Raw genomic sequence first — 52,262 nt, 5'->3', positions numbered from 1 at the left:
GGGCAGGCCAGGGAGATGGTAAGCCTTGTGGTGAGTGGGGAACTTGATACAATTTGACCTTCCTGGAGTGAAAAATCGGAAGAAAGTGGGAGGAGGGGTTAGGCTAGAGGCACTTACATATCACAACGTGGAGCTTGGACTGTATCCTCTGGGGAAGATGATGTCATTGAAACTCCTGACATGATCAGATATTTTTTTAACAAATCACCTGAATGTACGTAACTGTTTTTTAGAAGCAAAACAGAATTTTTAAAAAGATTTTATTTATTTATTTATTTATTTAAAGGCAGAGTTACAGAGGCAGAGAGAGACAGATAGAGAGAGAAAGGTCTTCCATTCGCTGGTTCCCTCTACAATTGGCCGGAGCTGTGCCAATCCAAAGCCAGGAGCCAGGAGCTTCCTTTGGCCTCCCACATGGGTGCAGGGGCCCAAGAACTTGGGCCATCTTCCACTGATTTCCCAGGCCACAGCAGAGAGCTAGATTGGAAGTAAAGCAGCCAGGACTCCAACCGGCACCCATATGGGATGCTGGTACTGCAGGCAGTGGCTTTACCTGATATGCCACAGCACAGGCCCAAGAATTTTTTTTAAAAAATGCTTGTTTTACAGGCAGAGTTACAGTGTGTGTATTGGAGGGTGAAAGTGATAGAGAGAGATAGAGAGAGATCTTCCATCTACTAGTTCACTCCCCAAATGGCTGCAATGCCTGGGCTAAGCATGGCTGAAGCCAGGAGCCTAGAACTCCATCTAGGTCTCTCATGTGGGTGGCAGCGGCCCAAGCACTTGGGCCATTCTCCACTGCTTTAACCTAGCATGTTGGCAGGGATCTAGATTAGAAGTTGGGCAGCTGGCCAGCGCCGCGGCTCACAAGGCTAATCCTCCACCTTGTGGCGCCGGCACACCGCGTTCTAGTCCCGGTCGGGGCGCCGGATTCTGTCCCGGTTGCCCCTCTTCCAGGCCAGTTCTCTGCTGTGGCCAGGGAATGCAGTGGAGGATGGCCCAAGTGCTTGGGCCCTGCACCCCATGGGAGACCAGGAGGAAGCACCTGGCTCCTGGCTTCGGATCAGCGCGGTGCGCTGGCCGCAGTGCGCCGGCCGCGGCGGCCATTGGAGGGTGAACCAACAGCAAAGGAAGACCTTTCTCTCTGTCTCTCTCTCTCTCACTGTCCACTCTGCCTGTAAAAAAAAAAAAAAAAAAGAAGAAGAAGAAGAAGAAGAAGAAGTTGAGCAGCTGGGACTTGAACCAGGTGCTCATACAAGATGTCAACATCGAAGGTGGCAGCCCAACCCTCTACACCACAACGCCAGCCCCTTGTTACCTACTTTAAAGTGCATAAAGTGGCAGGATGAATTGGTGGATAATGGGATGGATAAATGGAAACATTTGATAAAGCGAGGATAGTAAAATGCTAATGACAGACTCTAGGTGGTAGGTATGTGGGTGGCCATTGTAAACTTTCAGCTCTTCGGTCTGTTGGGCAATTTTCACAATGAAGTTGTGGAAAAGAATTGTTGTGGCCTGGGTCATGGAGAAGGCCATGGAGGAGGGGTCGGGAGGCAGCTGTTATGGTAGTCCAGATGAGGGCTGATGGCTGATCTAGGCAGTGGCAGCAGGGATGGAGGAAAGTGGAATGAAGCCTGATGCAGGGGCAGCATCAGCGGAGTTGGGGCCGGGAGGACTGTGAGGTGAAGAAGAAGGAGGGGTTGAGGCTGACTGATAGCCAGGTGTTAGGCTGACAGGTGGTGAGGGGGTGGCAGCAAGCAGGGAGAGTCCAGGGCAGCAGGACCAGATCTGAGAAGGGGACAAGATGACTTGGTGAGCTCAAGGCATCAGCTCTCGCTTTGGGAGCTGGCAGAGCCCCAGCTCCTCTGGGGGCCACTCTGGTGGGGGAGGGGGACTCAGCACCTTGGGTCTCCTCTTTTTTTTAAGATTTAAGGTCAGAGTTATACACACACACAGAGAGAGAGAGAGAGAGAGAGAGAGAGAGAGGTCTTCCATCTGCTGGTTCACTCCCCAATTGGCCGCAACATCTGGAGCTGCACTGATCCGAAGCCAATTGCCAGGAGCTTCTTCCTGGTCAGGCGCCCAAGGACTTGGGCCATCCTCCACTACTTTCCCAGGCTATAGTAGAGAGTTGGATCATAACAAGAGCAGCCGGGACTTGAACCAGCACTGCTGGCAGTGGCCTTACCGGCTACACCACAGCACTGGCCCCGGGTCTCCTCTTAACACTTCAGTTTTTGCTGGATGTCTCCAGGTGTGCAATGGCTCTTGTTTACTTTCCCTCAGTAGGGAGCAGCTCTTCTGCCTTCCTGGTGCCTTCTCAGCCTTGCTATGTACTTTCCTCCTCTATCTGCTTCCTTCCTCTGGTTCCCAGCCCAGACACCCAAACTCTACCTGGACAGTAAGTTCATCTTCCTCTGCCTCAGCTCAGCTCCCCTCAAGTCTTTCCTTGGCTCTCTCTTCCAAGGCCATGCTTTCTCGCTTTTAGACCTTCAATTTCCAGTTGCTAAGAAATAACACTTCTAGACTGACTTGTGTCTGCCCAAAAGATACAGTATGTTGAAGTGCCAACCCCAAGTACCTATCGATGTGACTTTACTTGGGAATAAGGACTTGTAAGCTGTAATCAAGTTAAAATGAGGTCACATTGGATTAGACTGTGTCTAGATCCACTGTGACTTCTTATATCAATCCAATATGCTTCTTATGAGAAGAAGGTCATGGGGCTGGAGCTGTGGTGTAGAAGGTTAAGCCTCTGCCTGCAGTGCTGGCATCCCATATGGGTGCCGGTTCAAGTCCTGGCTGTTTCACTTCCAATTCAGCTCCCTGCTAATGGCCTGAGAAAGCACTGGAAAATGGCCTCAGTGCTTGGGCCCCTGTACCCACAAAGGAGATCTGGAAGAATCTCCTGATTCCTGGCTTCAGCCAGGCCCAACCCCAGCTGTTGCATCCATTTAGGGGAGTGAACCAGCAAATGGAGGTTCTCTCTCTCTCCCCCCCCACCCTCCTTCACCTCTTCTCCCCTCTCCCCTCTCCTCTCTCTGTATTCTGCCTTTCAAATAAATAAAGAAAGAAGAGGGCCACAGAGGAGAATGCCTTGTGAAAATGCAGGTGGAGACTCCAGTGTCACCTCTACAAGCTGAGGAGTACTGACGACTGCCAGCAAACACCAGCAGCTAGAAGACAGAAGGAACTTCCTCAGATCTGCCAGAGGGAACACGGCTCTGCTGACACAGTGACTTCAGATTCTTGGCTTTCAGAGCTGCAAGAGAACTTGATTCTGTTGTTTGCCACCACCCAGCCTATGGTGGTTCTCTGCAGCTCCAGGAAACCAACACAGGCGTTAAGGTTGGAGGGGGGCCATGGAAAGGTTTTTATTCAGTGTAGCCATTCGACCATATGCTTGTATTTTAAGGACTTTACTATTTCAAGATGATTTTTGTATATACTTTTGGTCAAAAGACTTGAACTGGAGCAACTGCATCATATTCAGAATGTGGATGCAAGGATACCTAATTCTAGAGATTATGAGGAGTAAACAGAATAGTGTCTCTGAAATCATTTAATAAATTGCTGAGCTTTTCTTAATTTTTGAAAAGATTTATTTGCTTATTTGAAAGGCAGAATTACAGAGAGGCAGAGGCAGAGACAGAGGGAGGTCTTCCATGTGCTTGTTCACTCCCCAGATGGCCACAACGGCCAGAGCTGTGCTGATCTGAAGTCAGGAGCCAGGAGCTTCTTCCAGGTCTCCCATGTTGGTGCAGGGGCCCAAGGACTTGGACCATCTTCTATTGCTTTCCCAGGCCATAGCAGATAGCTGGATTGGAAGTGGAGCAGCGGGGACTTGAACCAGTGCCCATATAGGAGGCCGGCACTGCAGGAGGTGGCTTTACCTGCTATGCCACAGTGCTGGCCCTGAGCTTTTCTTAATTTTTAAAGATTTATTTACTTATTTGAAAGGTAGAGTTATAGAGAGAGAAGGAGAAGGAGAGACAGGGAGGGAGGGAGGGAAGAAGGGGGGGAGGGAAGGAGAGAGAGAGAGAGAGAGAGAGAGAGAGAGAGAGAGAGATCTTCCATTCACTGGTTCACTCCCCAATTGGCTGCCAACAGCCTGGGCTGGGCTAAGTGGAAATCAGGAACCTGGAACTCCATCCAGGTCTCTCACATAAAGTAACAAGGGCCCAAGCACTTGGATCATCTTCTGTTATTTTCCCAGGAGAATTAGCAAGGAGCTGGATCAGAAGTGGAACAGCTGGGACCCTAACTAGTGTTCATATGGGATGCCAGCACTGCTTAACCCACTGCACCACAATGCCAGCCCCACTTTTCATTATTATTATTATTATTATTATTTGAAAGTCAGAGTTATGGGGGGGGGGTGGAGAGGGAGAGGGAGAGGGAGAACCTTCCTTCTGCTGGTTCATCCACAAATGGTCCCAACAACTGAAGCCAGGAGCTTCCTCTGGGTCTCCCATGTGGAGTGCAGGGGCTCAAGAACTAGGGCCATGTTCTGCTGCCTTCCTAGGTGCATTAGCAGGGAGGTGGATTGCAAGCAGAGCAGCCAACCAGTGCCCATATAAGATGCCAGCATTGAAGACGACAGCTTAACCCACTGCACCACAACACCAACCCCACTGGCAAGCTCTTAAATGATTTGCTATTAGTACTGTTAGACTGTGTGGAGGAGAGAAAATGTCCTGGACTAGGGAATGGAAGCCTACGTCTTGGAAAGGGCTCAGCATCCACTTGGTTTCCCAGCTGAAACACTGAATAAAGGCAAGCCCTCAGATCAGTCAGCTTCTGAAAGATGAGGCCTGCCTTTCCCCAGGCTCCAAGAAGTGGTGGTTACTGTTCAAGGTTAAGGTCCAGGGGGCCAGCGCTGTAATGTAGTGGGTAAAGCCACTGCCTGCAGTGCCAGCATCCCATATGAGTGCTGGTTTGAGTCCCAGCTGCTCCACTTCCCATCCAGCTCTCTGCTATGGGAAAGCAGTGTAAGACGGCCCAAGTCCTTGGGCCCTTGCACCCGCATGGGAGACCTGGAGGAAGCTCTTGGCTCCTGGCTTTGGGTCCACACAGCTCTGGCCATTGCGGCCAACTGGGGAGTGAACCAGCGGATGGAAGAACTCCCTCTCCCTCTCTCTGCCTCTCCTTCTCTCTGTGCATAACTCTGACTTTCAAATAAATGAATAATAAACTTTAAAAACAAACAAGCAAACAAGCAGGTTAAGGTCCAGGCCAGCAGGCCACTTCAGATTTAACCCTTGCCACAAAGTACCCATTCATTCACTACAACCCGGGGCCTCCTGAGCAAGGAAGGCAAGAGAGTGAAGAGGCGTTAGAGGCTGCTCTGTCCTCCAGGAGGTACGGTCCACCGGGATCGCTGCGGTGACAGAGCCGCCGGGATGACTTCGGAAATGTGCACACCTCGCACTGGAGGAGCTGGAAACCCTGCCTGCGGAGGACGTCCCGGAAGAGGTCGAGATGGAGCCGGCCCACGGGAACTGCAAGCGACTTTGAGGGCGGCGAGCAGGGCGCTTAGGCCGCCCGGCGTGGTTCTGATGGTACTGCGTGCGGATGCCGCCCTGCGGATCTCCGGCCCGGGGTCGGCCCCGCGGCAGGTGAGGCGAGGCCGGGCGGCTTATGTAATCGGCCGCGCCTCGCGGGCGACCGGGGGAACTGGCTGGGGGAGCCGGGCCAGGGCTGACGGCGCGCTGCTGGAATCCGCGCTCGGGCGTTGGCTCGCTCCCGCCCGGCCCGCGCCGAGGACGGCGGCGGGGGAAGGGGCCCGCCGGGTCCGTGACGTCCTCTGCCTTTCGCGCCCTTTATTGCTTTGTTGGTGGTGTTGGTATCATGCACGAAACAGGGGCAGTGCTCTGAGTCCCGCGTGGGGCCGTCTCGTGGTCACACTGGGAGAGATGAAGATGCGGCAGCGGACGGGACACCGCGGCCGCGGGAGGTTACCCGGGAGGATGGGTTTGTCTAACATGGAATCCCCACGTCCACTCCCGCTCTAGGTGGGTGACGGTCAGCATCGCTGCCGCACTTCCGGAGGGATGCCTGCGTTCTGAATCACACTCATTCCCAAACAGTGACGGTGGGAGACTGCGCTTAAACAATGTCTTTTTTTTTTTTTTTTTTTTTTTTTTTTTTTTTTTTTTGACAGGCACACCACGCTGATCCGATGGCAGGAGCCAGGTGCTTCCTCCTGGTCTCCCATGGGGTGCAGGGCCCAAGCACTTGGGCCATCCTCCACTGCCCTCCCAGGCCACAGCAGAGAGCTGGCCTGGAAGAGGGGCAACCGGGACAGAATCCGGCGCCCCGACCGGGACTAGAACCCGGTGTGCCGGCGCCACAAGGTGGAGGATTAGCCTAGTGAGCCTCGGGCGACGGCCCAACAATGTCTTTTTTTAAAGGAATTCTCAAGTGTACCCAGTAGGAGCCTGGCGCGTTCCGGCGCCCTTCCCCTCTTCAACAATGAGCAGTTCTCCACCGCTCTGTCCGAGGATGACCTCCCACTCACCTTTCTGCCACTTCCAGCTTTCATGCCACTGCTGAAAATCTCAGCATGCAAATAACTCCTTTTACAGTTATCACCCCTGTGGAATGCAGCTCTTTTATATAAATTAATGTTCACATTTCCGTCCCAGACTCTTAAAATTTAAACTTTTCCAGACCAAGACCCAAGCAAGACCGGCATTACATTGGGTAGGTATGTCCTCTAGTCTCTTTAAGCTTACATGTTTCCCCACAGAAATTTCTTTGATAAGGAAAACTGGTCCTTTGTCTTGTGAGTCCCAAACTGGGATTTTTCTGACTGCGTTTTCATGGTGTTGGTAGAGTGATTCTGGCAGACCTAGATCTGGTGGTTTTCAGATTAGTCAGGTTTAGGGTCTTTGTGGACAAAACTAAGAAATAAGTTTTATCATTTTTCAGAGAAAGTATGTCATGATTTATATTGATTTCCAATTCATACTTAGCATTACTGTGTGTTTATTTCCATTCTTTTATGTCATCTTCATAAAAGAAACCCTTATGTTATAGGCTGAAATCCTGATTCTCAGTAGCTTGAGCATAATTATTACTTTATACTACCATATGTGTGTGTACACATACATATTAGGTTCAGAGTAGTAATACTAATATTACCAACATAACTGACAAGTTTAAGGTTTATTTGTGATTCTTTTTCTAAGATTTATTTTATTTATTTGAAAGGCAGAAGTTCCAGAGAGAGAGAGAGAGAGAGAGAGAGATCTTCCATCCACTGGTTCATTCCCCAAATGGCTGAAATGCAAAGCCAGGAGCCAGGAGCTTCTTCCAGGTCTCCTACATGGGTGCAGGGGCATAAACACTTGGGCCATCTTCCACTGCTTTCCCAGGTGCATTAGCAGGGAGCTGGAGAGGGAGGGAGGGGAGGAGGGAGAGAGAGATCTTCCATCCACTGATTCACTTTCCAAATGCCTGCAACAGCTGGGGAAAAACCAGGAGCCCAGAACACAAGCCAGGTCTGTCATGTGGGTGGGTGGCAGGGACCCAAGTACTTGAGCCATTATCAGCTGTTACCTCCCAGGGTGCACCATTAGAAGAGAGCTGGACTCAGTAGTGGAATCAGGACTCAAACCCAGGCACTCTGACACAGCATGCAGGCACCTGAGCTGTTGACACAACTGCTGCACCAGGCACTTGCCACAAATGACGGTCCGCTCTGCTGTGTAAGCTACCAACACCATACACAGCTAGGTCAGTTTGTCTCATTTTAATCTTATTTTGCTTTATAATGATGGAAAATATTTACATGGTATCAAAGTCAAATGCACAGAACAAGTCAAATGCTCAGAAGAGACTAACTTCCATGCCTCCCATCTGGCTTTCCCTCCCCCTGTAGGCAACACTTTATTTAGTTTTGGTTTGTTCCCCTACCTAAAAAATAACCATAAGCAGACAAATGCATGTATCTATATTCCCCCTTAGGTAGCATGTAGTATGCTATGTGTACTGACCCCACCTTGCTTCTCTCACGTAATAGATCTTAGTGGTCATTCTACAGTAATATACAGGTAGTCCTCATTTGCCAACTGGATGGAAGACACAAGGACAGTCTAGCTGAGTAGCTCAGAGACAGAAGTCCAGTATCCTAGTTTTCAGGTATCAGGAAAGGATGATGTCCAGCTGGGCCAACGCCAAGTTCAGGCCCATGAGAGCTTCAGGAGCTTGGTGGTAGAGGAGGAAAGGGCTGTTTGTCCGTGGTCAGTTGTCCAGTCTCCTGCACCTGTGTCAACCAGAATGCAACTGGCGGGTTTCTCATCACAGTTTTTCCAACCATCACCTGTTGATGGACATTTTAATCATTTCCAGTCTTGTCCTATTACAAACAATGCTGTAAAAAAAAAAAAAAAGCTGCATGCATGGTTTATCTCCAGGCACACTGGGGATATGTGTAGCTGAACATGTCCCAGACTTGGCTGGAGGAATTGTTCTAGAGCCCCCAACACTGGGTCTGCTCACCCAACAAGCAGCAAGCCAGTTGCTAACACCAGGGTGGTGGAAGGCAGTAGTTGATTTTACCAGGTGCAGACCAAGGAACTGGGCAGCTGTTGCTCAGTTCCCAGAGAACTGAGGAGCTCCTGTGCCAGCCTGGGGTTGGCTCCCGGTGCTTCCTTGGATTGGTCGGCAGCAGGAGGCCAGCATGCTCTGGAAATGTGATAGCAAGGAGGGCTCCAGCCGGTCTGGGGTCTACAGGCTTCAGTGAAGATCCTGGAAAGCTCAGCGGCTAGCAATCAGGACTCAGCTACAGAGGCGAGCACTGGATCCTCTTGAGTCTTGCAATCCTGAGCTCTATAGGCCGGCCCGAGCCCCGTTTCGCTCCCTTCGCTTAGGACTTGGAATCGGCTCGGTGAAGAGAGGACTGCAGGCTGAGGGAGCGTGTACTGGGGACGAGAGACTAGGTTTCGGAGCCCGGGGCCGGGAGCACATCTAAAGTCGGATCAGAGACGTCAGGGCTGGAATTTCTGAACGCCTGGCTTCAACCCTACTGCACACCCCGGACTGAGGCGGTGGCGCGGAGAAGCCGGAGGCGAAGGAAGGCAAAGCAACGACTCTAGGGATTCAGGATGACCTGGGTGCCGGGAAACAGAAGCCTGAAGAAGGGGAAGATCTTCCCCGGGAAGGAGGCGTGGAACGTGTAGAGGTGGGTGTTGGTGGCGGCGTCGTAGAAGGCGACCGTCCCGAGCTCGACGTCCACGCGGACACGCACTTTCCTGGGACGCAGCGGGAGATCCTTCCGGGTGTCTTGCCCGGTGAGCGCCTGGCACTCGGAGTCGGTGATGCGCAGCGCCCAGAAGCCGCTCTCGGGCTCCACCGTCAGGAAGCCCCGCCGCGCCACCTGCTCCCAAGCCACGCCCACGACGCAGGCCCCGCCCCGAGGCCCCCTTAGCTCCGCCTCCCAGGCGTGGCGGCCGCAGGAGAAGCCGGGCGAGCCGAGCACGCACCGGAACGGGTAGAAACTCTCCGGCCCCGCGGCGTCCTCTGAACTGTCTGCAGGAGCGAGGTCCAGTGTCACCGTTTTGAGATCCTGGGAGAGGACGAGGTCGGGATGGGCCGAGGCAGCGTCGAAGGTCACGGGGGCTGTGGGAGCTGGAGGAGAAAGAGGCTCAGCCCCGGGTCAAGTCGTCCAGTCTCCCGCCTCCGCGCTCCCCCGGGATACAGTTGGAGGGAAACTTTGTGTTGCCAATCACCTCTCAAGTCCCCAGGGAAGTCCTAGGCTTCGCTCTCACCTCCTTGGAGTAAATCCCTGTAGTTCTGTGGGTGCCGTGGTGGTAATGGCGGGATCGCTGCAACACCCAGAAATAAAATCGCCTCTTTGTGGTTTCCCGTGGTCCCTGGTTCGGGGCTAGTATGCTAGACATCGAGGGTCAGATCGCCTGAGCACAGGTAACTTCCCCCCTTAAACACAGGTCAGGTGGGGACTGGCCCCTGGAAGCAGGAGCGTTCAGACACAGCTCCCCCCAACACACGCATAGACACTTTTACTAGAATGTGGATGTTGAGTCACGGTTTACACGGTCGGAAGGGTCCCCAGCCATGCTCCACAAAGGCCTGAGCAGTGGTGGTCCCAATCTCTGCTAAGGAGTTAGCGGCGGGGGCTCATTCCCTCTCCCGAGCTGTTTTCCTAATCTCACACCCTTTCCTGTAATGTTGATTGACCCGATGTGCGTGGCTGGGAGCGAAGGAGGGTGTGGGAATGCGGGCAAGAGTGACAGCTGTCGGGTAGGCGGGGACGGGTCGGAGGTGAGCCAGGCAGGACCTCCTGCCGGGCTGCGGTTTTTGAAAAAGCTGGGGCAGAGGCGAGGGGAGCCGCGGCCCCAGAGCTGTAGCGACTACGAGTGTCCACTAGAGGACACCACAGGCAAGGCGACCAGCAGACGGCCCGCGTGGAACAGTTCGCGGTTGGCTCCACAACGCGGCGGCCACCGCCACCACCCCGCTCTCCGTGCTCCTTCGCTGCCCCCCTCCACCCGACTCCGCTCAACCTGGGACCCCTTCGCCTTCCGCCACTCACTCAGCGCCTCCCGGAGCTCTGCAGTGCGCGTGGCGGCGCGGGAGCTCTCCACATTCGCGGCGCTGGTGCGGTTTCCAGGAGCCCTGGCGAGGGAGGCTCTGCTGCGGGGCAGTAGCAGTTCTATCCCGGAGACTGTGCCAATGAAGGAGGCCCGAAAGCGGGAGTGGAGTAGCGGTGGGGGCTGGGGACTTGCTGGGTTTCCGTTGCCTTGGAGGGAGAAGCAAAGGAGAAAAGCCAGATAGATCCCCGGCAGCAAGGTGAAACTTGGGCAGCTCACTCCCGGGTGGTGCAATTTGGGCAGCGGCGGAGGGAGCCTGCTCCCACCCCCGCACCCCATATCCGCCCAGGCCATCTCCCGCACCTGAAGTCTTCGAGGCCCGCAGATGCCACAGCCTCCCCTTCCTCACCAACCGTCTCCCTCCGACTGCCCGAGCCCAGATTTCTGTGCCTTCCCTAGTCGCATCCACGTTCAGTCAGCCGTGGCGAGGGTGGACGACACGCGCTGGGCAGCTCCTCGGCAGACTGGGGTCCACCCTGGCCCGCGGTGCCGCCCCGCCAGCCACCGCAGGGAGTTTCTGTTGCCTACCTGGGGAGGATGGCTCAGGCGTGGAGGTGTTGTCTGGGTTAGGATTGTGTTTCTCAAACAGGCACCCTAGAAGTTGTGGAGAGAAAGCTGACTCGATACTCAGAGGCTGCACCACCACCACCACCACCACCATCAGTAAGGGCAGCCACCAGTGGGCTTCCCCAAGCAGAAGTGTGGAAACCTTTGGGTTGGTCTCAGGGTCAGCAGTTGCGGGGTTCGCTGCTGGCCTGTGCCACTGGGGCCTGGCGGTGGTAAACCCTGAGCTGGCACAGGCCATGGAGCTCGCAGTCATGGTCTCCATGCCAGTAGAGAGGGGCACAGGGGAACAGTACAATCCCTAGACCCTGCTGGCTGGTTTTCAGTGGTTGTGTCCCTGGAGTTGGAGAAGAGGGCTCTAATCCTATCTCTTTCTGTTCCTGGCCACCTGACCCAGAAAGCCCCTCTCAGTTCCCAGGAGCTGCAGGGTGCTCACTGTACACTCAGGCAGGGATGCCCACCTTGGGGCACAGGTGTGGGGTTCTTGGCACACGGTGGGGCTGCACAAGACAGGCCTTCAGTGTTGTGGGCAGGCAGCAGAGCCATCTCTGTCCAGTGTAGCTCCATCCCCCAGTTGTCCTGATGCCCCCTTGGGACTTTGTCCAGGAACATGGTGCAGGCCCAGCTGGGGCAGCTAGTACTGCAGAGATGGAACTACCTCCACCTCCTCTTTGTCCATTGGATATCCTCCCTGGCTCTGAGTAGGGAAGAAATCAGTCTCTAATCTCTGATTACTTTTGAATATTTTGGTTGTAGGATTTGTTACTGTTCTGTGAATGACCCGGGTTTAAAAGAAGACATTCACATAGTTCTCATCTTCCGGGTGGGTGGCAGAAGGAGTCCCCGCGTAACCACAGAAGGAATTCTTTGCCCTGTGAATGTCTCACTTTCCCCCAAATGGCAGGAAGTCAGTCTCCTCTGCTACTCACAGCTCTTGGTGTGGCTTTCATTCATGCCTTTGAGGAATTTGCTTTTATCTTTCTTCCTGTCAGCCTGGAGGGTGTCTGAGGGTAGAGAACAGGAGGAATGAGGGACCGGAGACCAGAGCAAGGAACCCCCAGGCCGCACGGCAAGGCCCTGACTGGAATCACCTGGCGGAGCAAGCTGCATTTTTTTTGTAGTGTATGTGAAGCACTGAGCGAAGCCGCTCTGCTTCCCCAGGGTCCTGTGCACATCTAATGTGACCTGCGGATTCAAGCTGCTCTTTCGGGAGGACTTTGAAAAGATGGAATTAAAAGGTAAATTTGCAGTGCTTTAGATGCTGCTGGGACACCTGATGCCCATGGCTCTGCTTCCAATTCCGGCCTCCTGCTCATGGGCATCCTGGGAGGCAGTGGTGATGGCTACCTGCTTGGGTCCCTGACACCCACACGAGTGACCTGGATGAAGCTCCTGCTCCTGGATTAGGCCTGGCTCAGCCCTGGACATTGCAGCCATCTGGGGAGTGAACCAGCAGATGGAAGATCTCTTTCTCACTCTCTGTCTCTCCCTCTCTCTGTAACTCTAACTTTCAAGTACATAAATAAATCTTTAAGAAATTTTTTTTTCCAGTGGTTACAATAAAAAACCAAGAAGAGAGGTTGACACTCTGGTGCAGCAAGTTAACTGGCCCTTTGCAATGCTGGCATCCCGTATGGGCACCAGTTTGTGTCCTGGCTGTTCCACTTCCAATCCAGCTCCCTGTTAATGAGCCTGAGAAGGTAGCAGTAGATAACCCAAGTGTCTGGGCCCCTGCCATCCATGTGGGAGGCCCAAAAGAGTTCCTGGCTTGTGGCTTCAGCCTGGCCCAGCCAGAACAGTCACATGGGGAGTGAACCAGCATATGGGATATCTCTCCCCCCCCTTTCTCTCTCTCTCTCTTTCTCTCTCCCCCTCATCCTCTCTGATGCTCTGCCTTCCAAATAAACCTTTTAAAAAAAAAAAAAAGGAAGAAACTTTTTTTGATTATATATGAATTTGATTTGATTATATATGAATTTTAATTATATATTTACTTAACTCTGTTTTCTAAAGACTGTCATTTTAGCATGCAGAGTGAGCAATTATTGCTGTACTACATTCTGTTTTCATGCTCAGCCTTGCGGGGTGAGTATTGCTCACTGGCAGGGCCTTTGTGTTGGGAGGAGTCACATTTCCAGTGACCCAGGCACACGTGGAGCCACTGAACTGGGCAGCGGGGATTGAGCCCCTTCCTTATGACCTGACAGCATGGAAAAAGCGCCTTGAGGCCTTACCCTTTAGCTTCAGGAGGAGGCCTGCCATGGGACTACCATACAGGAAGAGGGTATAATATGAGGGCTGCCACAACCCTAAGGTCTGGATGGGAATCCCATCTTCCTGCCCCTGAGAGGAGAAGGGAGACAGAGACCCTGGAGTTGGAAGCTTACAGCCCCTTCCCTCCCTGTGCAGATACAGGGGGCCTTGTGGCTGTGCACCCCTTCCAAAAATAGGGCCGGGGACAAGGGACTCCTCCATGCAGTCAGGACACACTGGCCCCTTCCTGGCGTGGATTTGGGGTTGGGTACTGGACTTCAGAGCTTCAGGGCCTTCCTCCAGGCCACTGTACACCCCTCATGCAGGGCCCTGCAGCTCCAGAACAGAGAAAAGACCTGGGGTTGCAGGGAGAAGGTGGGAAGCTCCCCTGAGAGCCACAGCTCAGCTGTGGGCAGCACCCCACGGAGACTCCTGGCACTCTTGTCAAGGGGTCTGCAAACCCAGAGCCAGAGACAAGGAAGCCTTGTCAGGGAGTACTGGGCCCACAAACCCTGCAGGCAGTATGGTTCCCACCACCTCACCTCCATCCCTGGGTGCTGGGCTACCAGACCCTGCCACTCCCCCTGCAAGAGACCATGACCCTCAGAACAGGGATCTAAGTAGCCTGGGCCAATGGGACAAGTAGATACCCCACCATCCCTCCATTCCCTGGGCCTTGATGGGGCCAGTGGGGGCTGGGGGATGTGTGTGTGTGTGTGTGTGTGTGTATTGTGTGAGAGAGAAGCAAGAACAGACCATGCCTATCTCTTCCTCTCTCAAATGTTGCCTGTGATGAAAAGGAAGGGGACCCCTTGGTTGAAGCTTTAAACAGGAACCAAGGTGTTTTAGATGTGAGATGACTATAAACTTGCTGGGTCAGTTGCCATTGTACCCAGTGGGGTGGGAATGCTAACACACAGAAAGCAAAGCTCAGACAAATGTAAGAACAAAACCAAGACACGGTTCCCTATCTGGTCTGCCCAGTGGAGACTCCTGGTTGAATGTGGAGGGGGGTGGGTTCTGAATTTGCTCTCGTCTCCTTTCCATTCGGTGCCTGAGAGGTCCTGGCAGGGGAGGCTCTTGTGCTGTTTCTAGGAAGAAGACTCCATTCAGCCATCTTTACTCTCAGCTTAGGCAAGCACTGCCTTTGAGGGGAAGGGCATCCTTACAGACACCAACCCTTCTTCCTAGATGCAAACCCAGAGTTTTTCCTACATACGTGACTGAATATCCAAACCCCAAGTCACACACTTCTCTTCTGGCTGATTTCTGTTTTCCTGAAAGGATACAAGAGGATTTCACCCAAGCAGCGTTAACTGTGAACCCACTTTCTCCACCGCAGTCAGAGACAGCTGTATGCACCAGAGAAATAAAAGCCACTTGCCAGAGATCATGTAGTCGCTGCCTGGGGCCCTGGGAAGGCAGGATTCTGCCTCCTCTCTGGTCCACGGACCCTATACTTGGCCCGGGGGCCACATGGGGCCCAAGGCCAGGGCCCCTTTTGTGGCAAGCACAAGAGTCGGGGTAGGGTATAGACAAGGACCCTGATGACCAACACATGTGAGAAATGCCTGAAGGCAGTGCAGCAATGCTGGGAGGCCCTGGTGTTGGAACAGTGCCATGGTGGTCACTGGCAGGGAGAGAATCCCCCAGGTAGGAGAACAGAGGCCTCGCTCAGCCCATGCCTTACCTTTGAATCTCCTCAGGTTCTCAGTGATGAAGTCATGTCTTGACTTTGCTTCACTGAGTTTTTTCTCCAGGTCCAGAGGAATTGGGGGTAGGCTGAGAAACTGAAACTCTTCACTCCTAGGAGGACACGGTGGAGCTGTGTGCTGAGACCAGGGGAGGGGAGAAGGGGAAGGGGAGACCCTGACCCAGCCACGTGGGGAGGGACTCTTGGGGGTGGCGGTGGATGAGCAGGCCAGCACTAGAGATATGGGGCTGGAGCGAGAAGGTGCACAAGGGGACGTGGGAATGCAGATGAGAGAAGGAGAAAGAGAGAAGTAGAAAAGGAGAGGAGGCAGGGAGATGGGATGCGGGACCCCGGGGCATCCCACTGAGCAAAGGGCCAGCAGGAACCACCAGGAGGCTGTGCCAAAGCACCAGGACGCTGGAGAGAAGAGCTCCTCTCTTTAACAGCCAATTCATACACTCATGTGCTCAGCTCCCAACTCCCGCCCCTGCAGCCTAAATACCTGACTGCAGAGTTAGGTGTGTGGGTGTTTGTGAGCGAGGAATGTTGAGTATCTCTATATATGCTGAGTGCACATAGGGATGAATCTGGAGGCAAAATGCACTTACCTGTGCAAGATACTTTTGATGCCCTAGAAGAGAAATAGAAACAGCATGGCATCAGCACTTGGCTGGTTCACAGGTGTCAGGGAGGGTGCTGGGTGTGGGCAGAGCAGGTGGAGTGAGAGCGTCTCTAAGACTCACTCTCTCTCTGCTTTTCTCTTCCCACCCACAAGGAGGACTCCTCCAAGAAGCACCAATGTGGCACCAGGTGGAGAAGTGGTTGGCTGTCCAGAGAATGAAACTTTGCAAATGAATGTCTCAGATCCTGAACTGAGGGGAGCCCTGTTCCCTGGGGCAGGAGAAAGGTTGGAGTGGCTTTGCATGAACTTTTCTTGAAAGAAAGAAAAGGACACTTGAGCCAGCACCATAGGAGATGGGTTCAAGAGGGATCATCTCGACTTTTTTTTGTGCATCAGCTGGACCTGCGCTGACTGGCTACCGAATGCTTGAAACTAGTGCGCTAGGAATCAGACTTTTAATTAAACTGACTTTTCACTGATTCAAATTTAAAGGCCAAAGCAGCGTAAAACATTGTTTCCATTAAAAATAACTCTCTCAACTTAGTAGGACCACATTTTCCTTCAACAGCGGACAATTAAGCATCTGAGCTGAGAGGTGCTGACATGCAAACTCTACACTAGAGTTCAAACACTCAGTACAAAAGACACCCCTCCAGAATGTGAAATATCTCTTTATTACTTTAAAAATATTGATGATTTTGATTGATATATTAAGTTAAATATTTTATTGGAATTAATTTCACCTGTTTCTTTTTAATGGGGCTACTAGGAAAACGTTAAATTACAGAGTATGCTGTGTGTTGTGGCCCAGCAGATTAAGCGACCACCTGGGGTGCCTACATCTCAAATCAGACTGCCAGGTCAAGCCCCCACTACTGTGCTTCCAATCCAGCTTTCTGCCACTAGACCTGGAAGACAGCAGGTGATGGCGCAAGTACTTGAACCCCGGCCACCCACGTGGACCACCAGGACGGAGTCCCTGACTCGTGGCTTTGTCCTGGCCCAGCCCTGGCTATTCTGGGCATTTGGGAAGGGAACTGACAGATGCAAGACCTCTCTCCTCTCTCTCCCTCTCCCACCCTCTCTGTCACTTTGCCTTTCAAATAAATAAATCTTTTTTTTAAAGCTCCATGGAAAATAAAATTAAAATATAGTTTTATTTTATGGCAAAAAAATTTGAAGTCAGTTAATAGTGTTTTCATTATATGCTTTTTTTTTTTTTTTGACAGGCAGAGTGGACAGTGAGAGAGAGACAGAGAGAAAGGTCTTCCTTTTCCATTGGTTCACCCTCCAATGGCCGCTGCAGCCGGCGCGCTGTGGCCGGCGCACCACGCTGATCCGATGGCAGGAGCCAGGTGCTTCTCCTGGTCTCCCATGGGGTGCAGGGCCCAAGGACTTGGGCCATCCTCCACTGCACTCCCTGGCCACAGCAGAGAGCTGGACAGGAAGAGGAGCAACCAGGAATAGAACCCGGCACCCATATGGGATGCCGACACCACAGGCGGAGGATTAACCAAGTGAGTCACAGCGCCGGCCTCCATTAAATGCATTTTTAATGAACTTTTTGAGCACCTCTCATATTTCAACTTTTTGCACCCAAATTAATGTATCTTTTAATTCAGTTTTTCACAAATTTTTTTAAAATATAATTTTTATCTATTTGAAAAGGAGAGAGAGAGAAAGACCATTGCTGGTTTACTCCCAGAATGCTCACAACAGCCAGGGCTGAGCCAGGTAGAAGTCAGGTCTCCCACATGGATGGCAAAGACCCTATTACTTGCACCATCACCTGCCTCCTCCCAGGGTCCCCGGATACACATTAGCAGGAATCTGGGTGGGAAGTGGAAATAGAACTTCAACCAGGCACTGCCATAAGGGATATGGGTGCCCCAAGTGGCATCTTTTTTTTTTTTTTTTTTTTTTTTTTGGACAGGCAGAGTTAGACAGAGAGAGAGACAGAGAGAAAGGTCTTCCTTTTGCGTTGGTTCACCCCCAAAATGGCTGCTACATCCAGTGTGCTGAGGCCAGTGCGCTGCACTGTTCCGAAGCCAGGAGCCAGGTCCTTCCTCCTGGTCTCCCATGGGGGCGCAGGGCCCAAGCATTTGGGCCATCCTCCACTGCCTTCCCAGGGCACAGCAGAGAACTGGACTGGAATAGGAGCAACTGGGACAGAATCCGGACCCCACCTGGGACTAGAACCCGGGGTGCCGGCACCGCTGGCAGAGGATTAGCCTAGTGAGCTGTGGTGCCGGCCCAAGTGGCGTCATAACCAATGCATCAAATACTCGCCCTTTAGCATTTTGAAGTTTTCTTGCAGGTGGCTTGTAATTTTTTTTTTTTTTTTTTTGACAGGCAGAGTGGACAGTGAGAGAGAAAGACAGAGAGAAAGGTCTTTCTTTGCCGTTGGTTCACCCTCCAATGGCCACCGCGGCCAGCGTACCGTGCTGATCCGATGGCAGGAGCCAGGTACTTATCCTGGTCTCCCATGGGGTGCAGGGCCCAAGCACCTGGGCCATCCTCCACTGCACTCCCTGGCCACAGCAGAGAGCTGGCCTGGAAGAGGGGCAACTGGGACAGAATCCGGCACCCCGACCGGGACTAGAACCCAGTGTGCCGGCGCCGCAAGGTGGAGGATTAGCCTATTGAGCCGCGGCGCCGGCCGTAATGTGTTTCTAAATTACATGCATGGCTCACATTATATTTCTAAATTATACCATGTAGTAGCTCACATTATATTTCTAAATTACACGTGTGGCTCGCGCTGTGATTCTAAAGTATATGTATCAGCTTCACCTGTTTCTACTGGGCAGTGCTAGGCTAGAGCAGTCTCCGGCATCCTGGCAGGCACTGGGTGCTCTGGCCAGAGACTAGGGCCTGGCTCTGCCTGGCTGCGATTCTGTCCCCGAGGGACTCACCTTCAGCAGCTGTTGGGGTGGCATTCGTTGCTTGGCCTCCAGGCGGTCCGTGAGATTCCTGAGAGAGTTGAGTTGTGCCTGGGTGGCAGTGTTGTAGACCTTACCCTCCTTGGCTTCCTCCAGCCCCAGCCATGTGATCCGGGACAGGAGGAAGTCCTTCTCCTCCTTTAGGGCCTGCCCCAAATGCTCGAATTCAGCCAGGATCCTTTGCTTCTCTAAATCCACCTGGGCCTGGGGGTGAGGGACAGGGAGAGAGAGAGAAGAGGTGGCCTCAACCATCTTTCCAGCCCACCTTATTACATTTTTTTATTTGTTTAGACGGAGTATCAACATAGAACAGTGTGCTGTGGCAGACGTGAGAAGACATGAGGAGAAGAAACTTTTTTTTTTCTTAAAAAATTAGTTTATTTGAAAGGCAGAGTGACAGAGAGGGCGAGGACGAGGGCGAGGGCGAGGGCGAGGGAGAGGGAGAGGGAGAGATCTTCCATCTGCTGGTTTACTCTCAAATGCCCACAATAGCCTGGGCTGAGCCAGACTGGAGCCAGGAGCCAAGAACTTCATCCAAGTCTCCTACGTGGGTGACAGGGATCCAAGTACTTGAGTCACCTTCCACTGATTTCCCAGGTACATTAGCAGGGAGCTGGATCAGAAGTAGAGCAGTTGGCACTGGAATCAGTGCTCATACGAAATGCTGGCATCGAAGGTAATGGCTTAACCCTCTGAGCCACAATGCTGGTCCCAAGAACAAACTTTTAAAAGCACTTCCAGGGCCAGTGTTGTGGCACAGCAGGTTAACCGTTGCTTACAAGGAAGTTGACCCATATCAAAGTTTGTGTTCTGGCTGCTCTACTTCCTATACAGCTCCCTGCTAATGCACCTAGGAAGACAAGTGCTTGGGAAGACCCAAGCACTGGGGTCCCTGCCACCCATATGGAAGACCTGGATGGAGCTCAGGGTTACCGGCTTCTGCCTGGCCCAACTCCTCACTATTGTGGCCATTTGGGACGTGAACCAGCAAATGGAAGGTCTCTTCCTCTCCCTCTTGTAACTCTGCCTTTCAAATAAATAAATAAAACATCTTTAATTTTTAAATAAATTATGCTTTCCTTTGTGCTCAGTGTCATATTCAGTTATCATTTATGTCTTCATTTTTGCTTTCAAGAACCTGTGTAAAACTCATATTTCCAGAAGATTTTTCAGTTTCAATCTGCCTTCACATAGATTTTCCTCTGACACACCAAAAACAAAGCAAAAAACCATAGAAAGGGTGGTGTTACGACTTCTTCATTTCCCATCTGGGGAACCAACCTTCAGTTGGCTGTGGCCTGTGAGGGGGAGCTGGGCCTCATAGTGGTGGACGGCCAGTGAGGTGCAGGTCGGTAGGTGCAGGAGACAGAGGCAGACAGCCTGCTCTCCTAACAGAAGGTGCTGCCACCCATGCAGGTCAAGTGCTTAGTGCAGGAAGGCCGAGAACATGTCCTCAGCAGGCCACAGACTGTCCCTCCCGGCACAGCTGTCTCCTTGTTGCCGGGGCTGTCACTGAGGAGTCTGCTTGATAAAGGGTTCTAGAGGCTTGGCAGAGGAGTTGTTTCTGATTCTGAGGCCCACAGGGTGGAGCTGTTCCTTACCATGAAGAAGTCGATCTTCTCTTCACTTTGTGCCTTCCTGTGTGCTATTTCCTTCTCCTTCTGCCTCAAGAGCCTGACCCGAGACTGGATCTGCCCCTGTGGAGAGAGTGACCTTCAGCCCAAGGCGCTGCATGCATGCTCTTGGTCTCATAAAACCCTCCCTTCTCTCCAGAGAGCAGACTGGGGAGTTCTGGGGTAATTATTAATCCACCCTCCTTTCTCAAGCTGGGGGGTGGGGTGGGGGAGGAATGATGGGAACTGAGAAACTGGAACCCAAGGGACCTAAAAGAGCAGAGCAGGGGCCAGCTCTCTGGCTTGGTTGGCTGGATCTCCACCTGCGGCACAAGCATCCCATATGGGCACCAGTTGGTGTTCCGGCTGCTCTTTTTCCAATTCAGCTCTCTGCCTGTGGCCTGGGAAGGCAGCGGAGGATGGCCCAGGTGCTTGGGCCCCTGCACCCACATGGGAGACTTGGAGAAAGCTCCTGGCTCCTGGCTTCAGATTGGCTCAGCTCTGACCACTGCGGCCATCTGAGAAGTGAACCAGCGGATGGAAGACCTTTTTCTGTCTCTCCTTCTCTGTCTGTAACTCTGCCTCTCAAATAAATAAATGAGATTTTTTTTAAAAGAGCAGAGAGTTGTTATGACTTATTATGAGTAGTATTTGGGGTGCTCAAGGTTCTCAAAGCGCTCCCACAAACCTTCCCTCACACGTCCTACCAGCAGTTTGAAGAGCTATGCTTGATTTGAAAGCTGAGACCCAAAGGGATTCCTTGAAAGTCGCATAGTGAACTCACGAGTCTGGACTTGAGCCCACCTCTTCTGAATAAAAATTCTGTATCTTTTCCATTCTCCATTATTCCTTGATCTGCACAGACACCAATTCCCCAGACTCAGGACTTTGGGCTCAGTGGGCATTAAGCGTAATGTGCAGAGCCATGGAATGCAAATCCACAGGCAGGAGGCAGCAGTTTCCAGATCTCCACTGAACTCCTGTTCAGCAAGGGGGCTCCACATGCCTACCTGATAACTCTGGGCAGCTTCTTCTATCAAGCTGGTATTATGGGATTTGTGGTCCTTAGATCCACAGCACACCACACAGAGGAATTTTCCATCCAGCTCGCAGAAGTAATGCAGCTTCTCCCCATGCTTCGGACATCTCATCTCCTCCTCCTCCTCCTCGTCCTCTACCTCCGGCCGCATCTCAGAGAGATCTATAGCTTGGATTCTGTCCACCAGGTTCACCAGCAGCCAGTTGAGTGTGAATGCATTCTTCCTCACAGAACTGTTGCAGAGGGGGCATTTGAAGAAATCGCCTGAGGCTTCCGCCACCTGAGTGATGCACTGGAGGCAGAAATTGTGCCCGCAGTCAGTGGTGACAGGTTCCTGCAGAATCTCCAGGCAGATGGGGCAGATCACTTCCTGCTGCAGGTCCATGGGAGACTGTTGCCTGGCCATCACAGAGCAAGCAGACTAACCCAAGTTTGCAGGAAGCCTGGAGGTCTGCTGTGGACACTGGCTGTAGGAAGGGACAAGGAAACAGCAGGTGGACGTCAAAGATTCTGTCAATTAGCTAGAGGAGCAGGGAGGGAGGAAAAAATGATACAGAGGAGCAAGAATTTGGAGCATTCTAAAGAGAAGGAAAGGGAGAGACAATCCTGCCTGGCTACCTCTTGAGAATAAATGGACATTGTGAAAGTACATTTGCTGCCTATAAAGTGGAGTAAGCAGTCTTGAACTTTGGACTGATAAAGGCAGTTGACTGAGATCAAAGAACCAGGGCACCAAAGTCCACTGACAAAGGACTTCCCAGCAGCATCAGGTAGGAGTGGAGGGGCTGGATGGCATCCCTGGAAAGGTCGCAGCCAGTTGAGTAATGCCTTGGTCATCTGTCTGCAGAACCAGAGCTGGAGAGAGCATATGCCAGGAAGGAAGAGGGAAACTCTCCCTCTTGCAGGTCTCCCAAGCTGTGGCTGTGCCGGCCCACTCTTCGCTTTGTGTGTGCTATGACTGGTGTGGCTATGCTTCTTCCTTCTTCCTGGTGATTTTCTGCCTCCTGACCTGCTCGCCCCATGAATTTTGTCCTGGTTGGAAAACTGTCATTGTCAACAACACTCCCTTCCGTAGCTGGACCTTCCCTCTGGTCTCAAGGGAAAAGAAGGCTTCCTTCCCACCCGTTCCTCTGAGTCCCAGCGTCCACCCTCACCCCTGCCCCCCAGCATTTGCTGACTGGCCCCACCGAGAAACACACTAATAATTTTTATTTTGGTGTTTACTTTAGGTCAAACAGGGTGTGTTTCTCTCATTAAATAAATGCTAAACCTTACCAGATTGCTTGTTTTATTTGAGTCGATATTCAGAATTCTTATCTGAATAGACAGCAAGGACCTTTGAGATATTAACATTAAAATAATTAATAAAGGTAATCCTGAGTTGTCAGATAGCCTGCTCCACTTCTGACCCAGCTCTCTGCTATGGCCTGGGAAAGCAGTAGAAGATGGCCCAAGTCCCTGGGCCCCTGCACCTGTGTTGGAGACCCAGAAGAAGCTCCCGGCTCCTGGCTTCAGATCAGCACAGCTCCAGTCATTGTGGCCAACTGGGGAGTGAACCAGCAGATGGAAGACCTCTCTTTCTGTCTCTACCTCTCTCTCTCTCTCTCTCTCTCTCTCTCTCTCTGCCTCTCTGTAACTCTGCCTTTCAAATAAATTAAACATTTTTTTAAAAATTCAAAAGATGTAAAGTAAAACATTGTCAGAAGTATTACCCAAAACAAAAAAAGCAAAAACAAAACTCCTCGGTATGGAAAATGGTAGAGTTACAGAACAAAAACTAGAAAACATGCTTCACTTGAATTTATCATGAGAATTATGACAAAGGAAATACTCCATATTAAAAACTGGTGGAGTCCATTTAAGTGGTATTAGGAAGTAAGTTTACAGTTTATTAGGCAATTATGAAAATACTGAACATAAATGAGCTGAGAGTTCAAAATAAGCTACAAAAAAGGAAACTCTAAGGAAGGAAATAGAAACAAACAAGTTTTAAAGAACAATAAGGCCGGCGCCGCGGCTCACTAGGCTAATCCTCCACCTTGCAGCGCCGGCACACAGGGTTCTAGTCCCGGTCAGGGCGCCGGATTCTGTCCCGGTTGCCCCTCTTCCAGGCCAGCTCTCTGCTGTGGCCCGGGAAGGCAGTGGAGGATGGCCCAAGTGCTTGGGCCCTGCACCCCATGGGAGACCAGGAGAAGCACCTGGCTCCTGCCATCGGATCAGCGTGGTGTGCCGGCTGCGGCGGCCATTGGAGGGTGAACCAATGGCAAAGGAAGACCTTTCTTTCTGTCTCTCTCTCTCACTGTCCACTCTGCCTGTCAAAACAAAACAAAACAAAACAAAACAAAAAAAAAACAATAGAGATAGACCAATAAAATTAGAACCTTGTTCTTTGAAAATACTAATTATGAATACTAACAATTTCTGCATAACTTTGATAAGACTGATCAAGAAAACAGGGAAGACACAAACAATATTAGGATTGAAATGGAAAATAACCTTAGGAGATTAAAAGGTCACAAGAAAACGTAACTCATAGCTTTATATCAGTTAATTTGAAAATAGATACAAAAGGGGCCGGCGCCGTGGCACAGTAGGTTAATCCTCTGCCTGCGGCACCAGCATCCCATATGGGTACCGGTTCTAGTCCCAGCTGCTCCTCTTCCAATCCAGCTTTCTGCTATGGCCTGGGAAGGCAGTGGAAGATGGCCCAAGTCCTTGGGCCCCTGCACCCGCATGGGAGACCAGGAAGAAGCTCCTGGCTCCTGGCTTTGGATTGACACAGCTCTGGGCATTGCGGCCATTTGGGGAGTGAACCAATGGAAGGAAGACCTTTCTCTCTGTCTCTCCCTCTCACTGTCTGTAACTCTACTTGTCAAATAAATAAATAAAATCTTTTTTTTTTTTAATTTTTGACAGGCAGAGTGGACAGAGAGAGAGACAGAGAGAAAGGTCTTACTTTTCCGTTGGTTCACCCTCCAATGGCCGCCGCGGCCGGCGCGCTGCTGCTGGCACACCGCGCTGATCCGAAGCCAGGAGCCAGGTACTTATCCTGGTCTCCCATGGGGTGCAGGGCCCAAGCACTTGGGCCATCCTCCACTGCACTCCCTGGCCACAGCAGAGAACTGGCCTGGAAGAGGGGCAACCGGGACAGAATCCAGCGGCCCGACCGGGACTAGGACCCGGTGTGCCGGCACCGCTAGGCGGAGGATTAGCCTGTTGAGCCACGGTGCCGGCCTAAATAAAATCTTTTTAAAAATAGAAAAAAAAAAAGAGAAAGAAAGAAAATAGATACGAAAGTGTTTAAAGGAGATATAAATGCTGAAAATTGATTCAAGAATAAATGAACAATCTAAAGGTGTCAGTTCCATTTAAATCATCATATTCATAGTAAAAAAAAAAAAAAACTTCTATAAAAGGAAACAGTTTGGGGCCAGCACTGTGGTGTAGCAGATAAAACTGCAGCATGTAGTGCCCACATCCCATATGCGCTGGTTCAAGTCCCTTCTGCTTCACTTCCAATCCAGTTCTCTTCTGTGGCCTGGGAAAGCAGTAGAAGATGGCCCAAGTGCTTGGGCCCCTGCATCCACTTGGGAGACCTGGAAGAAGCTCCTGGCTCCTAGCTTCGAATCAGCACAGCTCCAGCCGTAGTGGCCATTTGGGGAATGAACCAACAGATGGAATACCTCTCTCTTTCTGCCTCTGCATCTCTGTAACTTTGCTTTGCAAATAAATAAATAAATCTTTTTTTTAAAGGAAAACAATTTCTGATGGATTCAAGGAACAGGCAACATCTAATTTACAGAACCCCTGTCTTATATAAACTATTCCAGAGAATACAGAAAAGGACAACTATCCATTTCTTTTTATCAAAGCTAGTACAGCCATCATGACAAAATCAGTCAAGGGCAAGGCAAGCGATGAAAATCATAGACACAGGTCACTTATCACCATAGATGCTAAAATCTTAAAATCAGATGTCACTTATCACGGTAGATGGTTAAAATCTTAAAGTATTAGCAGATTGAATCCAAAAATTTAATTCTACATTTAATTTTTTCTTTTAAAAATTTTATTTATTTATTTGAGATATTTGAGAGGCAGAGTTAAGACAGAGAGAAGGAGACAGAGAGAGAGAGAGATCATCCTCCACTGGTTCACTCCCCAGATGGCCACAATGGCTGGAGCTGGAATGATCTGAAACCAGGAGCCAAGAGCTTCTTCCAGGTCTCCCATGTGGGTGCAGGGGTCCAAACACTTGGGCCATCCTCTGCTACTTTCCCAGGCCATTAGCAGGGAGCTGGATGGGAAGTGGAGCAGCCAGGACCCAAACTAGAGCCCATCTGGGATCCTGGCACTGTGGGCAGAGGCTTAACCTATGTACTACAGTGTCAGCCCCAATTCTACCTTTTTTAAAGACAAAAATGTTAGTTTACAATGTCTTAAAATCAATACTGTTGTATATTTACCAATGCACACACATATTACTGAACAAATTTTCCTTTTCTTCATGCATCACATAGCCTCCATCTCAGTCCTACTCCTCTACCTCCTTTTTAATCAAGACTAGTTTTTAGGAGGTTTTTCAGAAAAACCTCTTGATGGTAAATTACCTTGGTCTTTTTGTCTGAAATAATTTGTGTGTGTGTGTGTGTGTGTGTGTCTGTGTATTATAACCAAATAATGTTTATTCAAGGAAAGCTAGAGAGATTTGTCAAAGACAGAAAATCTGTTGACAAAATCAACCCAAGATTAGATGCACCTCCATCTAAAAAAATAGAATTTAACACCCTTTATGATAAAAGCTTCCACCAAAAAGGAAAGAAGGTACTTTAATCCACAAACGGGTTTTCTGCTGAAAACATAACACAAAAATCACATCTAATTATAAAAGCTTAAAAATTAAATTCAGGAGGGGCTGGTGCTGTGGCACAGTGGGTTAACGCCCTGTCCTGAAGTATGGGCATCCCATATGGGCGCTGGTTCAAGTCCTGGCTGCTCCCCTCCCGATCCAGCTCTCTGCTATGGCCTGGGAAGGTGGTGGAAGATGGCTCAGGTTCTTGGGCCCCTGCACCCATGTGGGAGACCCGGAGGAGGCTCCTGGTTCCTGGCTTTGAATTGGCACAGCTCCGGCCATTGTGGTCAATTGGGGAGTGAACCAGCGGATGGAGGACCTCTCTCTCTCTTTCTCTCTGCTTCTCCTCTCTGTGTGTAACTCTGACTTTCAAATAAATAAATAAATCTTTTAAAAAATTCAGGAACAAATCAGTAATGGCCACTGTATTAGTATTATTCAGCCATGCACCACAAGTCCCAGCTAAGGCGATGAGAAGATGAAGGAAGAGTTTAAGCATTGGAATATAAAAAATAAATTTGTTACTATTTTCAAATGCAATAGATTTTCTTCATAAACAACTCAAAAAAATAAAAATTATTAGAGCTGATTAAAGAGATGCTAGATGGGGGCCGGCGCTGTGGCACAGTGGGTTAATCCTCCACCTACAGTGCTGGCATCCCATATGGGTGCTGGTTCGAGTCCCAGTTGCTCCTCTTCCAATCTAGCTCTCTGCTATGGCCTAGAAAACCAGTAGAAGTTGGCCCAAGTCCTTGGGCCCCTGCACCTGTGTTGGAGACCCGGAAGAAGCTCCTGGCTCCTGGATATGGATCAGCTCAGCTCCACTCTAGCCATTGCGGCCAACTGGGGAGTGAACCAGTGGAAGGAAGACCTCTCTCTCTGTCTCTCCCTCTCACTGTCTGTAACCCTACCTCTCAAATAAATAAATAAAATCTTTAAAAAGGAGAGAGATATGCTAGATGAAGATTTACAATTAAAGTCAATCTTTTCCAAAAACCAGAAATAACCCATTAGAAAATGTAATGGTAATTTTTAAGAATTATTTATTTATTTATTTTTAAAGATTTATTTTATTTATTTGAAAGGCAGAGTTACAGAGAGAGGGAGAGGGAGAGAGAGAGAGAAAGAGAGAGAGAGAGAGAGATCTTCTATTCACTGGCTCACTCCCCAAATGGCCACAACAACCAGGGCTGGGACAGGCTGAAGCCAGGAGCCATGACTTTCATGCCGGTGTCCATGTGGGTGCAGGGCCTAAGAACTTGGACCATCTTTCACTGCTTTCCCAGGCACATTAGTAGGGAGAAGTGGGGACCTAAACCAGCACCCATAGGGGATACCAGCATCACAGGTGGTGGTTTTACCTGCTACACCACAAAGAGGGACCCTAAGTTATTATTTATTATGTGTAAAAAAATGCATAAACCTATAAAACATGGAAATAAATTTGTTAAAATATGGGGGGAATAAACATAAGACAAATTTTTTTTCATTTTTTTTTTTGAAAGGCAGAGTGGACAGTGAGAGAGAGAGAGACAGAGAGAAAGGTCTTCCTTTGCCGTTGGTTCACCCTCCAATGGCCACCGCGGCCGGCACACCGCACTGCTCCAATGGCAGGAGCCAGGTGCTTCTCCTGGTCTCCCATGGGGTGCAGGGCCCAAGCACCTGGGCCATCCTCCACTGCACTCCCTGGCCACAGCAGAGAGCTGGCCTGGAAGAGGGGCAACCAGGACAGAATCCGGCGCCCTGACCGGGACTAGAACCCGGTGTGCTGGCGCCGCAAGGTGGAGGATTAGCCTAGTGAGCCGCGGCACCGGCCGACAAATTATTATTTTTTAAAATATTTATTTGAAAGGCAGGGGTTTTGCTCACCCTTCCTCTAAACCCAGAGTGGCGCCAGTTAGGCTTTCTCCCATCTGATAACTTCAGAGGGAAAACTCAGATAGGAGTTTCTAGTATTTACACCCATAAAGTCTTTTGTTTCAGGAGAAGATGTGAGAAGACAAACACCCATCCCCTTAAAAACTCCTGGCCTCAACTGGACTGTGTGCTCAGCCCTCTGCCTCTCTGCTAAGCCGCCCGCCTGGCCTGTCCAGGTGTAATCTCTCCGCTCAACCATGTAACCCCGCTCTCCCCCAGCCTGAGTGACTGGGCACTCTCTTTCAGGTTCTGTCTGGAGAGGTGCCCATCCGTTCTTACAGATGTCCCTTCCCTAATAAACCTTGCTGTTTTACTTTCCACTACTCTCTGTCTCATGTTTAAATTCTTTCTTGCACAAAGACAAGAACCTTGCCATTCACCGGTAACAGCTAGACAGGGGGAAGCTTGGAATGATGGGCAGGACCCCCTGGAGAATCCTCCAGGGAGCAGGATACTTGAAATGCAGATATCAGGCAGAAGGGGCGGAGATCCCCACCTGGCAGATCGGGTAGAAGGGAAGGGGTAGGGCAGGATGCAGATACTGGGCTGCCCCTGAAACGTTATCAGGATGACTTTGAGATGCATATGCTGGACCCAAATGTCTCCTTAGGCCTTTGTCACACACACATAAGCTCATATCTGACTTCCTACCTAACATTTCTTGGACGAAGACAAGAACCCTGCCATTCACCAGTAACAATTTGAGAGGCAAAGAGAGAAAATGAGCTCCCACCTACTGGTTCACTCCCCAAATGCCTGCAATAGCTGGAGCTAGGCCAAGGTCAAAGCCCAGAGCCAGGAACACAACTGAAGTTTCCCATCCCATGTGGGTGGCAAGAACTCAATTACTTGAGCTATTACCACTGCCTCTCAGGGTCTACTTTAGCATGAAGCCGGAACTGGAGTGCAAGTACTCTGATGTAGGAGATGTGTATCTTAACCACTAGGTTAAAATGTTAAACCTCACGTTTTGTGAATTTTTGCATAAATATACTACATCTAGAGATTATTAAATTTAAAAATGGACAGATAATAAACTGAAAATTCACAGAGCAATAAAACCAATCAACCAATAAGCATAAAAACAGTAAGCTTGAAAATTCAAGTTATAATAAAGAAGATACTGTTTTACATCTCAAATTTAAAAGTCTGGGCATAGAAATGTGGCCAAGTGTGTTGGGAAATGGGGATGCCTGTGACCTGCCAGCAAGAGTATAAATCACAATGATTTAGTAGAATTTAAAAAGTGTACTTTCATTTCCAGATCATGCAATAATGTCAGTGATAACAGAGATACTACCACTAATAATAAACAAAGGTCAACATTTACTGAATGCCTATCACATCCTAGGCAAGGGTCCAAGTGCTTTGTGTATTAGCTTAATTATATAGGGAAGGTTTGTTTTCCCATTTTGAGGACAAGTTAACTGAGACCAAGAGAGATTAGGTAACTTTCCCACTGTCATTTAGTAAATAGAGCAGAATGAGGACTTGAACCCAGGAGTGAGGACTTGCACCCAGGTAACCTCCAGAGCCTTCCAATATCTGTAGAATTCTGTGCTTCTGGAGGACACTTTGCACATGTGCACTCAGAAATATGAGTACATGTAGATGAGGGTGAAGTGCAGTATTGTTTATAAAACAAAACATTGAATAAAACCCATGTCAGGGTTTCTCAGTCACAACACCATTCATGTTTGTGGCTGCAGTGTTTTGTGGTGGGGCCGTCTGGTGTACCATAGGTCATTTGGCAGCATGCTTGGCCTCTGCCATTGCATTCCAATTGTATTCCCCTCCACCTGCTGTCACACAGAAATGTCCCCAGACCTTACCAGTGTCCCCAGGGAACAAAAGCTCGGGTTGATGTCGCTCCCCCTCTTCGTGGAGGAACGACACTAAACCCTGCCTAGGTTTCCTATCCGAGTCACAGCACCATTATGTCGCTCCCCCTCTTCGTGGAGGAACGACACAGGACCCTGCGCTGTTCTTTTGTCTGCTCGGCCCTTCCCGGGTTTGCTGCTGGTTCTTCCCGGGTTGGCTACTGTCCCTTCCACCTCCGTGGAAGGGCGGTTCCCCCTGCCACTTTCCCCATTTCCGCGGGGGAGCGGCACACCGCCGGCCGGCTCTCTTGGGGGCTGCTCAGGTGTTCCTTCAGATAGATGTTCCCTTTAGATGTTCCCGGTGCATGTTGTCTCTCTCCTCCTTTATAGTCCTCTTCCACCAATCCCAACTCTGCTACCCACACGCTGAGTACGCTGCTCTCCTCCAATCAGGAGCAGGATCAGCTCCTGCAGGTCATCACTCAAGTTGGCGAGAGGCAGCTGCGTAGAAGCTGTTTACTCCTCTCCCAGCGCCATATTGTGAGAGCAGATGCATAGAATAAGTCTTAATTCCAGTAACTTAGTCTAGTCCGAGTTGCTCCCCACAGGTTGACAACAGAACCACTCATCTGTATCCATTCATGTAGCTGAGTCTCAAAACAATGAGATCACTGACACACACTTGAAATCACACAAAGCAGCACTCCACATACCTTGTATCACCAATGTTTGTACATATGATAGGAGGTTAGCCTGAGAGGATAAACCCCAAGTGTGTCAAATTTCCTGAGAGAAATGGAACAAAGACAAGGACAACATGGAGAGAAGAAATCTTGAATTTACCTGTGATACTTATTTTTGAAAATATTAAGTAAAAACCTTATTTTTAAAAAAGATTTTGTTTATTCATTTGAGAGGCAGAGTCACAGACAGAGAGAGGGAGAGATGGAGAGAAAGGTCTTCTATCCACTGGAATGGCCACAATGTCTGGACCTGGGCCCATCTGAAGCCAGGAGCAGGGAGCTTCTTTCTCTCACATGGGTGCAGAGGCCCACACACTTGGGCCATCTTCCACTGCTTTCCCAGGCCATTAGCAGGGAACTGGATTGGAAGTGAAGTAGCCAGGACTTGAGCTGGTGCCCACATGAGATGCTGGCACTACAGGCAGTGGCTTAGCCTACTATGCCACAACACCACCCCAATAAAGCAAAACTCTTACATTTGTTAACCCTAGGTTATGGTTAGAAGGGTGCTACTTATATTATTTTCTATTGTTTTCCATATTAATTTTTTCCAAAATAAAACAATCTATATAAAATAGAAAAAATACAAAAAGTGAAAATGATTATAAATAGAAGCTCAAAAGAATCCTAAAATCAGTTCCAAAATAATTAAAAAGTTTGATTTTTCTACCACTCAGGAAAACAGAAATAATAAGATACAAATACAATTACAAGGTAAACTCCATACTCATTGATTGGAAAGCTTTTTCTGAGTGTCCAGAGCTAAGGAGGATGTGGAAAAATGAGACCCTCCATGAAGGGCTGGTAGGGGTGTAAGTATCACCATCTTTTTGAAAAGCATCAAGGTAATTGATATAAAATTCAATCAATAGGTAACTAGAATAAAAGTAAATAAATATATTTATTTGAACTCTTAAGGAATAAAATGTTTGCTGAGTAGGTGGATAGAATGAGGTTATCATATGATCCCATTTGAAAAGAAGAGGCTAGGTGAGGTTATCTTATGATACCATTTAAAGTCCTCCACAAAAATCATATGTGCAAAGAGAAAGCAAAGAAAAAACCCATGAAATAAATATATAGTGCAAAATAGGTTTATATATAAATGATGCTCATAGTGCTCAATATTGCTTTTCAGTTTTGCTGTATTGCTCAATAAAAAGGTCAGACCAGACATGGCATTAAGAACACCCAACAAAATGTTCCATTTTTTCCTTAGAGGGGTTCATTAAGACATAAGCATAAATTCAGAGACAGGTCAAGGGCTATTTTACCAAAGCAAATAGAAACATCCCCTGGTGGTCTCAGCCCTCTCCGAATGCCAGAAGAAACTGCAGGGTTCCACTTGGGTGAGAGCAAGGAACTTCACTAACTCAGTTGGCCTGTGTGATGACTAATTTTATATGTCAACTTGGGTTGGCTTTGGTACCCAGGTATTTTGGTCAACACCAGTCTATATGTTGTTATAAAGATATTTTTATTCAAGAGACAGAGACAAAGAGCTCCTACCTACTGATTGGCTCCCCAAATGCTTGTAATGACCAGGGCTGTGCCAGGCCAAAACCAGGAGCTGGGAACTCAATTCAGGTCTCCCAAAACGGTGACAGGAAGTCAATTACTTTAGCTACCTCCACTGCATCCCAGGGTCTGCTTTAGCCGGAAGCTGGAATCAGAAACCAGAATTTAGTACTGAATCCAGGCATTCCAATGTGGGATGCAGGCATCTACTAGGCCACATCCCCGGCCCTAAATAAGGTTAACGTTGAATCAATAAATTTGAGTACAGCTCTGCCTTAGCTCTCCAGCCCTCAGGACTGCCCTGCCAGTCCCCAAAATCAAGTGTACCAATTCCTTAAATGTTTCTCCATCAACACACAATTGGTCCTGCTTCGATGGAGAATCCTAACCTATCCACCTTCAACTCCTGCCCTCCATAGTTATGCTATTTGGGCATTAAATGACATCAGAGAAAATTGGCAAGAAGAAATAGAAATATGGTTACAGCCAAGAATCTAAATACACCCCTATCAGAACACGTCAGACCATGAAATATTCTTGTAGCGTGGAAGGACGGTGCCCAGAGCCCAGCACAGAGCTCTCTATCATTCCTCACTCTGGAAACTGCATTTTAATAAAGATACCCACAGGTTGGACCACCTCTAGGGGACAGTGGAATAGTGAACAGTTTGAAATCCCAAAGACAGGATCTGGTGTTGGCCCCAAGAGATAGAGGGATGCTGCCTTCCAAATGCCAGTGGACCCCTACCCTACCTGTGGTCTTTACACTCCTATGCAGACTGCTGTGAGCTGAAATGCGGCCCCTCCTCCTATGTGTATGGTGAAGCCCTAATCCCTGGAACCTGAGAATGTGACTCTGTTTGGAAACAGGGCCTTCAAAAATGTGGTAAAGTTAAAACAAGTCCCTAAGAGACAAGATTCAGACACTGAGAGGCACCAGTGATGCTCTGTGGAGGAATGACCGCGTGGAGCGGAGACACAGCAAGACAAGGAGACAGCTGCCCTCAAGCCAAGGAGGAAGGCTTTGAAAGCCACAGTCTTGGACAGGTGGCCTCCAGAACCATGGGGAATAAGCTCTCTGAGACAGTGCTCCAGCCATAGCTTTTTTTTTTTTTTTCTGTTAGAACAGCCCTCACAAGCAGATGAACTCATATGGCTATAGAGTCCAGCGGACATCTTATCCCTGGATTTGGATTTCTAGCTCCATACCAGGGTCTTCCCAGCCCACACCTCCCATGGGACACCACTCTTCAAACTTCTGCATGCAGGCGGTTCTTGGGCTGGGATGTGAGCTGGCTCAGTCCCTGTGGACCACCTCCTCGGGACACACTGTGGACATTCTTTATAAATGCACTGAGGGCCTTTGAACCCAGCAATGCTGTGCCTAAAAATCTGCCCTGAGGAAATCGTCAACAGCATATATATTCAAAGGAAGGGGACCGGAAGGATAACTTACTCTCTCCTTATAACACTTGTTACCATGTCCAGTACCACCTAGGCACTGCTGGGACAGTGAACGCAGTGGACAGAAGGCCCACCCATTGCAGAAAGCCAGAGAATAGATCAGCTCACCTGATGAGGTGTTCTTTTCAAGATAATACACATCATAGAGAAGAAATGAGGAGGAGAGGGTGTGGGGAGCAAGTGGTAAGCCTCCAGTTTTCAGTATGGGCCTCAACATGAGCCTGAGAATGTGGCAACTGGGCCCTGACTTCAAGGCAGCTCACAGAATGTTGGTCATGGTTATGGCTGTTTGTTAGAATGATAGCTCATAATTTTCCTTTGCATTTTCTTCTCTCTTTTTTTTTTTAAAGATTTATTTATTTATTTGAGAGACAGAGTTACAGAGAGAGAGAAAGGTATTCCAACTATTGGTTCACTCCCCAAACGCTGCCAGGGCTGGAGCTCAGCTGATCTGAAGCCAGAAGCCAATATTTTCTTCCGGTCTCCCATGTGGGTGTAGGGGCCCAAGCACTTGGGCCATTGAGCTAGAACAGAAGTGGAACAGCAGGGACATGAACTGGCACCTACGTGGGAATCCCGTGTGGCAGACAGAGGCTTATCCTATTATGCCACAGCACTAGCCTCTTGTATTTTCATGTACTTCCCAAATATATGACCATTAACACACCTGCTTTTATGACATTAACGATAAGCCACTTTCACTGACTCACATTTTCTCAGGATAAAGTCTTGACTCCTCTTTCAAGTTCTCCTGCCTTCCATCTAAACTTATCTTTTGTTCCCCAGGACTGTCTTTTCCTGTCAGACTGATACTCTCTGACCCAGTTTTGGCAAGACAGACTCAGCAAATGAAAGTACAGAACACCCAGTTAACTATGAATATCAGATAAATAATAGATAATGTAATATTTGAGACACACTAAAGATTTGCTTATCTGAAATTCAAATCTAACTGATCATTCTATGTCTTACCTGGTGACACTGCAACTGATCTTCCTCTCTTGTAAGCTGGAACAGGCTCTTCCTCATCTCCTCTCATCTTCCCAGGTAAACTAGAGGGAAGGGAGGAAGGCTAGGGGTGCTGGGAATGAGACAAGCCTCCCTGTCAGCTCCTGTATCAGTAGCAGACTTGGGGGATGGAAGTGGGTGGGGCACAGCTAAAAAGACCCTTTCTTGACCACGGTTTGTGCCTTCCCTGCAGATAAAGAATGCCCCTTTGATCATAAAATTGGGTAACTTGAATGTCCAAAGTTCCCCCAGGAAAGAGATCATTTTAGTTAGGACATTTATTCAACATTTCCAGCTTTTTTTTTTTTTTTTTTTTTTTTTTTTTTGACAGGCAGAGTTAGACAGTGTGAGAGAGACAGAAAGGTCTTCCTTCCATTGGTTCACCCACCAAATGGCTGTTACGGCCAGTATGCTGCGCCGATCCAAAGCCAGGAGCCAGGTGCTTCCTTCTGGTCTCCCATGTGGGTGCAGGGTCCAAGCACTTGGGCCATCCTCCACTGCACTCCCGGGCCACAGCAGAGAGCTGGACTGGAAGAGGAGCAACTGAGACAGAACTGGTGCCCCAAGCAGGACTAGAACCTGGAGTACCGGCGCCGCAGGCGGAGGATTAGTCTAGTGAGCCGTGGCACTAGCCATTTCCAGCTATTTTAATTCACATAAAACATCTTTAGTAAATAATTTTTAATCCATTTTTTAAAAGATTAATTTATTTATTTGAAGGGTAGAGTTACAGAGGGACAGAGGCAAAGGGAGAGAGAGAGGTCTTCTATCCACTGGTCTACTCCACAAATGGTCACAACAGCCAGAGCTGGACTGATCCGAAGCCAGGAGCCAGGATCTTCCTCCCAGTCTTCCACACGGGTGCAGGGGCCCAAGGACTTAGGCCATCTTCCATTGCTTTCCCAGGCCAAAGCAGAAAGCTGGATCGGAAGTGGGGGTAGCCAGGACTTGAACCAGCACCCATGTGGGATACTGGTACTGCAGCCAGCAGCTTTACCCGCTGTGTCACAGTGCCAGCCTCTAACCTGATTTTTTTAAAATACTTGTTTTTATTTTTTGCTTTTTAAAACAATCATTTAAAATGTTAAATAATTTAAGAGGGCTTTAAAAGTAGACAGCTTTTGTTGCAAACAAGGATGCTTCTTCATTTGTGTGACCTACTCTCTGCTTCCACAGCTCCCCCACTGCTAAGGTATCTAGGCAGACATTAGCTGCATATGTGCAGAAGGGACCCAAAGAAAATGGGAACTTCTTTGGTAGAAATTTTTATGTGGTTGAATGAGGCAAGAAAAGGAGAAGCAAAACTGACTAGCAGTTACATTTCAAAAGTATTGCTGGGGCCTGCACTGTGGCTTAGTGATAAAACCACAGCCTGCGGTGCTGACATCCCATATGGGCACCAGTTCGAGTCTCAGCTGCTCCACTTCCAATCCAGCTCCCTGCTAATGGCCTGGGAAAGTAGCAGAGGATGGCCCAAGTGTTTGGACCCCTGCACCCACATGGGAGACCTGGAAGAAGCTCCTGGCTCCTGGCTTCTGATCAGCGCAGCTCCAGCCGTTGCAGCCATTGGGGAGTGAACCAGTGGATGGAAGACCTCTCTCTCTCGCTTGCTCTCACTCTCGCTCTGCACCTCTGCCTCTCTATAACTCTGCATTTCAAATAAAATAAATAAATCTTTAACAAAAAGTATTGCTTTTGTTTGATAACCTTGCTAGGTGGATCCCAAAACTCTGCCAGGTGCATCTGGGAAACTTTCCCAGCTCTATGCCCAGGAGGTTCTAAGGTTCATTATGAAGTCCTAGGAGGAATTTCAGAAATTCCATGCTCCAGAAAGCTCTCTGCCTACCCATATTCCAGCGGGGGCATGAGGAGGAGAAACAGAGGGCCCATACCAAATCCGTAAAACCTCCAGTCTGAACGTGGACTGGGCTCTCAGCTCTGTCCTGAGATGGCTGCCTGGTCTATCAATGTGTTCACTTCATTAAACTTTGCTTCACTCTTCACACACCCTTCTGGTTCATTCCTTCATACTTCACCACCATGAGGCAACGAAGCCGAGCTGCTAGGAACAGTGACTCAGTCCTGTTTCAACACCATACACTGGCTCCTTCCACGGCCCTTTCCTGTCAAGGTCAATTCATGATTGAAATCAAGCCTCATTTGTAGGGTAGAAGGCTGGTACTCCCCTCTCTCCTGACAGATAGCAGGTGGCCAGACCCAGAGCTGGCACAGGAGAGCTGGTGCAACCAGGCTGCCAGAAACTCTCGGGCTGGCATCCAGAACCTCCAGTGTGCAAAGCCATGTATTATCAGCCAACTGCCCCCCATAAGCCCACATCACAGATGGCCGGGGAGCTAGGGAGATGAGGCACCCAGGGAGCAGCCGTGTGAACCCTCCCAGATTATAGAAAACTCGTCCACTTAAGGCTGTGAAAACAAAATTCTTACCCATGTCTCTGCCTTTCCATTCAGATGTCCTCAGCCCTTACCACAGGAACTGGGACAAAATAGTGGATTTTTCAATTGATACACTAATCTGAGCCATTTTATGCACTCTCTGTGCTGACATGACAAAAATCTTGTGAAAAACAGAAATGCTTTACCTACAAAATTTCACTTAACACACATACATATATTAAAGATTTATTTATTTATTTTAAAGGCATAGTTGGGGGGGGAGGGGTCTTCCATCCCCTGGTTCACTTCCCAAATGGCCACAACGGTCAGAGCTGTGCGGATCCAAAGCCAGGAGCCAGGAGCCAGGAGCTTCTTCCGGGTCTCCCACACGGGTGCAGGGGCCCAACGACTAGGCCCATCTTCTACTGCTTTCCGAGGGACTCGAACTGTGAGACCTGAGCCTGGATCAAGGTGTAACTATTTTAATTAGGCCTCCATCTTGTAACTTGGGCTTGAGCAGGCCCTGAACTCTGAGCCAGAAGCTCCTAAAAGTAAATACAGTAAATACAATAAACTCTCCTAGCAACAGCCGATTAACAGATAACAGAGAAATACCTGGAGTTTCTGGTGTCTTCGCAGGGCAGAAAAGGTGACTGATAGCTACCTGAGACCCTGCAGTTCAGCAGGTACACCCCATCAGCTCGGACCCTATGCTTCGGCCAATCAATTCAAAAGGCATCAACCCCAAAGCCATCCAACCACCTTTAGTAGGTCCGTTCCCGCCACTGGATGCACTAATCAGTTCTAGGAGATGTCCTTTGAATTTCCCGCGGGATGAGATGATTTGCTAAATGGTACCATGATGTATAGCATGTCTCTGAAAACCCTATAAAAACCCTGTTAACTGAAGGGTCGGGGCTCTCAATTCAGACCCGCTGCATCGGTGTTGATTGAGAGACCAGACCCGGACCTGCAATAAAACTCTCATGTGCTTTACAGCGGTATCAGCTCCTTGGTGGTCTTTGGGGGTGACTGAATCGGGCATAAGAGAACCAGTGCCCATATGGGATGCAGGCGCCGCAGGTGCATGTTAGCCTGCTATGCCACAGCGCCAGCCCCAAAGTACTCGTTTTTGACGTGCATTCCCGGCAGCTTTCGGGGCCCACATTTCAGGGCTCCGGGCCTCGGCTTCCTAATCTGTAGAATGGAGATGGCCACTGTGCGAAAGATCAGAAGTGCACAGGACCCAGGAGAGGCGCCGGTAACCTGAGGGCCACCAGGTCAGGCGGGCTGGGCGGAGGACCCGCTGGCGGTGGGCGGGGCCGGCCAGGCAGCTCGGCTGCTGTGATTGGCTGTGCGCTGAGGCCGGAATTGCGGGCCCCGCAGCCACTAGGGGGCGGTGCGGCGGGTCGGAGGAGTGGGTGACGCGCGCGGCCGTGGGCCCGAAAGGTGGACGGCACTGGGAAACCGAAGTATGAAAAGCAACCGGTTCTGATTCTGTGGCTCTGATTCCGTCTGGAATTCTGGATCCGAAGACAGGAACTGAAGATGGAGCGGGCGCCGCAGCCCCTCGTGATGGTTAGAACTTTCAGCGGAGGCCGGGCTCGTGGGCCTGGGCACGCGGGCCTCTGCCCCTCACATGGGTCCCCATGCCGGAGCCTCGGGGACCCTGCCGCTCAGCGACTGGGCCCGCATTCAGCGCTCTCTGGGGTTCCTGCGGGACACCGGCCCCGACCTGGGAGCTAACTCCCCCCGTCCTCAGTCCCACGGGCTGGAGGAGACTCCCAGGTCTGGGATTTGGCGCTTCCGCAGTGCTGGGGCTGCTTAAGAAAACAGATAGGAAGCTGGGGAAATTAGGAACCAAGGTAAACCCTGACTTAGCGTGAGAAAAGAAGTGACAATACATTTAAAAATTTTAAAAGCTGACAAGTACCACAAACATCAAAAAAATCTAGAAAAGATTATGTTTCTAATAACTACATGAACCACCACTATTTTTCCTCCATTTTACTTTTTAATTTGAAAGAGTTACATGGAGAGAGAGAGAGAGCCCCTCTGCTGGTTCACTCCCCAGATGGCTGCAACAGCAGGAGCTGGGCCTATTGAAGAGCCAAAGTGACTATTTTAAAACAATAAAAAAAAGCAGCTTCCGTTTCCCATAGCAGACCCAGGTCCTTGTAAAAGCAGGCATTCAGGCATCCCAGAGATATCAAAGCTTACCAGGGACAGCTAGCTCAGTAGACCAAGGACAGCACAGTAGAGATTGCTAAACAAAGTAACTCCCTGTACCCAAAGCTTCTGCGCTGTATGTAACTCTTTTCCTGCTGATGTATCCCTTTTTTCCTTTAAAAACTCTCCCAAACAAAGACCAGGGCCTCACTCCTTCCTCCACTGTGCCAGTTGCTTGGATGGGGTCCCTGTCGTGGCTTGTACTCCCGAATAAACCTTGCTCTTGCAGTTCGGTGTGATCGACTCTCTGGGGGTCTCTGCGGGGATCTAATGATCTGGGTACAACATAATTTGGGGGCTCGTCTGGGATTGTGATCCCCAAGAAGCCCCCCAGCGACCTCGACCCCAAAGGTTTGCTCCAGTAGACTGGATGAGTTCGTTAGTCTATTTGTTCATTGTTTAACTGTGTCTAAGTCTGAATCTGTAGCATCGGCCGCCGTTGCATCTGTATTCTGAATCTGTGGAGGGTCACTGCCCGAGCGGACGCGCTCGCAGGGCACACCCCAGAGGAAACGGGAGACGTCCCAATTCCTCGTCTGGGACCTGGGAAGGTCCAATCTGTATCTGGGGACAAAGAGGGACTGCTGCAAAGGTCTCGTCCCATCCGTAAGGTCTTTGGTCTCCTTCAAACTCCCGGAGGTTTGCCCTGGGAGCAGCGGAGACCTTCTGTAATATGACCATCTGAATCTGTCGGCGGAAATTCTGTACGGGCCCCTAGTTTGTTCGTCTTTTTGTTAAGTGGTGTTTGTGTTATTTCTGTTGACAACTGACTTAACTGGACAGAACATGGGGGCGACTCCATCCTCTCCACTGGATCTAACTCTTGCACGGTGAAGAAATGTAAAAAAAAAAAAAAAAAAAAAGGTGGCTCATAATAATGTAGGTTAAGGGTTGGATCAGTCAGGCTGCGGCATGAAGCAGGGCTGGGCACGCGCTGCGGCTGGATGAGGTGCCCCCCCGCGGGGGGCCGCGGTGGCGGTGACTCTGGACACGAGCCGGGACGTTCCAGTGGATTGCCCTGGCTGCGACGGGCGTTGCTGCGGCCGCCTTCGGGGAGTTTGGTGGGCACAGAGCGTGCACGTGCGCGCCGCACTCCCGGGGTTGGGTCACGAGGAGGAGATCCTTCTCCCCCCCCAACCGGCGCCGCGCGGTGCCGCGCGGTCTCCCCCTCCTCGCCAGGTCCGTCCCTGGGGCCGCGGTTCCACGATGCACCTCGCCTCAGCCGGTGCCTAGCAGCCGACTTAGAACTGATGCGGACCAGAGGAATCCAACTGTTTAATTAAAGCATCATGAGGGTGTTGACCCGATGTGATTTTTAACCAGTGCTCTGAATGTCAAAGTAAAAAAAATTCAATGAAGTGCGGAGAAGCCGGCAGGAGCCCCGGGGGGGCCGGCAGTGGCGTCCGGTGAGCTCTCGCTGGCCCTTAAAAATCCGGGGGAGAGGGTGTAAATCTCGGCTGGACTGTACCCATATCCGCAGCAGGTCTCCAAGGTGAACAGCCTCTGGCATGTTGGAACAATGTAAATGTTAAAAAGGACAATTACAATTGGGTTAATTTCTGTAAAGGAGAGACTCCATGTCCATCACCAGGCTCTGTTGGTGGGTCTCCAAGTGGCAGCGCTGCACGCAAGATTGGCGCAAAATTCAAATTTGGCCTTGGAGACTGGCGTGGACTGGGTAACTCTCCTCCCCCTTGCCTTATCTCAGAATTTGAACTTTACCTTAGAATCAGGTCTGGTCCAAAGTCTACTCTCCCTGTCTTATCAATGAAACAAATCGGGTATCCCGCCCTTATGATGGCTCTTGTTTTATCTCAAGCAAGCCAGAAGATATTGCTTTGTAACTTGCTGAACCTATTTTGCGATTTGTTTTAACAAATTTCTGGGTGGTCAGTACTCAATGAAACAGTAATAGGTAATTAGCACTTGTTTTAGATAAATACAATTTTAATTTTAATTAAATTCAGATAGAGATATATAATATCAGCATCTCAAGTCATTTAGGTGTAACTGCTAATTTAAATTGGGTAAAGACAAATGAGATAAGTGTCTAAATGTAAACTTTGGTACTTTCAACACCTTATGTTCTATAGAAAAACTACTTGAATTTGCTAACGTGTTTTCATAGATTGTCCATATAAAAAATAGTTCAACATCACTTAAAAGTAATTAATGCTGAAATTTAATGTGTTACCTTGTTTAAAAATGTTGTCTTGACTTAAAAAATTTTAATAGGTTATTTTAAAATGTAAAGCAAAAAAAAAAAGACATAAAAAATCACAAGTATAAAAATAAAATGCTTCAAGTAAGTTAAAGAGGTTGTGTAAAATTCACAAAAAGTTATAAAAAAATTTTTTAAACATGAAAGCTATTACTGATTTCCTGTTAGAACAATAAGTTAATCTATTATGTTCTCTTGATGTCTCTGTTAAATTCTAATTGTTTAAAAACAACTGAGTTTTTATTAAAAGCTATGAGTTATTTAAATATGTGCTTATTTTCAAACCTTTAAATAATCACCTTGTAACAATGATCAAATTTGGTCTGTATTATGTCATAGTATAAAATAGTATTAATACAAATGTCTGAAAATTGTAAAGTCTGGTAATCTAGTCTTACTAAACATAATGGTCATCCTGGTGAAGGGGCCCCAGAGGCCTAAAAGAGTTAAGTGTGCCTTGTAAAATCCTACAGGTACTTTCAAAATGCTATGTAAAGTAAACAAGTGTCTCTTGTTGGTTAACAAGTTTGTAATTTTAAATATGACAACTTAAGACAACTTAAGGTCTTTTGTCATCCACAGTTTTGTATATCAGATTTACTACTCATAAAACTAAAACTGTTTGCTTCTGTTTTTAACTGTCCTCCTATAGGTTGCAATGGACTTTTTCCAGCTACATCTATTGTATTCAGCACTTTGGGATGACTCTGTAAACTGATAAAGCCAATAATGTATTACAGGTACCAACTGGGAAAAAGTATAGTTAACTGAGGTTACTAAGATCAGAAAGTAATTCAAATCAATTGGTGATTTATAAAAAAGGTTAAAAATTTTAACAACTATCACTGAAACTGCTTTATTGTTCTGATGTATGTGACCCTGTAGTTTGCTGTGAAACTAAATGCATCTATCTAATCAACTCCTCTGTAACATTTATGTATGTTTTTCTAATGTCTCTGCTGGTCTAAATGTTCTGTATACAAGAGTTATCTCAAGTGTTACATATTGCTGTAGAGCTTGATTATATTGTAATCTGTAACAAAATGTTTCCCATAAGTTTAAACAGCTAAAGTTGATTGAAAATTCGTGTAACCTAAATCTCTGTAAACTTGTTAGAAGGAAAAAACTGAAAACATTTTATAAATGTGTGCTTAAATTTGCTGGTTAAACAGACTACACCATGGTGGGTATTTAAGAGATGTTTCCAAGTACATGTATTCTTAAAATTTGTAAGGGACATTGAACTTTCCTAAGTTGTTGTCTAATGATTAAATCTACTTGCTAAGTTTTCATTTGATATTACTCTTGAAATGTTTGTGCATGAAAGAGCTGCCCTGCCTTTTTGACCCTATTGCCATATATGATTATTCCTTGTGAGATTACTTAATTACTTGGATTAAAGACTAGCATAGGAAATTAAAGCCACTGCCAGGCAACACCACACAGAGTAACATATCTGTTTTGCCTCTGGTGGTGCAAGGTTTTTAAGCATGGCTGGTAACTGGTAAGATTTTGTAGTGGCCGGCACCACAGCTCAATAGGCTAATCCTCCGCCTGTGGCACCAGCACATCGGGTTCTAGTCCTGGTCAGGGTGCTGGATTCTGTCCCAGTTGCCTGTCTTCCAGTCCAGCTCTCTGCTGTGGCCCGGGAAGGCAGTGGAGGATGGCCCAAGTCCTTGGGCCCTGCACCTGCATGGGAGATCAGGAGAAGCACCTGGCTCCTGCCTTTGGATCAGCGCGGTGCACCAGCCGCAGCAGCCATTGGAGGGTGAACCAACGGTAAAGGAAGACCTTTCTCTCTGTCTCTCTCTCTCTCACTGTCCACTCTGCCTGTCAAAAAAAAAAAAAAAAAGATTTTGTAGTGACAATCTGGCAGTATCCTTGCATAGCTATTTGGGTAAGGACATAAGTCAGTTCTGTTAAAGGTCAACCATGTTCAGGAATCAGAGTAACTCAGCCCAGATAAATATTCATTAGAAACATGCCTATGACTATAGACTTCTAGTCTAGGCAACAAAAATTAGAAGTGAGACTGAGCACTCCCTTAACTTGCATTCTCTAGTCTGCTTTAACAAAAACCAGGAGGAAAAGAAAACTGGACATCAGAAGCAATGTAAAGATGGGTGGCAGGCCTATTACAGGCAGCTCTGTACAGTGATCTGCCCTCAGGGAGACCCAGCAGGCCAGTCCACTGCAGTTGCTTTCAATGTGGTAAGCTTGGGCTCCAGCAGAAATCAGCTTATAAAGAGCCCTGGCAGCTCTGCCAGCCAAGAGTTGGATCACTGGAAATGGAACTGCCCTGGAGTTGAAGGACTTCAGGTCAGAGCCACAGATCTTATTGGTTCTAAGCTGAAAAGCCCTTCACTTAGCCCAGCCTCCAAAGTGACCACCAGTGTTGAGAGAATGGCCAAGTAGGATCAGAAACATTGCAGACAGAGCTGTAAATTTCCTGTTGGAGATGCCACCTACCTTTACCTGGCCAGCTCTCTTCCCAGGCCAGGTAAGTAATAAAAGTCAACAGAGTGCCTTCCCCAAGGAGGTTCACACCTCCCTTAAAATGTACCCTATGTAAAGAGATAGATAGGTCTAGGCCCCTTAACTTACAAGACCTAAAGTCACCAGGTTATTATCAAGCCCCTTTTATCAGGTTCTCTTTGCCTCTCAATCGGAAAACTTATTTGTAACTTGGACAACACCTTTCTTGACTCCTCTAATAGCAACTCTGTCCTTTGTTAATAGCAACTCTGTCCTTTGTTCTGGACCCTGTCTGGCCCACTCCTGGGCCTCATTCCTTTGTAATTTTGTTGCTTATTAAAGTCAGTGGTATACAAACATTCTGTACATATCCTGTGGGGGCAGCAGTAGTATCTTTTAAACAGTATTACCATAAGTAGTGTACTTCAAAATGTAAATTACCTTGTTTAAAACTGTGACTTTAACATTTGTATAATTAGTGCATATGGTATCTGCTCTCCATTATCAAAATAATTCATTATTAGGTAAATTTGGCTAGTAGGGAATACAGTTCTGTGAGCAGTGTTTCCTATTAAGTATCAACTGCTGTCTCAGTTACAAATAGCAACAGCAGCTCTGCCTTGTTGAGGAAAAGTAAATGCACAAAGTTAAAAAGTTAAAGACATGCTACAAATAACTAGTCATTATTCTGTGTATAAAAGTAGAGCAGAAATTAAACAGTAAAAATTTCTGTAAATTCTTTGTTCTCTGTAGTGGATTGCCACTTATACTCCCAACATGTGTGTACTGATAATCCTCTCCCACACTAATGAGTGGCTTTTCTCCCAGTTTTGGCTGGAATCTGCCTTATCCTCACCCTGTCTCTATACTACAGTGTCTGTTTAAGTGTTTACAGCTGGTGATGGAGTGAACCAAGGCCTTCGGCAACCAGGCGGTCAACCAAATGCTACTACAGGAATGTCTCGGCTCCCCACCCAGGAGACAGTGGCTTAAGACATCGCCCCATGGCAGTGAAGAGTGCCTCATTGCTCCACGACAGCAGGGGTGACTCTGAAGACGGATCGTCATCCCTCTGCACCTCTTGGATTTCTGGGACCAATGTGGTGGGCTGTGCACCACTCTGGGAAAGAATGCTGCTTTTATGCCCATCACTCGGGCCTAATAAAAGATAACATGACTGGCTAAGGTCAGGGAGGGCTGGCAAAACAAGAGAACAGGAGGCCTCTCAGGGGTGGTTTGAGTCTTGGTTCAATTCTTCTCCGTGGCAAGCCCCCTACTATCAGGACTCATAGGGCCCCTTGTTCTCCTGATTTTAATTTTAACCTTCAGCCCTTCCATTGTTAACAAACTTATACAGTTTATGAAACAGAGATTGGGCACCATTCAATTAATGGTCCAACGGTCCCAATATAAACCCTTCAATGTTTGTAAAACCTATAAAATGTCTGTCCAAAACCCATGATTGGGTTCTTCAAACATGCACAAAATCAATAGGGGAATGAAGAGCCAAAGTGACTCCATTTTAAAACAATAAAAAAAGCAGCCTCCGTTTCCCATAGCAGACCCAGGTCCTTGTGAAAGCAGGCATTCAGGCATCCCAGAGATATCAAAGCTTACCAGGGACAGCTAGCTCAGTAGATCAAGGACAGCACAGTAGAGATTGCTGAACAAAGTAACTTCCTGCGCCCAGAGCTCCTGTGCTGTCAGCCCCGGCTGTAACTCCCTGAACCCAAAGCTTCTGTGCTGTATGTAACTCTTTTCCTGCTGATGTATCCCTTTTTTCCTTTAAAAACTCTCCCAAACAAAGACCGGGGCCTCACTCCTTCCTCCGCTGTGCCAGTTGCTTGGATGGGGTCCCTGTCGTGGCTTGTACTCCCGAATAAACCTTGCTCTTGCAGTTCGGTGTGATCGACTCTCTGGGGGTCTCTGCGGGGATCTAATGATCTGGGCACAACACTATCTGAAGCCAGAAGCCAGGAGCCAGGAGCGTCTTTTGGATCTCCCATTGGGGTGCAGGAGCCCAACGACTTGGGCCATCTTCTACTACTTTCCCAGGCCATAGCAGAGAGCCGAATTGGAAGTGGAGCAGCAAGGACTTGAACTGATGAATGTAAGGGATGCCAGCACTGCAGGCGGTGGCTTTACGCTCTCTGCCATAGCACTGGCTAGTGTTAAAAGCTTCTTAAGTGCCCCTTAGATTTCAGGGCATTTCAAATTTTCACAGCAGTGACTCACCTTAAATACATTACTGAAGGTCATCTACCTTGTTGTAAAGATGCACTATGAAAATATGTTTGTAGATATCAATATTTTATATCAAGTTAACCAGAAATATTTCAAAATTTCAATGTTTTATAAAATTCATTCTTCACCAATTGATTAGAAAAAAACTAAGCATCTATTTTTATAATTAAAATCATTTTTTTCCCTCCAAAAATTAACGCCTTTGCTTGAAACTAAAAAGTTTGTATTCTTTTAATTCTCTGTCTGAAATCAGGATAACTTCTACTGAATTCATGTTGAAACATGTAAATATTTAATTTTTTGATATATGTATAATTGTATATGTTGTATTGTCAAATATATTCCTGAAGAAAAGCACTTCTACTTTGACTAGATATTGATGAGACTGAACCCTAGACTTAAATTTTATGCATCTAAGGATTGAAAGGATAGCTTGTCTTCACTGTCTACATACTTCTGGCAGCTCATATGATGGGACATGTTCTTATTCTGGAGGTCCTCCAACCTTGCACTTCAGTCTCATGTCAAATGAGTTGTCTTGGTGGTAGCAGTGTTCCCAGAAGACATTGCTACACTGAGACAGACAGCAATAACTTGATTATATATGGAAGTGCTTTTGAACCACATAACTTAGTAAACCCAAACAGTGTAAGCCCAACTCAATTTCCCTTCAACTCGATCCCCCAAATGTCACTGATAGAAGGATACTGTGGTAGAGAAAACTGAAATAGAGACAGCAATCCTAACTGGAATTAAAATATCACTTTTACAAATTCATAAAATATGCAGGTACTTCACAAAGTTCAAAGAAAGTGAATATCATGAAAAAAAAACCGCATGAATTTCAAAAAGATTTTTGCACCAAAATAAACTTACTTTGCTCTCTCCACAAATGATTCAACGTGTTTTCATAGTATGATGTTGGAATGCATTGTTAGGTCCTGTCTCAAGGCCTTGGAATGGGACAGTCAAGCCACAAACTTCAAGGTAGGTCTTACTCTCACATCCCGAAAGGGCAGCACAATTACCTCTGAAGTCTCCTCCCTCTGGGCTGTGTCTCACTCTCTGCACTTGCTGGCTTGTTTTGATTCTTTTCTATTACAAGGAAGTGGCTAGTTGAGCAGTCTTAACCTTTTATTGAAACAGGTGTGTCCAGCTAAGTACTTACAGTAAGTCAGCCGTTCACACACACTCCACTTGGGGGGTGGACCCATCCCTTTCTAAGTCTGCAACCAAAACTTCTGTGCCAGTCTGTCATGCTGTGCTGCTCAGAAGCAGGTTTCAGGTAGCACTCAAATATTAAGAAGTCTCTTTTTTATTTTTTTGTTTGAAAGACAAAGTTCAGAGAGAGACACAGAGAGAGAGAGAGGTCTTCTATTCGCTGGTTCACTCCCCAAATGGCCACAACAGCTGAGGCTGGACAGGATGAAGCCAGGAGCCAGGAGTTTCTTTCAGGTCCCCCAAGGACTGCTTTCCCAGGCTATAGCAGAGAGCTGGATCAGAAGTGGAACAGCTGGGACTCCAACCAGTGCCCATATGGGATGCCAGCACTGCAGGTCAGGGCTTTAACCCACTGCACCATGGTGCTGGCCCTAAGGATGCTTTTTCAATCTGGTGAATGAGTAGTAGCCTCAATGCATTTCAGGCCAATTGTTTTCTTGCTCATTTACTTCTAAGATGGTAAGAACATGTAGAATCCACCCCTTAGCAATTTTTAAGAATACAGATAAACCTAGAATCACTATGATGTATGATAGAAATCTTGAATCAATTTCTCTTAAGTGAAATTTTGTATCATTTGACCAACATCTCCCTAACCCATTTCCCTCCCTAGCCACTGGTAACCACCATTCTACTCTCTGCTTCTATGAGTTCAGCTGTTTTACGCTCCACACACAAGTGAGAGCAAGTAGCAGTATTGTCAGCTAATTGTTTCCTCCTCGCCACTGGGGAGAATTCAGGGGTTTCCACCAAGACCTTGTGGCTTTGCTAGCAGCTCCCGAGGTCTCTGCTGAGTCTCAGATCTTGAGTTCCTGCTCTGCTCATGTCCCACTTTTCGGAGAATGCATCATCAGATGGAGCACAGCATCTTTTCTTTGGTTTCTCTAAGTTGTTTCTTGCACAGTAGTTGTGTGTGTGGCAGATTGACTGACTGCACCCTGGAGATCCAGGCAGAGAGGAGGCTGAGTGCTGGGGCCAAGGATGGGTCTCACCAACGGACATGGCTGCAGAGCTCATAGTTTACAGTGTAGCATCACACATTAGCATTCTGAAAAATTCTTTGGCTGTTTCTGCCACAAGATATATTTTTTCCCTTACTGGCAAATGTTCCTCTCTGGTGCCCCTGTCTTCTCTGTCTTACAGGTAGTCTCTTCCCTGGGCTTCTCCTCTTCCTCTTACACAGTTTTATGCTGGCCTCCCTCCCCTCCCCCGGACTCTACATTTATCAGGGCTCACTTTCCTTGGCCAGGTATTTCTTTGCCAGCTCTTATTTATTTATTTGAAAGTCAGATTTACACACACACACACACAGAGAGAGAGAGAGAGAGAGAGAGAGAGAGAGAGGTCTTCCATCTTTTGGAAGACCCCAATTGGCCAAAACAGCCAGAGCTGAGTCAGTCTGAAGCCAGGAGCCAGGAGCTTCCTCTGGGTCTCCTACACGGGTACAGGGGCCCAAGGGCTTGGGTCATCTACTGCTTTCCCAGGCCATAGCAGAGAGCTGGATCAGAAGTGGAGCAGCTGGGACTTGAACCTGTGCCCATATGGGATGCTGGCACTGTAGACGGCAGCTTTACCTGCTACACCACAGCGCCCGTCCCTGGTCACCATTTTTATGACAAGTCCCAGGGACTTCAAGTTGTGGCAGCAGCAGTTCACACCTTCCCAAGGCAAAGGGAGGAAGCTGTGTGCTATCCTGCGGAACAGTGCCCTCTACTGTTCAACAATACTCAGCTGGAGGTTCTTTATTGCCTGTTCCAGACAGAGTGGCAGATAATCCTACTAAGCATAATTTAAAAGGGAGTAGGAATTTGATGCTGCGTGGGATGCCTGCATCCCATATCAGAGTGCCTGGATTTGAGTCCCAGTTCCATTTCTTATTTCAGCTTCCCGCTAATGCCCACTTGGAAGGCAGCAGGTGATGGCTCAAGTATTTGAGTCCCTGACACCCAGGTGGGAAGCTTGGATTGAGTTTCTGGTTGCCTAGTCTGTTTAAGTCACTTGGGAAGTGAGTGATAAGATAGAAGGTCTATTTCTGTTCTCTTTCTGCCTTTTACATATTTTTCAAGATTTATTTATTTATTTGAAAGGCAGAGTTACAGAGAGGGAGGAAAAGTCATACAGGGAGATAGATAGATAGATAGATAGATAGATAGATAGATAGATAAACAGACAGACAGGGATTTTTCATCATCTACTGGTCTATCACCCCCCCCCCCATGGCCACAATGGTCAGGCTTGTCCAGGCTGAAGCTAGGAGCTTCCCCCTCTGCTTTATACAAATAATAACATATCATACATGCTATTCTATATCTTATTTTTATTTTTAATTGATGCACAATAATTATACGTATTTGTGGGTACAATTCAATATTTTGATACACATATATATGTGTAATGATCAAATCGAGGTAATTAGCATATCAATCACCTCAAACATTTGTCATTTCTTTGTGGTGAAAACATTCAAAATTATCTCTGCTAGCTATTTTTGAAATCTAGAGGAAATTATTGTTAGCCGTAGTTAATCTTGTCTTTTCTTGATTCCACAATTAATCTTAGAGATTATTCTAATACCAAAGGTTATCTCCTTAACTCCACTGTGTCTAACAGCTAAACAGGATTCTCTTGTATGGGTGTAGCTGGTTTATACAGCATAACTTCCACTGGTGAACATTTGGTTTGTTTCCAAAATTGATACAATGCTTGTACAGATTTGATCAATGAGTATCTGTCTATATGATTTCACACGTGTGTGAGTGTATCTGAAAGGTAAATTCCTAATATCAGAACTGTTAGTTCAAAGAGAATGTGTATTTTTAGTCTCGAAGCAAATTATCAGATCACTTCTCTACTAAAGGAGTCTTACTTGATACTGCCATCAATGGTATACATTTGGGAGTTCTTGTTTCCTCACATGCTCATCAAATTTGCTTACCAAGTATTTGGATTTCTGCCAGACCAAAAGAGGAAAATAGCATTTCAGTGTTGCTTTAATTTGCATTTTCTTCATGTGAGTAATACTGAACATCTTTCTACATGCTTTAGACAATTTGTGTTTTCTTCTGTGTCTATTCATGTTCCCTGCCCATTTTTCTACTTGGTAGTTGATCATTTATTTTTAATTTTTAAGAGCACTCTACACATTAGGGAAGTTAGCTCTTTGATTTTGATGGCCATTGTAAATTTTTTTTTCTATTTGCATGTGGTCATTTTCCTCTTGATATTACTTTGGTAGCTTCTTTTCCATGTAGAGGTTTTAAAATGTGACTGAATTTATCCTTTTTTTTTTTTTTTTTTTTTTTTTTTTGACAGGCAGAGTGGACAGTGAGAGAGAGGAGACAGAGAGAAAGCTCTTCCTTTGCCGTTGGTTCACCCTCCAATGGCCACCGCGGCTGGCGTGCTGCGGCCGGTGCACCACGCTGATCTGAAGGCAGAAGCCAGGTGCTTCTCCTGGTCTCCCATGGGGTGCAGGGCCCAAGGACTTGGGCCATCCTCCACTGCACTCCCGGGCCATAGTAGAGAACTGGCCTGAAAGAGGGGCAACCAGGACAGAATCCGGCGCCCCAACTGGGACTAGAACCCGGTGTGCCAGCGCCGCAAGGCGGAGGATTAGCCTATTGAGCCACGGCGCCAGCCCAGAATTTATCCATTTTCCCTTTATAACTTTCATGTTTGAATCATTCTTAAGCTAGTTTTACTTAAACACAGTGGGTCCATGCCTTGAAGTTACTCATTAAGCCAATAGGGAAATCCAGGAAAGCTGAACATTACAGTAGACGTGCGTACATGATCAGTATTCTAAGATGGTATTAAGTATTATTTCTTCATTCGAGTCCCCACGAATCCACCTGTTAACCTCTCTGTTTGTGTGTTCATTCTCACATTCATTTGTCGAGCCTTTACTGGACTCTCTAAGTCTAGGAAAGGTGTGAAGACAGATGACATTTTGTGGTGCTGATGCCCTGAGCTGGGCTGACAGATGTCCTGGCCTGAACCTCAGCTCTGCACTGACCCTGCTGTGGCCCTGGGCGAGTTACTTAATTTTTGCATTTTGCTTTTCTTATTTCTCATCAGATAGGATAGAAAAGTAGAATGCAGATGGGTGAAGGCCTCGAGGCTGGAGAAGGCTGGAGGCCGGGGACGACGCCGGGACTACACTTTAGGTGATGGAATCTGAGTGATGAGGTCCAGGGAGTGGTCACAGGGTAGGTGGTGAAGGTCACTGAACATGGCAGGAACTGCAGGGCCTCAAGAGTGGCTGTCTACACAGTCCCTGGAATCACTCAGGATGATGGCAGGACCCAGGGTAGGGAGAAATCTGTGGCCTGAGCTCTAGTCCTCGGGGAATGAGAGGCAATGGCTCCATGGAGGAGGAGAGGATGGATGGTGGGAGCTCCCTTGGGCAGGAATTCTGGAAAGTCATGGTTAGGAAGTGTTGGTGAGGACGAGCAAGGTGCCCACCCACCGTGGCCCTGAGCTTCAAGGAAGCCATCTCCTGGGAGAAGCAAGTAAGGGAACTGAGATGTTGAGGAAAGACGCTTGCAAGAAGTAAATGCAACAAAATGGATGGACCTGGAAATCACTGTGCTAAATGAAATAATCCAGACTCAGAAAGACAAATATCACGTTCTTTTGTTATTTGTGGAAGTTGATACATAGATGGAGTATAAGAATTGTTTTAAGGGCCCAGTGTTGCAGATAAAGCAGCCTCCTGCCATGCCTGCATCCCATATAGGCATCGGTTGGAGTCCTGGCTGCTCCACTTCCAATCCAGCTCTCTGCTAATGGCCTGGAAAGCGATGGAAGATT

The 52,262-nt window shown here is 48.1% G+C and overlaps 1 protein-coding gene across 3 annotated transcripts; it reads right to left on the bottom strand.

Annotated features, from left to right (window-relative positions):
- Positions 1-7,744: 7,744 nt before the first annotated feature.
- On the bottom strand, positions 7,745-47,282 carry TRIM31 (tripartite motif containing 31). 3 transcript variants are annotated; one of them, XM_070074831.1, is made up of 11 exons: positions 47,109-47,282; positions 21,317-21,812; positions 20,295-20,390; positions 18,667-18,897; positions 15,738-15,760; positions 15,127-15,242; positions 12,113-12,187; positions 11,148-11,213; positions 10,562-10,768; positions 9,777-9,833; positions 7,745-9,636 (listed from the first exon to the last, which is right to left on the bottom strand). In XM_070074831.1, the coding sequence occupies exons 2-11, from the start codon at positions 21,749-21,751 to the stop codon at positions 9,101-9,103; spliced, it is 1,842 nt and encodes a 613-aa protein (XP_069930932.1). In that variant the 5' UTR covers positions 21,752-21,812; positions 47,109-47,282; the 3' UTR covers positions 7,745-9,100. The 3 variants fall into 3 exon arrangements, with proteins under 3 accessions (XP_069930932.1, XP_017200306.1, XP_069930933.1); XM_017344817.3 differs by lacking the exon at positions 47,109-47,282 and having other exon boundaries at positions 21,317-21,993; XM_070074832.1 differs by lacking the exons at positions 9,777-9,833; positions 47,109-47,282 and having other exon boundaries at positions 21,317-21,993.
- Between the last annotated feature and the right edge of the window lie 4,980 nt (positions 47,283-52,262).

This window comes from Oryctolagus cuniculus, chromosome 5 (assembly GCF_964237555.1).
Source record: "Oryctolagus cuniculus chromosome 5, mOryCun1.1, whole genome shotgun sequence".
NCBI lineage: Eukaryota > Metazoa > Chordata > Mammalia > Lagomorpha > Leporidae > Oryctolagus > Oryctolagus cuniculus.
This window is presented reverse-complemented; position numbering and strand designations above follow the sequence as displayed.

Coding starts and splice junctions, on each gene's coding strand:
- TRIM31 (XM_070074831.1), bottom strand. CDS start 21,751: ATGGCCAGGCAACAGTCTCCCATGGACCTGCAGCAGGAAGTGATCTGC. Junction 10,769..11,147: donor GCCTGAGCCATCCTCCCCAG/GTAGGCAACAGA, acceptor TCTCCCTCCAAG/GCAACGGAAACCCAGCAAGT. Junction 9,834..10,561: donor AGAGCTCCGGGAGGCGCTGA/GTGAGTGGCGGA, acceptor TGGGTGTTGCAG/CGATCCCGCCATTACCACCA.